Source organism: Amphibalanus amphitrite, unplaced genomic scaffold, assembly GCF_019059575.1.
Source record: "Amphibalanus amphitrite isolate SeventyFive unplaced genomic scaffold, NRLGWU_Aamphi_draft 000645F_arrow, whole genome shotgun sequence".
Classification (NCBI taxonomy): Eukaryota; Metazoa; Arthropoda; class Thecostraca; order Balanomorpha; family Balanidae; genus Amphibalanus; species Amphibalanus amphitrite.
Window position 1 is genome coordinate 14992 of NW_024882139.1, and position 64047 is coordinate 79038.

Genomic DNA, 64047 nt, shown 5'->3' on the forward strand with positions numbered 1-64047 from the left:
ACTGTTTCCAAGATCCATGGAAGCGACCCCTACATAACGCCGCAAAAACGCCCGCCATAAAACGAGAGGATGAGCCTTGCACGTGCAGACCGGAGTGGGTGTGCTACGAACTGACGTGCACTGCACTCTACTAACCGGTCTCTAGCGGTGTGCCAAATTTGAGTGCAATCGACCCGGCCGTTTTCGAGATCTGGAAGCGACACCCTGCACGTGCGCACGTGCAACCTGGGTCCCAATTGTGTTGTGCACGGCATTCTATTCGCCGGTCTCTAGCGGTGTACCGAATTTAATCTGAATCGGCCCAACTGTTTCCAAGATCCATGGAAGCGACCCCTACACGTGCGCACGTGCAGCTACACCCCAACCGTGGCACATGAAAATACATACTAACTGACTTGTGCACGGCACCCTACTAACCAGTCTCTAGCGGTATGCCAAATTTGAGCACAGTCGGCCCAGCCGTTCTTGAGATCTGGAAGCGTCAGCCTGCGCGTGCGCACGTGCCAAATGGGTCCCATCTGAGTTGCGCACGGCACCCTACTCGCCGATCCCTAACGGTGTGCCAACTTTGATCACAATCGTCCCAGCCGTTCTCGAGATCTGGAATCGTCACCCTGCCCGCGCGCACGTGCAGCTGCACCCCAACCGTGACACATGGAAATGCATTGCCCGGCGGTTGCCTACATCCATGCCGAGTATCAGCGCAATCGGCAAACTAGCTACAGAGTAATTAGTCTTGTTACCAAACTGACACCTCTTCGTTTTGCACGTGGCACGTGCATTAGGGGTCACCCATACGCATCGAGAATAGCACACTACGTGTAAGAAAGGAAGAAGCTATCCCACACAAAAGAACGCGAGTGAATCGGTCAAGCAGTTGTGTAGATATAAGCTTTGCAAAGGCGCCCCCACGACGGCCGACTGCTAATATTCATCAGTGTCGCGTCCGCACACGGGAGGTATCCCCGTCACCTGTTCGTATACTCTAATGTGGTTGGGTTCAAGTCACAGTCGAGCCCTGCTTTTTTACAACTTTTCTTAAAAACGGCACATCGTGCAGTGACGGTCTATACATCGTTAGAAAGAGCATCGAAAGTTGTATATTCTATTAACTTTTCACTTTTATACCGGGTGGCCCAGAAAAAAACGTTCCCAATTTTAAATTATTATTTCTCAGAAAGTGATAAAGATACAGCATTGAAACTTCTAATAGTTAATGCGGCATATATTTCCTGCAAATGGTATGATTTTTATGTTATTCGGTAAATTACTTTTTAAACGCTTCGTGTTTCTAGCATGCCATGTAAAAATCACTTTTTTGCTCAGATGTTTACTAAAAATGTGAGTGAACGGGCCACTTCCATCTCGGCACCACGGCCTGCAGCCATGACTGCTACTGGCAACTAGTCTCATTGATGGCTCAGGCCTCAGGGTGACACATTCCCTCTAGCTTTTTTTCCTTATTGGGTCGATTTACTATTTGATCTTCTTGAAGGGAGGGCGATCAGCAGTAACCCATGCACCGTGCCACTCCCTCTCTTCGAAACAGGATTTGTGTTGAACCGAATGACATCCATTAACACAATTTTGGCTTAGCATTTGAATATTTGGCACATAAGTGGGACAACAATATTTAAAATAACAACACACGAGCTGGTATCATTCACGTGTTCTATTTTTTTTTTCTAACTATACGTCTAAGCTAATCATTACTACCGTTCAACAACGGCAAAAAAAGCAAAAACGTCTTACTTAATTCAACATAAGATTGCTGGCTTCAAAATGGTGGTACAGTGTTATAATTTGGCATACCAATGCGCAAAGAAGTGACGCAAACTTGATGAAAATTTTGGCTCGTTATTTGCACTCGAATTTGAGATATAGGCCTCCAAAGTTCGGAACGTTTTTTTTGGGCCACCCGGTATATCTGCAACGTAAAAAGTTATTAAGCAACAAAGACGCTCCCATTGACTTTCCATGTTACAAACTGTCATTTTTAAAAAAGCTTTTAAAGAAAAAACGATGTTGCACAGCTTAACGAAGCATAACAGCGTATACTATGTTCTCTTGTCAACAACGTTTGAAGGTTTGGACGAAATCGTGACACACAATTTTGTACAATGCGCGAATGAAAATATCTCTGCAAAATTGTCCATTCACTTAACATGGGACACAGCAAAATTCCAACTTTGACCTTGTGCAAAGAGGTGATCCGAGATTCTGGCGGGTATACGGCGCACACTTTCGTGTACCGGAACGTGTTTTCCATAAAATGCTGGGAAGAAAACCACCCCTTCCTTGGCTCGTTTTTCCGTCATTCGCTATCGCGCAAAAAGTGTCCCAAACCCCCATTGACTTAACATGGGCGAAAATTCAAACGCACGCGCCACGCGCAAAAGAATTCTGAGCGAGTAGCGACCGGTGCCATCAGCTAGATCGCCTTCGAAAGTCTATACCCTGAAATTTTTACGAAAATCGTTGCAGTAGTTTGGGCTGGTATCAACTTGCCCCAATCCGCGGCCAAGTATGGAAAGCATAGCCCGGTGAACGACTGCTCCGGTTGTTTTTCAATAGAAAAACACAATTCTAACGAATAGTGTTTGTCTTTTCAAACAACCTGCGGTTACCAGCATCTGCGATGCTGGGCTCCGCATCGCGGGACCGCTGGTTGTTTGAGCAAGCACCTTTGTAAACGCAGCAAAAACGCCCGCCGCCAAACGAGAGGATGAGTCTTGCACGTGCAGACCGGAGTCGGTGTGCTACGGACTGACGTGCACGGCACCCTATTCGCCGGTCTTTAGCGGTGTGCCAAATTTGAGTGCAATCGGCCCGGCCGTTTTCGAGATCTCGAAGCGGCACCCTGCACGTGCGCACGTGCATGCTGGGTCCCAATTGACTTTTGCACGGCACCCTTTTCGCCGGTCTCTAGCGGTGTACCGAATTTAATCTGAATCGGCCCAGCCGTTTCCAAGATCTGGAAGCGACCCCTACACGTGCGCACGTGCAGCTGCACCCCAACCGCGGCACATGAAAATACATACTTACTGACTTGTGCACGGCACCCTACTAACCAGTCTCTAGTGGTATGCCAAATTTGAGCACAGTCGGTCCAGCCGTTCTTGAGATATGGAAGCGTCAGCCTGCACGTGCGCACGTGCAAACTGGGTCCCATCTGACTTGTGCACGGCACCCTACTCGCCGAGCCCTAACGGTGTGCCAACTTTGATCACAATCGGCCCAGCCGTTCTCGAGATCTGGAAGCGTCACCCTGCCCGTGCGCACGTGCAGCGGCACCCCAACCGTGACACATGGAAAGGCATTGCGGGGCGGGTGCCTACATCCATGCCAAGGATCAGCGCAATCGGCAAAATAACTACAGAGTTATTACACTTGCTACCGAACTGACACCTCTTCGTTTTGCACCAGGCACGTGCATTAGGGGTCACCCATACGCATCGAGAGTAGCACACTACGTGTGAGAAAGGAAGAAGCTATCTCACTCAAAAGACCGCGAGTGAAGCGGTCAAGCGGTTGTGGAGATATAACCTTTGCAAAGGCGCCCCACAACGGCCGACTGCTAATATTCAGCAATAATCAGTGTCGCGTCCGCACATGGGAGGTGTCCCCTTCACCTGTTCGTATATTCTAATGTGGTTGGGTTCAAGTCACAGTCGAGCCCTGCTTTTTTACAACTTTTCTTGAAAACGGCACACCGTGCAGTGACGTTCTATACATCAGTGGAAAGAGCATCGAAAGTTGTATATTTTATTAACTTTTCACCTACATATCTTACTAAAGATAAAAGTTATAGAGAAATAAAGACGCTCCCATTGACTTTCCATGTTAAAGATTTTCATTTTCAAACGAACTTTTTTAGAAAAAACGATTTCTGCCAGCTTAACGAAGCATAACAGCATGTACTATGCTCCTTTCTCTACAAGATATAAGAGTTTGGGCGAATTCTATCTCTAAAATTTTGTACAAAGATCGAATGAAAATGTCTCTGCAAAGTCTCGGCATCGCCGTCCATTGACTTAACCCGCGCCCTGCTGGGGGGGGGTGTTTGAACACCCCCCCTTGTGGTTTTTCGCGAATATCTCAAAAACGGCGGCGCGGAGCGCCGCCGTTTTTGGTACACCTTATCATACATCAATTCTACACATGTTGTGAAAATTTCAGACCAAGGTCATTCAAGGTCAGGTCACCAGGTCACTTGAAGTGACCTCACCTCATAAAAAGTTTCAATGTCTGTCATAGCTACACCGAGTGACCGATCGCTTTGAAACTTTCAGCGATTGCTAAGAGCAATAGCATGTACAAAATGTATATCTCAGAATTTTGATATCGATGACCTAAGGTCGGGTCAATTTTGCGACCTCCCCATTATAAGTCAATGGGAGAAAATTGAAATGCGCCTCTTTTTGACGAAAGACATTATAAACACTCCCAAACACTGAATTACAAGTGGTTTAGACACACTGAACATGAAAATGGTGTCCGTGACCCCTGTTTATGCCCTGAGGTCATCTTAGGTCACGAATGGTATTTAACAGTTTTTCGCAAATAACTTTTGATAGAGGCATGCTAGAGCGATGAAAACGCCTTAGATGTGTTCAGCTCGACGATACGGATCGACTGATATGCAACATGACCCTTTCCGGTCAGGTCATGACCTTGACCTGAGGTCAAATTTTCAAGTTGACCTTTCAAGGTCAAGTTATAGTTCATTCGATGCGTCTTGACGAGGGGAACACGATGCCGGTAAAAGTAAGCTCGTACAAGGCTTGGGTCAAAAGTTATTGCAGTAAAACTGTTTCCGAAAAAATCGGCTATTTTTGCAGTTTTTGCCCCCTGCAGGCAAAACCGTTGACGTTAGGTCAAATCTGAGAAAATTACTCAGAAAGGGCGTTAATAGGGCTATCGAATGCGCTTTTCCGCGGCGCTGTAGCTCTATTGGTTCCCGAGTTATGCGTTGGCTTCTTGGAAATTGTTGACATTCGACCTGGAAATCGGCGAAATTTTGCCTTCAATGACCTCTGGTGACCTGACCTTTGACCTGACCAAAAAATTGACTGAAGTGATTTCCTCATTATTTTTGGCGCTCTTTGGAACGCCGCCTTCCGCGTATCGCTACGTGGCCTAGGAGCCGAGTTAGAAGGGGGGGTGTTCAAACACCCCCCCCCCAGCAGGGCGTGGAAATCCAGGACCCCCAGCCGGGCGCGGGTTAACATGGGACACAGCAAAATTCCAACTTTGACCTCGTGCAAAGACACGTTCCGAGATTCTGAGGGGTATACAGCGCACACTGGCGTGTACCGGAACGTGTTTGCCATGAAATGCTCGGAAGAAAACCACCTCTTCCTTGGCTCGTTTTCCCGCCATTCGCCATCGCGCAAAAAGTGTCCAAAACCCCGTTGACTTAACATGGGGAAAATGGAATCGCACGTGCCACGCGCAAAAGACTTCTTAGCGAGTAGCGACCGGTGCCATAAGGTAGATCGCCTGCGGGAGCCCATACCCTGAACTTTTTACGAAAATTGTACATTTCGTCTAGGCCCCAATCAAGTTGCCCCAATTCGCTGCCAGACTTGCAAAACATAGCCCGGAGAACGACCGCTCCGGTTGTTTTTCAATAGAAAAACACAATTCTAACGAATAGTGTTTGTCTTTTCAAACAACCTGCGGTTAAAACGAGAGGATGAGCCTTGCACGTGCAGACCGGAGTGGGTGTGCTACGAACTGACGTGCACTGCACTCTACTAACCGGTCTCTAGCGGTGTGCCAAATTTGAGTGCAATCGACCCGGCCGTTATCGAGATCTGGAAGCGACACCCTGCACGTGCGCACGTGCAACCTGGGTCCCAATTGTGTTGTGCACGGCATTCTATTCGCCGGTCTCTAGCGGTGTACCGAATTTAATCTGAATCGGCCCAACTGTTTCTAAGATCCATGGAAGCGACCCCTACATAACGCCGCAAAAACGCTCGCCATAAAACGAGAGGATGAGCCTTGCACGTGCAGACCGGAGTGGGTGTGCTACGAACTGACGTGCACTGCACTCTACTAACCGGTCTCTAGCGGTGTGCCAAATTTGAGTGCAATCGACCCGGCCGTTTTCGAGATCTGGAAGCGACACCCTGCACGTGCGCACGTGCAACCTGGGTCCCAATTGTGTTGTGCACGGCATTCTATTCGCCGGTCTCTAGCGGTGTACCGAATTTAATCTGAATCGGCCCAACTGTTTCCAAGATCCATGGAAGCGACCCCTACACGTGCGCACGTGCAGCTACACCCCAACCGTGGCACATGAAAATACATACTAACTGACTTGTGCACGGCACCCTACTAACCAGTCTCTAGCGGTATGCCAAATTTGAGCACAGTCGGCCCAGCCGTTCTTGAGATCTGGAAGCGTCAGCCTGCACGTGCGCACGTGCCAAATGGGTCCCATCTGAGTTGCGCACGGCACCCTACTCGCCGATCCCTAACGGTGTGCCAACTTTGATCACAATCGTCCCAGCCGTTCTCGAGATCTGGAATCGTCACCCTGCCCGCGCGCACGTGCAGCTGCACCCCAACCGTGACACATGGAAATGCATTGCCCGGCGGTTGCCTACATCCATGCCGAGTATCAGCGCAATCGGCAAACTAGCTACAGAGTAATTAGTCTTGTTACCAAACTGACACCTCTTCGTTTTGCACGTGGCACGTGCATTAGGGGTCACCCATACGCATCGAGAATAGCACACTACGTGTAAGAAAGGAAGAAGCTATCCCACACAAAAGAACGCGAGTGAATCGGTCAAGCAGTTGTGTAGATATAAGCTTTGCAAAGGCGCCCCCACGACGGCCGACTGCTAATATTCATCAGTGTCGCGTCCGCACACGGGAGGTATCCCCGTCACCTGTTCGTATACTCTAATGTGGTTGGGTTCAAGTCACAGTCGAGCCCTGCTTTTTTACAACTTTTCTTAAAAACGGCACATCGTGCAGTGACGGTCTATACATCGTTAGAAAGAGCATCGAAAGTTGTATATTCTATTAACTTTTCACTTTTATACCGGGTGGCCCAGAAAAAACGTTCCCAATTTTAAATTATTATTTCTCAGAAAGTGATAAAGATACAGCATTGAAACTTCTAATAGTTAATGCGGCATATATTTCCTGCAAATGGTATGATTTTTATGTTATTCGGTAAATTACTTTTTAAACGCTTCGTGTTTCTAGCATGCCATGTAAAAATCACTTTTTTGCTCAGATGTTTACTAAAAATGTGAGTGAACGGGCCACTTCCATCTCGGCACCACGGCCTGCAGCCATGACTGCTACTGGCAACTAGTCTCATTGATGGCTCAGGCCTCAGGGTGACACATTGCCTCTAGCTTTTTTTTTCCTTATTGGGTCGATTTACTATTTGATCTTCTTGAAGGGAGGGCGATCAGCAGTAACCCATGCACCGTGCCACTCCCTCTCTTCGAAACAGGATTTGTGTTGAACCGAATGACATCCATTAACACAATTTTGGCTTAGCATTTGAATATTTGGCACATAAGTGGGACAACAATATTTAAAATAACAACATACGAGCTGGTATCATTCACGTGTTCTATTTTTTTTTTTTCTTACTATACGTCTAAGCCAATCATTACTACCGTTCAACAACGGCAAAAAAAGCAAAAACGTCTTACTTAATTCAACATAAGATTGCTGGCTTCAAAATGATGGTACAGTGTTATAATTTGGCATACCAATGCGCAAAGAAGTGACGCAAACTTGATGAAAATTTTGGCTCGTTATTTGCACTCGAATTTGAGATATAGGCCTCCAAAGTTCGGAACGTTTTTTTTGGGCCACCCGGTATATCTGCAACGTAAAAAGTTATTAAGCAACAAAGACGCTCCCATTGACTTTCCATGTTACAAACTGTCATTTTTAAAAAAGCTTTTAAAGAAAAAACGATGTTGCACAGCTTAACGAAGCATAACAGCGTATACTATGTTCTCTTGTCAACAACGTTTGAAGGTTTGGACGAAATCGTGACACACAATTTTGTACAATGCGCGAATGAAAATATCTCTGCAAAATTGTCCATTCACTTAACATGGGACACAGCAAAATTCCAACTTTGACCTTGTGCAAAGAGGTGATCCGAGATTCTGGCGGGTATACGGCGCACACTTTCGTGTACCGGAACGTGTTTTCCATAAAATGCTGGGAAGAAAACCACCCCTTCCTTGGCTCGTTTTTCCGTCATTCGCTATCGCGCAAAAAGTGTCCCAAACCCCCATTGACTTAACATGGGCGAAAATTCAAACGCACGCGCCACGCGCAAAAGAATTCTGAGCGAGTAGCGACCGGTGCCATCAGCTAGATCGCCTTCGAAAGTCTATACCCTGAAATTTTTACGAAAATCGTTGCAGTAGTTTGGGCTGGTATCAACTTGCCCCAATCCGCGGCCAAGTATGGAAAGCATAGCCCGGTGAACGACTGCTCCGGTTGTTTTTCAATAGAAAAACACAATTCTAACGAATAGTGTTTGTCTTTTCAAACAACCTGCGGTTACTTTTGTGGGATCTGACGTCCCATATGTATCACAATCGTGTGTCAATGGCCACGCTTCACCGCGTGCCACGCCCTGTTCAAGGATCTATTAATTGGAGACGGCAAATTGGGGAAAAGAAAACATCGCTGCCCAATGACCTCTGGGCGGCGGTGACACTCCCACCAATCGGTCACGATTCTACAACAAGACAGTCCACATTTGCGCAACACGACCGCGGATTGCAACCATCCTGCGCCACACGACCGACGACGGTAAAGATGGTGGCAAACTGAAATCATCTTACGTCACGGGAGTTGCCCGTCGTCCATCACTAAGCGTCACTCGGCAGCCGCTCACGATACGTAGCGCCAACACATACTAGTCAGCTCACTCGTCGGCTGACGTGCCACTCTCCTCAGTTCACAAGGCACTAACAACCACCACACTGTCGGTGGCTGTTAACTGTTTATGCCGCACGCTCTGAGGCACTGCATGACTGTATGTCTCAGTTAAACCTTCAATGTCTGAGCCACTGTCGTCACTGGCAGAGCCACAGACAGCCCCACGCGCAACGCTCAGGGTCGCAGCAGTAGTCTAGGCTACGCAGCAGTCCAGGCTACGCAGCAGCTACACAGTTCAGCCTGACAGCTGCGCACAGTTCAGCCCCCACTGAGCGCCGTCGATGGCTGCAGCCGCCAACTCTGCTCAAGCACCGCCGAAGCCACCACCAGCGCGCGGCCCGGCCCCGCAGAGCGCAGCCGGAGCCACCAGCAGCGCGCGGCCCAGCTCCGCCGAGCGCCACCGAAGTCGGCGCCTACGGGAGGAGCCGCACCAGCTTCTGTATCGGTCGATCATATGTTCCGTCTTTCGTGCGTACGGCGACCCGCCGGACGAATCCGTCGTCGGACGGATGAAGCCGCGTGACGCGCCCCAGCATCCATTTGCAGCGGGGAGAGTTGTCGTCGACAACGAGCACGACGCTGTCTAGTTCGATGTTCTCGTGCGCTGTCGCCCATTTCCTCCTTTCCTGGAGACTCGGGAGGAACTCGGAGCGCCATCGTTGCCAGAACCGGTTTGCCAGGTACTGGACGCGTCGCCAGCGACGACGGCAGTAGACGTCAGTCCTCTGAAAGGCACCAGGCGGCGAAAGCACTACATTACATTTCTGTGTTAGTAGAGTCATGGGTGAGATTGGGTGGGGTTCATCGGGAGTCATGTTGAAGGATGTGAGGGGCCTGCTATTAACGATAGTGTAACTGCGTAGCAGTTGTATCTGACTTTGGTTTCTCCTCATTTGCAGGTTCGCCAGCCATTGAATGAGTGCTAATTGAGCTGGGCGGCTATTTGTTTGTTTCTTTGTTGCGCATTGAGCGACTGGAAGGAGTGACTGTGGAGACAGCACACTGTTGTCACTCGAGGTACCTGGAAAGAGTACGTTTCTATTTTTCTCTAGTCATTTCCGTTGTATCGTTCGTCGCGATTTGGCTTCACCATGTGTTAATAATTTTTTCGCGCTATCATTCTGTTACAAAGTACAAGCGTACTGGTTTCGATTATTTATCATGCGTTTACCAAAGTTTCGACTGAACGTTCGCCACATTTTCATGTGTCACATTTAACGCGAAGTGTGTATGTGAGTGTGAATGTGTGCGCTTTATTGCTGAGAGAGCATTATTTTAACCCATTTTCTCATGTGTGTGATTGACAGGTTTTTACGGTGACTGTGGTGTTACCAACCCAAGGTTCTCTGTCATTACCCCACATTACTGGATCCCAATACATGTGCCCTATCCCAATGCATCCAGTAGTTTGAGTTTGATTGACGGTGGTGGCTGAGGCCGCATCAGTAAAAACTCTTCCTTCCGTCAGTGACCATACTACTAACAAACTAACCACGACCCGCAGAGTCAGAATTATGCTTCTCATTATTATTTTTCCTCAATTACCTCAGTAGTTAGAGCTGTAGCTGTCCCCCATTAACGAGTCAACCAACAAGGAACTGAACATGGAGGAAGACAGCATCAGTGAAGCGCGTGGACGTCCAGGTCTCACCTCACAACGTGGAAGACAAGTAACGCTGACTGAAGAAGGGAGACAGTTCCAGATCGACATCAAGCAAAAGAAGTACCAGAAGGATCTGAAGGAGTTGAAGAAGGGTGTCGATATCATCAAGAGGCTGGAAGTGGCAGGTGAAGAGGAGAATGAGACGCTCAAAGAAGCATACATCCAGTGGAAGAGAACATATATCGATCTGGTCCAGACTTCCAGTGAGCTGCAAGGTCTTCTCTCTGAAGTTGATTTGCAGCAACACCTGTCAAGACACCAAGATGTGATGCCTGAACTCAACGCAATGAAGGCCGAGATGGAAAAGAAACTGGAGCCTACTCACAAAACACAAGAAGTTCAGCCATCAGTCGCATCATCAAGGTGTTCTGTCCGATCGAAGATCAGCCTTCTGCGACTTGAAGACGCCCAGAGAAGAGCGGAGCTAGAAGCCAGAGCAGCTGCCGCAAAGAAGCGACTGCAAATGGAGCGTCAGAAACAAGAGCTGCAGTGGAAGATGCAGGAACTGGAGCTGGATACTGAGCGTGAGATCCTGAAGGCGAAGCAAGGGGCTCTCCTGAAGTTTGAAGAGGAGGAAGGAATGTGCGCACCCGGGATTCCCATCCAGAGGAGCAAAGAAGAAGAAGACGCGATGCGTGCATCAGAGCTTCCCGTACCGAAGAGCAAGCTTGAAAAACAAGAAGCCTCAAGCAAGATAGCTGTGCCCGAGCAAGCAAAGGCGTGCAAGGAGTCTGAGACATCCAACGATCCGAGCCCTTCGACTGCGGCCGACGTTCTCTCCAGCTTGGTGAGCGTCCTGAAGGACCAGAACAAGCAGAGCCACCTCCCGCTCATCGAACCAGGCGTGTTCTCGGGGAGCATCGACAAGTTCCCGCTCTGGTTGAAGGCCTTCGAGACGTACGTCGAGCACCGAACGTCATGTCCAGTGGAGCGCCTGCACTTCCTCAGCAGATATACGGAAGGAGATGCTCACAGCGCCATCGCCGGATTCCTGCACCTGAGGACAAGTGACGCCTACGTGAAGGCCAAGGAGAAGCTCGTCGCTCGATATGGGAACGACTTCCTCATCGCCAGCAGCTACCTGAAGCGCCTGAGGGAGTGGTCGGCAGTGAAGTCCGGGGACAGTAAAGGACTCCAACGATTGGCAGACTTCTTGGAGCACTGTCACATGGCGTCTTCGGCCATCCCAGGTATGAGAGCGCTGGATGATCCGCACACGATCCAGATGGTACTGAAGAAGCTCCCTGTCTATATCGCGGACAGGTGGAAGCGCCTCGTCGACTCCAGCGTCTACGGACCGACGCCGCACTACCCAAGCTTCGCTGACTTCGTTCAGCTCGTCTCTACGGAGGGGCGTATCGCCTGTGGTCCGGTGAGCAGCGGCGCGCAGTCTGAAGAGAGCCCACCTGCAAGGAACATCCGTGGCAAGGCGCATGCGTTCACATCAAGTCACGAGAAGTGTGAAGCGTGTGGGCACCAAAGCGAGGAGCAACGGGCCACCCAGCAAGTCACGACCGCACGAGCAGTACGCCGCCCGTGCGTCATCTGTACCGAACCCCACGACGTGCACACATGCAAGAAGTTCATGGCCTTGCGCCTTGACGAGCGCAAAGAAGAGGTCATGAAGAAGAGGCTATGCAGAGGGTGCCTGAAGCCAGGACACATTTGGCGTGACTGTCGAAGAAGAGATAAGTGCGACAAGTGCCAGATGTCGCACCCAACGCTGCTGCACGATGACAAGCTCATGAAGACGACAGCGAACGCAGGCAGTCACGACAAGACAAGTAGCGGCAAGCAGCATGGCGGCGACACACAGGTGAAGGCATCTTCGCTGCGATCTACCGCTCAGAGCACCGAGGATGTCGGAGTGTCCAATTGCCACACTATGATAGTTCCCGTGAAGCTGTATCACGAAAATCAACCGGAGCAGCCCATCATCACCTACGCTCTGCTGGACCCGCAATCGGACGCAAGTTTCGTGACGGAGGCCCTCTGCGACGTCCTCCAGCCAGAGAGTACAGAAGTGGAGCTTCAGCTAAGCACATTGAACGGGCGCAAAATCGTCAGGTGCTCGTCGGCGTCCGGACTGGTTGTGGAGAGCTCGGAAGGGGGACCGGCAGTGGACCTCCCTACGCTCTACTCACGTCACGAGATCCCAGCAGACCGAGAGCTGATACCCCGACGGGAAACGTGCCTCAAGTGGCCGCACCTTCGCCAGGTGGCAGAGAAGATGCCGGAATACCACGCAGACGCAGAGATAGGACTCCTTCTGGGAGTCAACTGTCCGCGCATCATCAAGCCCAGAGAAGTTATTCCCGGCGAAGAGGACGATCCGTGGGCCGTGCGTACGCTTCTCGGATGGGGCATCGTGGGATGTGTCAGCGAGGGTGAGCCGACGGGATGCTTCTACGTCGGCACAGGTCAGGGAAAGAAGATGTGCCACTTCGCATACCGGACTCGAGTGAAGGATGTCAGCCTACGGCAGGTCCAACAGGTCTTCGACAGCGGCTTCTTCGACCAGAGACAAGAGAAGACAGTGTCGCAAGAAGATCAGCAGTTCATCAAGATGATGACCAGCGGCATGCACCAAGTGGAAGGAGGCCACTACGAAGCGCCTCTTCCGATGAAGGACGAGAAGACAATGCCAGACAACAGGGATCTCGCGGACGCCAGACTGTCTCAGCTCAAGAGGAGGCTCCTTCGAGACGAGAAGCTGCGCGACGAGTACACAGCTTTCATGAGCGATCTTCTCTTGAAGGGATACGCTGAGCCGGTTCCGGACGACGGACAGATGGAAACGGGCATGATCAACTATGTGCCACATCACGGAGTCTACCACGAGAAGTAGGGCAAGTTGAGAGTCGTGTTTGACTGCAGCGCGATGTGCAAGAACGACTGCCTGAATAGCCACCTCCTCCAGGGCCCAGACGTCAACAACGACCTCACTGGCATCTTGGTGCGGTTCAGAGAGGCCCCCGTGGCATTCAGTGGCGACATCGAGGGCATGTTCCACCAAGTGCGCGTCAACCCAGAGCATCGTGACCTTCTCCGGTTTCTCTGGTGGGACAACGGAGACCTCAACGAACAGCCTCGAGAGTACCGCATGTGCACTCACCTCTTCGGAGCCACCAGTTCTCCAGCGGTCGCTTTGTTTGCTCTGAAGAAGACGGCCGCCACGTACGGAGAGGAGTTCTCGCCCGAGGCCGCGTCCTTTGTGGAGCGGAACTTCTACATCGACGATGGAGTGGCTTCAACGAAGACTACGGAAGAGGCGGTGCAACTGATACAAGACGCGGCTGGTCTCTGCCTGAAGGGGGGTTTCAAACTCCACAAGTTTACCTCGAACGACAGGGACGTCTTGAAGGCACTACCTGTGTACAGCTTGTCCAAGAGCTGTCAAGCTGCGCTGGACGAGGAGCTGCCTCTCCCGCGTGAACGCGTCCTGGGACTGAACTGGGACATGGATGACGACACGCTCTGCATCGACGTGACCCTGCCCTGCAAGCCGGCAACCAGAAGGGGCATATTGTCATCCGTGAGTACGATCTACGATCCTCTCGGGCTCATCTCTCCGTGCATTCTTGCGGCCAAGAACATCCTGAAACGGTTGTGCGTGGACAAGTACAGCTGGGACGACTTGATTCCGGAGGACATGGAGCGAGAGTGGCGTCTCTGGAAAGAAGACATAGAGCGCCTGTCCACACTGAAGATCCCACGCTGCTACGTCACGACGGAACTCGGTGAAGTTGAGAGATATGAGGTCCACCACTTCTCGGACGCGAGCTACGATGGATGTGGGCAGTGCTCGTACCTCAGGACCATCTACAAGAACGACAAGATCACCAGCATGTTGATAATGTCAAAGGCCAGAGTCACGCCTGTCAGAGCCGTGACGATCCCACGACTGGAGCTGGTGGGCGCCCTGATGTCGGCGAAGGTGAGCTCTTTCCTCAGGAACGAGCTGGCGATTGGCGACTACCGGGAGTACTACTGGACTGACAGCCGTGCCGTGCTCGGCTACATACGGAACGAGACGAAGAGGTTCCACGTCTTCGTCGCCAACAGGGTCGAAGACATCAGGCAGCTCTCGGAACCGTCACAGTGGCGCTACATCGATTCGAAGAGTAACCCAGCGGATCTTGCGTCCCGGGGAGCAAGCGCCAGTGAGCTGCTGACCAGCAGTCTGTGGTGGCATGGCCCATCCCTACTAACAGTGAGCATTGAACTCCCAGCCATGGAAGAAGAGTTCAACGTACAGAGCGACGACCCTGAAGTGAAGCGAGCTTCCTTCCAAGCCGCCATCTCGAAGCCACCAGAAGACGAGAAGAAGCTTCCAACCGACGGGCGACAGAGAGACCAGGGCGGCGACACAGAAGAAGATCGACAAGACGTTGCCGAATCAGACGATCAGCGCGATGAGCGACCACCGGCAGGACCCGTGCGAGGACGCGACCGACTACAGGGAAATGAAGACAACACACTCGTGAAGCGCCTGAGCTACTTCTCGAGCTGGCACAGGGCGAAGAAAGCTGTGGCTTCGTGCCGACGCTACACGGCCATCCTGGCAAGTAAAGCAAGCTCGAACAGAAGTGTGGCCGGCGCAAGAGTCTACACCCCAGTCGAGAGAATGACAGTGGATGAGCTGCTTCAAGCTGAGCAAGTGATTTTGAAGTCAGTCCAGAAGAGCGCCTTCGAAGAAGAACTCACAGTGCTGAGGACGCAGCAAGAGAACAGAGACGACGAAGAACATGCAGACCTGGGAGAGGGAACCAAGAAACGCAGAAGAAAGAGTGACAGAAGGTGTCGGACTGTGAAGCGCAGTAGCCCGCTGTACAAGCTGGATCCCTTCCTCCGAGCTGACGGGCTAATCTGCGTCGGAGGACGAATGAAGAACAGCACTCTGCCGAAGGAAGAGGTCCATCCAGTGATACTTCCGAGGAAGAGCCACGTGACGGAACTCATCGTGCGAGAGTGTCACGAAAGGACGTGTCATGGCGGTCGCGGCTCGACGCTGAACGAGCTCCGCGCCTCTGGGTATTGGGTGATTGGTGGCCGTTCCGCAGTGAGCAGTTACATCTTCGACTGCGTCAAGTGCAAGAGACTCCGCGGAAGTCCGCTGACACAGAAGATGGCCGACCTGCCACCGGAGAGAACGGAGCCAGCCGAACCCTTCAGCCACTGTGCAGTCGACTGTTTCGGGCCTTTCTACGTGAAAGAGAAAAGAAGTGAGGTCAAGCGCTGGGGAATACTCTTCAGCTGTCTGGCGTCCCGCTCCATCCATCTAGAATCGGTCAACTCACTCTCTGCCGACTCTTTCCTGAACGCTGTCAGGCGGTTTGCTTGTCGGAGAGGACCCATTCGCAAGCTGTTCTGTGACAATGGGACGAATTTCGTGGGAGGTAAGAACATGCTGGAGGGGGCGCTGAAGGAGGAGGATCATGTCAAGATCAGAGGAGAGCTGCTCAAGAAGGACTGCGACTGGTTCGAGTTCCGGTTCAACGTTCCGATGGCAAGTTCCATGGGAGGGGCTTGGGAGCGTATGATCAGGAGCGTGAGGTCGGCGCTGATTCCGCTGATCATGGCTCATGGCCACACACTGGACGACGAGCTGTTCCGGACGTTGCTGACAGAGTGTGAAGCGATCGTCAACAGCCGTCCGATCTCGTACTTCAGCGGAGCGCCGGACGATACTCTCCTCCCCCTGAGCCCGAACCAGATACTAACACTAAAGAGTAGAGTAGCCGTGCCTTATCCCGGTAGCTTCTCCCAGACCGACCTGTACGTGCGTCAGCGCTGGAGGCGTGTCCAGTTTCTGGCGGACCAGTTCTGGCGACGATGGAGGCGTGAGTTCCTGCCGACCCTGCAGGAACGCCACAAGTGGGTGCAACGTCGCCGTAACCTGCAGCCCGGAGACGTCGTGGCCGTCGTCGACGACGACGAGCCGCGCTCACGGTGGCCGCTCGGCCGCATCGTGTGTGTGTACCCGAGCGCCGATGGACTGATCCGCAAAGTGTGCGTGCGAATCGGTTCCAGTGACTACGACCGGCCGGTGAATCGCCTGATTCTCCTGCTGCACGACCGGGAAGATTCCCAGACGGGGAGCCACGAGGCCCAGTGATCGATGCGCGTGAGAGACGCGCAGGTGTGAAAGTGAACGCTACCGACGCTCAGTGACGCGCGCGCGCGCGATTCGATATCCCGGACGTCACGTTTGGACGAGTGCGCGCCGTTCGCGATCGAGGCGTTATAAGTCTGCGGTTTCGACTCGGTGCTGAATGGTGTATCCGAGGTAGCAGGGTACATCCGTTCGTACGTTTCCGTGTGAATCGTCCGCGTTGCTGAGTGCCGTTGCCCCGCGGTGGCAACCGCCGACCACGTCAGATGGTGTATCTTTCTTGTGTTACCACCAGGTGATGCTGCTACAGAAGATTGTTTTTTGATTTCGTGGATGAGAGGATTGCAGGAAATTTGTGATCCACAAATTTGGGGAGCCATGTAACTGCGTAGCAGTTGTATCTGACTTTGGTTTCTCCTCATTTGCAGGTTCGCCAGCCATTGAATGAGTGCTAATTGAGCTGGGCGGCTATTTGTTTGTTTCTTTGTTGCGCATTGAGCGACTGGAAGGAGTGACTGTGGAGACAGCACACTGTTGTCACTCGAGGTACCTGGAAAGAGTACGTTTCTATTTTTCTCTAGTCATTTCCGTTGTATCGTTCGTCGCGATTTGGCTTCACCATGTGTTAATAATTTTTTCGCGCTATCATTCTGTTACAAAGTACAAGCGTACTGGTTTCGATTATTTATCATGCGTTTACCAAAGTTTCGACTGAACGTTCGCCACATTTTCATGTGTCACATTTAACGCGAAGTGTGTATGTGAGTGTGAATGTGTGCGCTTTATTGCTGAGAGAGCATTATTTTAACCCATTTTCTCATGTGTGTGATTGACAGGTTTTTACGGTGACTGTGGTGTTACCAACCCAAGGTTCTCTGTCATTACCCCACATTACTGGATCCCAATACATGTGCCCTATCCCAATGCATCCAGTAGTTTGAGTTTGATTGACGGTGGTGGCTGAGGCCGCATCAGATAGCTTCCACCTCGCACAGCAGCGTTCGCAGGAGCTCGTCATCCAGCCGAGCCCCGTGACATTCCTGAACGAGACCGCCCAAGACAGCCCGAGCGGAGCGAATCATGCGCTCCCAGACGCCTCCTGCGTGGCTGGCTGTTGGGACATTCATCCGAAAGATGACCCAGTCGCAGTTCTCCTTCACCAGCTCTCTGCGTATCCTGTCGTCGTCCATCTCGTCCAAAGCCTGCTCTAAGGCTCTCTTCCCGCCCACGAAGTTTGTGCCTCTGTCACTTCGCAGCACCCTCACCGGGCCTCTTCGGCTCACAAACCGTCTGTAGGCGTTAAGAAAAGAGTCCGTCGACAGTGAGTTTGCCGTCTCGATATGCACTGCCCGAGACGACATGCACGTGAAGAGAACGCCCCACCTTTTCACTTCACTCCGTCGCTCCTGTACCAGGAATGGACCAAACAAGTCCACGCCTGAATAGGTGAAAGGCGCCGCAGGTTCCAGTCTGTCATGCGGCAGGTCGGCCATCTTCTGATTCAGAACGTGGCCTTGGAGCTTCTTGCAGTTGACACACTTCAGAATCAGGCGTGCCACCGATCGTCTCCCTCCGACAACCCAGTAGCCAGATGACCTCAGTCGAGCGAGAGTGAGACCTCGCCCAGCATGTCCGACTTTCTCATGGCACTCCTTGACGATCAGATACGTCACATGGCTTCGGTCGGGGATGATAACAGGGTGCACCTCACTCTCTGGAAAACCGCTCCTGCGAAGCCTCCCACCAACACAGATCAACCCGTCTCGCACAACTGGATCGAGACGAGACAACTCTTTGGGAACCGTGGCGGTCCGCCGGCCGGCTCCCACCGTCCTTGCCTGTCCCGATCGTCCAGCGCGGTCGACTTCACCTGGCAGCTCCTGTCGCTGCAATGCTGTCAGAATGATCCTCTCTGCTTCTTCCAGTTCTTCTACTCCGACTTGCGTTTTCGGAACATCTCGTGACTGCACGGCACTCCTCTTCATCATCACGAGGTGGTGAAGTTTCCTCACGTACAGGACGCACGTCGCTACTGCTCGCTTGGCTCGCCACCAGCTAGAGAAGTACTCGAGCCTCTTCGGAATTCCAGCGAACTCCTCCCGCACTGCTGTGGCGAAGCTGAAAGCAGAGCGTGACTTCACCTCAGGATCTTCGTCTCCAACCTCCCGTGGTCCCTCGCCCTCCGGCAGGACCGCACGGGACAGGAAGGCAGGTCCGTGCCACCACAAGGCACTGTCCACCAGTTCCTCGGCTCTGATGCCTCGGGAGGCAAGATCGGCTGGATTCTCCTCACTTGTCACGTGCCTCCACTGACTTGGCTCAGTATGGTTGCGAATTTCCTGAACTCGATTCGCGACATAAACGTGAAAACGTCTCGCTTCGTTCGAAATGTAGCCTAACACCACCTTACTGTCTGTCCAGTAGAACTCTTGTAGGTGCTGCAGCTTCAGTTCGTCCTGGAGGAACTTGCTCATCCTCACAGAGAGTACGGCAGCGGTCAACTCGAGCCTTGGCACCGTAACCGGCTTGGTTGGTGCCACACGAGCCTTGCTGATGATCAGTGAACAGTTGACCAGTCCATTTCGGTCAACCGTCCTCACGTAACTGCACTGCCCGTAGCCCACAGCGCTGGCGTCGGAGAAATGATGCAGCTCTACAGTCATCTTGTCCTGCAGCCCACCTTCCACATAGCATCGTGGAACACTCACGATCTTCAGAGCCAACATACTCTCCATCCACTCCTTCCATGCGTCAGCCACATCGATGGGCACGGGATCGTCCCATCCGCAGCCCTCACGACACAGCTCCCTCAGTAGCAATTTCCCTCTCAAGATGAAAGGAGACACCAGGCCCAGTGGGTCAAAAAACGAACTTACTACTGATAGTATTCCTCTTCTGGTCACTTCTCTGACTCTCGGCGTGACGTGGATGGATAACGTGTCGGTGTCCGTGTCCCAGTCGATTCCCAGAGTCCGCTCAACGGGAAGATCACCGGAACCGACATCTAGACTCCGAAGTCCATCGCAGCGACTCTCCATCGGCACCGACTTCACGACATCAATGCTGTTCGAGAGGATCTTGTGAACAGTGAAGCCTCCACGTGCGCAGAGCTTTCTGGTCGTGTCAATCAGTTTGACGGCTGTCTCGGCGTCTGGTACAGAGATGAGACCGTCGTCAATATAGAAATCACCTTTCATAAAGTCGGCGGCCTCTCTTTCAGTGTCACCTCGCTGACAATCAGCAGCAGCTCTGAGTGCAAACATTGCACACGCGGGTGACGAGGTGGCACCGAATAGGTGAGTCTTCATCCGATACTCAGTTGGGTCTCTTTTCAAGTCGCCATCCTCCCACCACAGGAACCTGAGCAAGTTGCGATCCCTGACGTCGACTCCCACTTGGTTGAACATCGCCTCCAAGTCGCAGAAAACCGCCACAGGCTCCTTACGGAAACGGCACAGGATTCCGGTGAGGCTGTTTGTGAGGTCCGGTCCCTGTAAGAGGTGGCTGTTTAGCACGTGACCCCGAAACTCTGCACTGCAGTCAAATACGATTCGAAGCTTGTTCTTTTGTGGGTGGTACACCCCGTGATGCGGAATGTACCAAACCCTGCCATCATCCAGCTCCAGTTCTTCACTGGGGACTTTCTCTGCGTAGCCCTTCTCTAACGTCGCCGCCATGAAGCCGGTGTAGTCGTGTCTGTAGGCCTCGTTTCTCACCAGCTTCGCCTTCAGTCCTTTGAGTCTTTGCATGGCGACTGTCTTGTTGTTTGGCATGGACACTTTGTTATTCTTCAGTGGCAGCGGCATCTGAAAATGGCCATCCTCGCGGTGCTCGAGTCCCTCACTCATCTTCTTCACAAACTGTCGATCCTGGATCGATAAAGCTGTCTTATCCTCTCGGCCAGTCTCCTGGAAGTCGGATTCGAGCACCTTCAGCACCTCCAGTGGGCTCACCTCGCGCACCTGCGATCTGAAGGCGAAATGACAACGTTTGGGGTGACCATCGCTAGTGTCCACCAGATGACACGTCGTGTCCGGGTCGTTGCTCCCACCGAGACAGCCAACGATGCCCCACCCCAGGTGGGTTCGGATCGCCCAGGGCTCGTCGTCCTTACCAGAAACCACGTCCAGTGGCTTGATGGCGCGTGAACAGTTGGTCCCCAAAAGCAGAGCCACTGGTGCGCCAGGGAAGAACTCCGGCATTTTACTGGCTACTCTCTCCAGATGCTTCCACTTCATGGCTGTCTCCCTTTTAGGAACGACCTTCTTGGAGCATGGGATTTCAGGACGAGTGTAGGTTGATGGCAGTCTGATGGCTTCATCTGCTGTCAGGGGCTGGATCACCAGACCCTGTACCGCTCGGCTGTTGATGACCGACTTCCCCGTCATAGTGCTCAGCTCCAGTTTCGTGGCTCTTCCGTCGACTTTCAGGGCTTCACAAACAGGCTCTGAAGCAAAACAGGCATCAGACTGAGCGTCCAGTACAGCATACACCAGCACGCTGTGTTCCGGGTTGTCAACATGACTCAGTAGCACTGGCACCACCAGTGAGTGACAGCAGCCTCCTCCTTCAGCATCTGACACAGAGCCCGAGCAGAATGAAGTCGCCTGCGGTGCCGCGTGGGACGTCCTCCGTTGGCCTTCAGGCTGAACCTCACCTTTCTTGAGAAGTGACTCATCATGCAGAATCGTAGGGTGCCACCTGCCACATTCATCACACTTGCATCTTGAGCGGCATTCCCTCCACCTGTGTCCTCTTCTTAACCCTCGCCCTGGCAGGGGGGGTCGATGCGACCCCCCCCTAAGGTTTTTCGAAGATAGCGTAAAAACGGCGGCGCGCAGCGCCGCCAAATTTGGCACAGCCTATGGGGCAATCTTTTTACATATGACCTGACAATTTCAGGTCCGAGTGACCTTGGGTCAGGTCACCAGGTCAGAAAAACCGGTACAAGGTCATGGTCAAATTTCAATTTTCTTTTTGCACCTGTCCAACTCACAGTTTTCGACTGATTTCTTTCAAACTTTCAGGATGTGCTAAGTTCACCGAGTTGTATAACATATATTCCGGCTGTTTTGAGGTCACTGACCTGAGGTCAGTTAGAGGTCATTACGTCGTAATGTTAAGCCTATGGGAAAATACTAAATTCGGAAAATACTGGAGATATCCGCTTCGTTCTATCACTTTTGTGCTTTGAAACCACGGTACTTAACAGCAGGTCACTTGGTGCTTCTTTGTTTGGTGTACTTATCCATGGGTCAGGTCAAATGAGGTCAACTGAGGTCAAATGACGTTGTTGCCAATAACTTGGCACATAATGACGCTAGAGCTTAAAAAATGGTATCATTGTGTTCCTGGTGATCAGCCGAATCGAATGATATGCGATATGATGCAATTTGGTTAACTTGAACTTAATTTATTAATTTAAGTTTACTTAACCCTATTAGTGGCAGGCTCCTGGCTACCCCATATTAGTGGCAGGGGGGGCTGTTTACGACCCCCCCTTGATATCTCGAGATCTAACGGGCCGATTTTCAAAATTCAAACGGCATTCGATTTGGCTCAACGAGATCTACATTTCTAAAAAAAAATAAAATTAAAAAACGTCAATAGGGGGGTAGAGGGAGGTAAAAAAGGGCAAATTGCAGATACATTTTAGACTGTTTATCACGGCCAGGTTTCTGAACCAATCTTAACGCAACTTTTGCCGATCGATAGAGAATGAACCAGGAATTCACATGGATCCTAAAAATATGCATTTTCAAAAATCATAGGCGGATACAGATCATTGAGATTGGGGGTACACAAAAAGTAAAGTAAATAAGGTTTTTGTTGGTACTGTTTCTAAAAAGGGTGGCAATGGTCTTGTTATGTTACAATTTTCTTATGAGAGAACGACTAAAATTGTATTGGTCATGCATAGGCGGTGTCAGGGCACCTATGTTGGGAGGAAAAAAATAACCCCCCTTTTTGGACGCCTGGATCCGCCTATTATAGCAAAAACGTGTCAAAAGAGGATGCACAATAACTTTGTATATGTTATCACATGATACCTTTCATTCACTGTTCGTAAAACTGGTGCAGCATCGTGATCTTCGCCCAAATGACTCGCTTCACGAATAGGACCCCCCAATTCCCAGTGCTCTGGAGCCGCCCCTGGTAAAGTTATGAACTTGAAATTTTCAGGGAATGTGCCCAATTTAGTTTTAGGAAAAGTCAGAAAATTTCAGCATCGTAGCTTCAGCGGTTTCGGAGATATTCCCGAAAAACCTGAGGGGTGGATAAAAACAACCCCCCCCCCTGCCACTAATAGGGTTAAAATTTAAGAAAAACTTTAAGTACACTTAAGCAAGCTAAAAAGTATATCATTCGACGCGCCTTGATGTGCTGAGTTCACTGGTGCTTTTTTTTCTCTATCTTAATTAGATCAAAAGTTATAAGCGAAAAACTTTTGACCTGTTTTTAGCGAAATTTTTACATTTATACCCCCCAAAACCCCCCTAAATATTGACCTAGAGCAACCAAATTTGCACAGGGGCGAGAACTCCAGGGGGCCCACCTACCTACCAAATTTGGTGTTTCTAGGTGCCATAGGAGCCAATCGCGAGGGGGGGGGGTCGCATCGACCCCCCCCCCCTGCCAGGCCGTGTTATGAAAAATGCCCTGCCAGGGCGAGGGTTAACCCGCGACCGCCTGGGGGGGGTCGGATCCGACCCCCCCCTCCGTTTTTCTTGAATAACTCATGAACCGCTTGCGCTATCAACTTGAATCTTGGCATACCTTCTCCCCCATCAATTTGACGTCTCCTGTGCAAATTTTAAGAAAAAATTTTCGAAAATTTTTTAGATGTATCGATTTTAGTGATGTAACTACATGGCGTTTTCAGTCAAAAAATGGTAAATGTTTAAAAAATCGCCAAAAATCGAGGTTTCAAGCAAATTGCAAATTAAGGATATGAAAAGACGCAGCTCAACGAGTTCTTTAAAATGGCTATCTCGGATTTTCCATAAAATGCGTTTTTGACCCCTAAATATTCAAAAAACTATATTTTTTGGAAAACAGCTAATAAAATCCAAAATTTTGAGAATTTCCAAAAAACCGGAATATATGTTATAGAGCTCTATTAGAACATTAGATGTCCCAAGTTTCAACTTTCTATCTTGATTTTTGACCCCCAAATTGTAAAAAATAGCTCCAACATGCATAGGGCATGGTGACGTCATAAGCATTTTCGCGAATTAGAGGCACTTCTGAACATCGCATGTGAAAACAAATGGCACCACTAGATTCCTGGGGCAAAGCTCGTCTAGAAAAGTGCATTTTTATGTCAAAAATAAAAAGTTGAAAAATTGACTTTTTTTCTTAGCCCTCGTTTAGTTATGTATGGTATAAACGATTTTTTATGCTTTCAATGCACACTTATCACCAGCACAGTGACTTGGGGTCACATATAACCATTACCATCGGATTTGGCGTGAAAAATAAGCCATAAAACATGTGTCGCACGCCCATGTAGCAGAAAGTGAAAACCGTGACCTTTCGTGACCTGACCAAACCTTGACCCGTTTTTAGTATGACCCCTATACGCACATGGTACCTTCACTAGGTCTTTGAGGTCATTTGTGGTGAGTTTCGAGCAGCAGCTATCGATTCCGCTGTCCGTAAGCCTAATCATGCAAAACCCCTGAATTTGACCTTTGACCTGACCTTGACCCGAAAGTTGACCTCAATCTTAAAATCTTAAGAGTGCTTTGGGAAGGTCTCGTAGAGACCTTTCGAACGCCGCCTCGCGGGGCTCGATACGACCATTGGTTCTCGAGATAACAGGGGGGGGGTCGGATCCGACCCCCCCCCCCCAGGCTGTCGTGGGTACGGAAATAGCCCAGGCGGTGCCGGGTTAAGCAGCCTCGACACAGTCCCAGCTCGTTGACCTTGCTGTTCCGTTCAGTTCCAGTCATCCTTTTGAAGGTGTCGCAGTCGCTGATCTTGTGCTGGTGTTGACACAGTTCGCATGTTGAAGGCTTCCTTGTGTCCACTTGAGTTCCTCCATTGGCCCTCTTCACACCCGTTGTGGACAAGAAAGTCCTGGCCTTACTCTGTGTCTTCTGTGGGGCTTGCCGCGTTTCTTCACACTTGGGTACATCCACTGGTCCGCAAGCAATCCTGGCTTCGATGCCGACAAAACGGACAAACTCTGAGAATGGTGGATGTCTCCTTTGAGCAACGCCCTTTTCATCGTAGAGCCACTTGTCCACCTCCCTCTTCCATCTGTCCACCAGGTACTTGGGCAGCTTCTTCACCATCATCTGAATTTCCAGGTAGTCATCCAGGATTCCTAGGTGGCGAAGAGGACCCGCAGCTGCCGCTTGGCAGTGCTCGAGGAAATCAGCATAGTCTCTGTGAGCACGACCATCTTCATTTTTGATTGCGGGCCAGCTCCTCAACTTCATGCGATACGTGTTGGATATGATGAAGTCGTTTCCGAACCTGTCATTCAGTCTCGCCTTCGCCTGCGAGTAAGCCTCATCTGTCCTCAGGTGGAGCAGGCCCAGGATGGCTGTCTTGGCTTCACCCGCTGTGTACTTTCCTAGAAAGTGAAGGCGTTCGATGGGAGAGGATGTCTGATGTTCAATATAGGTTTCAAAAGACTTACATTGGAAACTCCTCAATGTTGCCACTGAAGGTGCCTGGTTCCAGCACGGGAAGCCTACTACCATTGTGTCGCTCAGTAAGCAGATCTGCCAGTCTGTGTAGTGCTGCTTGAGTGCTGGGTTCATCATCCTCCACTCGACCATTGGCTGTCTTGTCGTTTCTTCCTGTGCCTTGGACATTATCCTTCACTTGGACTGCAGCATCAATGGAGACATCATTTCTTGGTATTGCTCCAGTTCCAGTGACCACTTCAGTATTCTCCTCCTTTGCACCAGGTCCAACTTCATCACTTGGGTCTTGACTTGCTCCCTCCTCCCTGTCAACATCAAACTGGTCAACCACCCTCAGCTTGGCTTCATTTATGTTCCTTTCTGTTTCTATATCCAGTTGTTCTTGCTCCAGCAGCAGCTGTTCTTGTTTTTGCTTCAGATGCAGCCTTCTTCTACTCATTGCAGCTCTTGCTTCCAGCTCTGCTCTGTCCTGCTGCATCTTGAGCTTCATGAGCACAACCTGTGCCTTTACTTCACTGCCGGCACATGATTTGCTTGAACGCGATCCACCAGCGTCAGATCTTGCAGGAGTAGCATCATCTGCTGAGACTGAAGACAGGTGAGCCTCCACCTTGCCTTTCAGCTCATTCACTTCAGTGAGGTTCTTGTCATAATCCAGGTTTTCTCTCTCTTCACCCTCCATCAGGGAGCATATCACTTCATATGTTTGCACAAAATCAACATAATCACGCTTCCAGACATCAAAGTCCTTCCTGATCACTTGTGGCTTTTCTTCCTGCTCAACAGACTCCAACAGTAAGCTGCCACGTGATCTCAGCTTCTTCAATAACTGCTTGTACAGCTTTGACTTCTGAGCAGCCTGGCAGCATCTACTTTCTCAGTGGTCCGCAGCTCCCTGCCCTTCGCAGACAACATCCTCTGTTCCTCACTCATTGTGGACCAGGCAAGGAATTGCTCAAGAAAAGATGGCACAGGATTTAGTTTCACTACTTAACCCTCGCCGGACCTATTGGTTTTCTACATACGCGCCGGCCGAGGGGGGGGGGGGCGGGTACGACCCCCCTCGCCGTTTCGCCCCTGATGGAGCTAGCGCGTCGCGGAAAAAACGAGCGTGTGCGCCGTTACGAGACGCAGAGATTGGTACCCGATTTTAAGGTCCTAGGTCAACCGGTGACCTCTGAGGTCAGGTCAAGTGCCACAAGGTACGGTTCAGTTTTTGGTGAATAACTTCGCAAAAAACGGCCGCAGAGCCGCAATTTTGGCAGCATCGTGTTCGCCTCGCTCAGGCGCGTCGAATGATATACTTTTTGTCCGGGTCAGGTCAACTTGGGGTGTTGACCTCAGGTCAAGGTCAGGTCAGCACCCCCAGGTCACGAAGTTGGTCAAAAGAGGTCATGTCGCATATCATTCGATTCGGCAGGTCTTCCGGAGTCCATTGGTGGCTTTCCCGACTCGCTAGCTCAATTTGATCAAGAGTTATTGACGAAAAACTAATATGACCTTGATGACGTCATAAATGACGTCACGCAAGGTCAACATTGCAAAAGTAACGCATCTAACCTTGCAAGGAGTGCATCAAATCACGATTCTGTGTGCTTGAGATAGTTGGAGATCGTTCCCGGCGCCAGAATAGCAGTTTTCATTTTTCCCCATTGACTTATAATGGTGAGGTCACGAAAATGACCTGACCTCATATGACCTTTAGGAAAAATCCGAGATATACAAAATGTGAGACTCATAATGGATACTAGATCCTGCAAGTTTCATTTCCCTGTGACATCTCCTCTGGCAGTGAGGGCGTTGCGAAGTTGCGACATCTGAAGACCGTGCAGAGGTTCACTTATGACGTCATAGGTCAGTGACCTGACCTGACCCAAAAATGCGGTTGGTGTCAAAAGATCCGGCTTGAATCAAAGGTCAGGTATGCCAAGTTTCAGCTCTCTGTCGCCAGCATGTTCGGAGCTATCGCGAAAAAACCCTATGGGGGGGCGGCACCCGCCCCCCCCCCCTCGTCCGGCGAGGGTTAAATAAATGTAAGAAGTGCAAACAATAGTTTAAATACTGCAATAACAAAACAAAAATGAAGCATAAAAGATTGTGACCCAAAACCAGTGTTAACACGTCAAGGTCAGACGTCCAGGTGCTGAGGCCAAAAATTAAGGTCAAAGTGACAAATACAGGTGTGTCTAGCTACAAACACCTCTACTAGTCAACCATCATGCATGATACGACAGGGGGAATCCTACTAACAACCCTGCGTAACCACTGACTGCCCTAGAATCTACAACCAGTTGATATTCATTCAGTGCAACTGAAACTGTTAAAAGAAGAAAACAAAGACAATCTTTCAACTACAAAGTCTCCCAAAATCAGGGCTAGATCCAAAAAGTTTTACTGTAACGGCCATTCAAATCAATTTCTACAAATAAACCGCCATTCTACTAGGTGCCGCTATATTGTACTATTGGTCTCAAGATAAGGGTCCAGACGACCTGTAGGTTTGATGCGGTGAATACCCCCACCTCCGCCACACTCGCCCGGTGCTACGGAGCTCCGATCTCGCGACCGGTCACCTGTACTTGTAGACTGTGCCGCATGACATAGCAGTTGAGCGGGCCAGCGGAGCTTAGGCGGAAACTAGCGCCGCGTTTGACAGAGAAGGACGCTCACCATTCCGGCGGGAGGGCCGCTCGCCATTTTAACTCCATGTAGCGTCTCGCTCGCTGACAATGAAAGACACTACTATGAGGACGACACTACAGGGTTCGGCAAAAGTTATGTCCACTACCTATGACAACACTTTCCGGTTCCTAATCGTGTCTACACCTGAGGGATGACGATTCAGGCTGCACTCCTGCATTGCACGGTCCTTGGCCGCAGAACATGAGGTGACGAACGGACCTCGGGTCACGGATCACCGAGCTACGGCCAGTTTCACAGATATTGTCCACCTGAACGGCTGCGTCGCTACATGAAGGTCTGAAATTTTTATCAAGGGAGCTGAACCAGACAGTCGGCATGCTCCAGGCCGAAATAACACAAGGTGTCATAGCTGCTTGGTTGGGACATCTGCCTGTTGTTTTTGCTTACAAGTCTTATGGGCGAACTGTCTGCACAGCCCGGTGTTGGTGGGATACGCATACGGCTGCTGGCAGTGTTGCTGATCGTTCCAGTTTGCCGGCGTGCGCCTACCATTTCAAACGTTACATAAATTGCATTGAAAAAGGCGCCCGGGAAGAGCGGCCAGTAGTTAGCAACAAAATTGGCCAAGCGGCTCGCGCTGAAGCGCTATCACATCTCCAAACAGGACCGTGAGACGCTATTGGAAGAGCTCTCCGAGGCTCATTACCTACCTTCGGCCCATTACTAAGCCAAAGCATGGTCAATGACATGTTGACATGCATTTTCAATCAGGACGGCGCGCCAGCTCATCGCTCTGCCAAGGCCTAGCGGTGGTGCGAATTGAACGTGTCAGACTTCTGAAGGAAAGAGATGCTAGCCGCCTGCCATTCGGACCTCATCCTGATCGACGAACTTCAGGCTATCGTCCAGCAGGACCTGAACAAACAGAAGCCGGCGGCCAGCCTCGGCGCCTTGTCGTTACAGCTCAAACGGGCATGATAAAAAATCCAGCCGTATTTACTGCGCAACCTAGTTACCAGCATGCAAATTTGCGCACGTATGTAAATCCCTGTTCGTGGGAAATAAACTGAACGCTAAAGAGAATCGCTGTCCCCTATGTAGCAGCTTAGAGAGAACATTTTTTTAGAGGATAAAACGTATGCCGGACCATGTAGCTCACACATCATTCATTGCAGTTTCACCCTAGACTGCAAGACGTGGCAGTTTGTTTAGGACGTAGCAATTAATGTTGTCATGATCGGCATATCGCCGACAACGTCACTAATCACTATTTATATCATTATCTTAACGGTTGCATATTTCAACCTTCATAACTTTTAACCCTATTAGTGGCAGGCTCCTGGCTACCCCATATTAGTGGCAGGGGGGGGGGCTGTTTACGACCCCCCCTTGATATCTCGAGATCTAACGGGCCGATTTTAAAAATTCAAACGGCATTCGATTTGGCTCAACGAGATCTACATTTCTAAAAAAAAAATAAAATTAAAAAATGTCAATAGGGGGGTAGAGGGGGGTAAAAAAGGGCAAATTGCAGATACATTTTAGACTGTTTATCACGGCCAGGTTTCTGAACCAATCTTAACGCAACTTTTGCCGATCGATAGAGAATGAACCAGGAATTCACATGGATCCTAAAAATATGCATTTTCAAAAATCATAGGCGGATACAGATCATTGAGATTGGGGGTACACAAAAAGTATAGTAAATAAGGTTTTTGTTGGTACTGTTTCTAAAAAGGGTGGCAATGGTCTTGTTATGTTACAATTTTCTTATGAGAGAACGACTAAAATTGTATTGGTCATGCATAGGCGGTGTCAGGGCACCTATGTTGGGAGGTAAAAAATAACCCCCCTTTTTGGACGCCTGGATCCGCCTATTATAGCAAAAACGTGTCAAAAGAGGATGCACAATAACTTTGTATATGTTATCACATACCTTTCATTCACTGTTCGTAAAACTGGTGCAGCACCGTGATCTTCGCCCAAATGACTCGCTTCATGAATAGGACCCCCCAATTCCCAGTGCTCTGGAGCCGCCCCTGGTAAAGTTATGAACTTGAAATTTTCAGGGAATGTGCCCAATTTAGTTTTAGGAAAAGTCAGAAAATTTCAGCATCGTAGCTTCAGCGATTTCGGAGATATTCCCGAAAAACCTGAGGGGTGGATAAAAACAACCCCCCCTGCCACTAATAGGGTTAATTTCCTAAGTTGTTTCATATAATTTAATTTATTGCGCTGAACAACTGTTGAACAGTTCATTTCAATAACTGCATTGTTAAAGCTTCGGTAGGGTTAACCAGTAAACAATATGTTAACCCTCGCCCGTAAACGGCGATCTGCCACCTTCGCCCATGCAGGGGGGAGGTTGGTGCGACCCCCCCCTTGGCGTTTGAAAACGGAGCGTCGTAGAGCTTAGCGGAAAAGACCAACGGATTGCTCTCGCCGAGATCTCGCGATTGGTGGTATATTTTTGGTCCTAGGTCAACATTTGACCTACTTTTGACCGGTCAAAGGTCAAATTTTCGGAAAAATAGACTTTTTTCAACTTTCCGCGGCGATTGCGGCAAAACGGTGGGAGATATCGACTTGAAATCTTCACTATCGTGTTCCTTGATCAATTCTCTATCGTTTGGTATGTATTTCGTTTCCCTAGCTCTAAAAATGGCGCGTTGGGAGCGCCGGAAGTCGGCAAGGTCACAGTCGGCGGCAGAAATTCGAAAAAATCAAAATTTAAATTTTTGAAATCTGATTGTATTTTTGGATTTCGGAGGTCCATTTGCTCCCTATAGAAGCTAATATTGCTGCATATTCCCATTGAGGTGACAAGAATTAGCAAAATAGTGGTTCGGGCGCTTTTCAAAAATAGTACCGGACGCTGTTCCTCTTGTAACGTCATAGCTCCGTGACCTGACCTGACCCGGTCAAGTTTCTTATACCATATGATAGCCAATACTTGCCCCAACATGCATGGGAAGTTTCATCACGATCCATCAACCGATGACCGTACCACCGGCAGGAAACCTCGGGCGTTGGCACTCAGTTTGTGAAAATCCGGCCGGAGGCTGTTCCCTTTGTGACGTCATAACTCCGTGACCTGACATGACCCGGTCAATTTTTTTTATCAAAAGATGCGCAAGGTTTGCCCCATAAGGTACCCAAAATTTGGCGGCGCTGCGCGCCGCCGTTTTTACACTATTTCCGAAAAACCTCAGGGGGGGTTGCACCAACCCCCCCCCTACATGGGCGAGGGTTAAGTGTTACTCTCGCCCCGTTCGCTATGTGTTCGCTTTATACTTCTATCGAACGTGATATCATTCCGAGAAAGCACTTATTGTAGAGTATAGAAGCCATTCCCACCGATGGGACTCGAAGCGATGCAGCTAGGTAATGCATAAGGCTGATTGGCGATTTCAGCTTATAGACAAGACAAGGAAACGTTCTCAAAAATCAAATCCACACGGAACAAACATATTTCAAGAGTGCACGTGTCTCATTGTCGTTGTATCCGTTATTCCTCGTCGGACCTATCGGCTTTCTGAATACCGAGAGGGGTCTAGAGTGTGTGTGTGTGGGGGAGGGGGTGCTGGACCCCCGCCGCCGTTTCACCCATCATTTAGCCTTGCAAACAAAAACAACACCCAGCGATTCACAATCAAGTTAAAAGTGTCAGAGCAACATGTGACCTCTGAGGTCAGGTCACGTGCACAGGTGCAGGGTGTTCATTAGCGAATAGTAAGCCCACGCTGGAGCCCCAAATGATCGCCGGCCATCGTGCAGACGAGGCCTTCGACGACATACGGCAGCGTTCAGTTTATCAAGGGTCTTGGACTCTTGAGTTCGCTCCGCAACTTGAGTTGCTTGAGGTTAAACGGTGAAGTCCAAGCAGGAAAAATCCAGACTGCAGAGTGACCAGGGGTGCTGGGATCTTGTTCAGTTGCTCGAAGGTGATGAGAGTCTAGCAATTCTTTAATAATTTGTCCAGTATTGACGTTCGCAATGGATGAAGAAACCCTGGGAAGGCATTTTTAAATATATGGACTAGTGATGTCAATTACAGAAAGTCGTGATACCGATACCAAACCAAATACCAACAGGAACCGTGGGAAAATACCGAAACCGAACCGACTTGGGAATATCAGGGAAATACCAACTTTTTACCAAAGTCGCGATCTCTTTTACATTAGCGAGGACTACAATACCTACCAACAAAATATCAAATGTGTTAGCCTCGAAACGCCAAATACCAAGTTGGTATCGGTTTGGTATCGGTATGCCAAAAAGTTGGTATTCGATTGACATCTCTAAGATGGACAATCCTCCTTAAGAAACTGAACTGGAAACATTATCGCCCGATCCTAATGACCGTCATCTACCCTGACAGCATGGTGTCGAGGCTGGAAGCGTGCACCCTTTGGCTCACGGCTCAGTGAAGCGGAAGAATGGTTCGAAAGGGTGATATTGAGTGACGAAAAGTGGCTCGCGCTACAGCAGGCACCCGCAAAAAGAATACAGGCTCCTTCACCGAAGAATCCACAAAAGTTGATTCCATACAAGGATGTGCATTGTGCACGGAGCGAAGGTCTTGGCCGAGGTCTGCCGCACGGAGAAGCAAGTTTTCTTCGAGCGACACAACTGATTTCTGTTTGTGCGATGTAAAATGTCTAAGATTTATCATTCCAACGGTGAGCTGCTTATGCATTATGTCTTATGCCTCCGGCAGGACTGACTTTATGCCATCTTTTATTGATCACCCTGTAATTTAGAGGATAGCGCGTGGATGTTTAACCCGCGCCCCACTGGGGGGGGGCTATTTATAGCCCCCCCTCCCGTTTTTCTGCAATAACTTCCAAACCGCTTGACGGATCGACGCCAAACTTTCAGTACCTTCGGCTGCATCAATTTGACACCTTGTGTCAAAATTTGAACTTCGTAGCTACCATAGGTCGGCCGGAAATGACGTCAGAGTGACGTCATGTTCGTCCGATTTCGACGCAAAACATTGAACCACGGCAATCGCTCCCAAGAGCTCAGTTTTTAAGCTAGATCCAATTTCTTTGCATGAAAGGACTCAGAATTGACCGCGCTATCAAACTGCCATCTCGGATTTTCAAAATTTTGAAAATTTCGAAAATTTTATAAAATAATATTCAAAATTTATATTTTTATATTTTTTCCAAAAAGTTTTTGACTTTTCGAAAAAACCGGAATATATGTGACAGAACGCATGATTATGACTAACTCTAGCAAGTTTTAGCTATATATCTTCAAAAATGGCCAAGTTATACGCATTATGGCAAAAAATTCACAATTATCAATTTTTCAAATCAATTTTGCAGTACGTATTTGACATCGTACACCAATATAAATGGCACCATCGTGTTCCTGAGCTCAAACTGCATCCAATAGACACCTTTTTTGTTGAAAAACTTTAACTTCAAAATTTGACCTTTTTTGACCTGAAAGTGACCTGACCTAAGCTAAATTCGACTCAAAATGACCTCGAATAACAAAGACGACATCAAATTCGAAATCAATGGCCTAAATGGACCATAAAACATGTGTCACGTGACCGACGCATGATATAATATTTTCGTGACCTGTGATGACCTGACCCTGACCTGAAAATCAAGGTACAAGTTTGGTACCCTCAAGGTATCTAGAGCATCTGTTCACGAGTGTGGAAACCAAAAATGAGCCTGATCTGACTAGTAAGACGGCGGCCAGAGCCCAAAATGTGAACAAGCCAAAGTGCTAATAATTTTTACTTTGACCTGACCTGTGACGTCATCGGTGACCTCGAGGTCAATGAAATTAGGTTTCACTCGACAGTTTTTCCGGGGCTATCAGACGCCGTTTGAATTTTGACGATCGGCCCAGTAGTTTCGGAGTTAGGAGGGGGGGCTATGAATAGCCCCCCCCCAGTAGGGCGTGTTATACACAGACCCCAGTGGGGCGCGGGTTAAATGCGGTTATCCCGCACCGTAGACACAAGATTACTTTACTTTACTAATAAGGTTAGTTCACTAAATAATTTTTGCCGCCCAGGTGACGTCACATAATATGGTAGCGATTTGGTAGCCATTTGCGAATACATAAATGACTTGCGTGAGACATTTATAATGCTAGGCATTTACCTGCCGCACTCTCGTATTTTGCCTTTTAATAGGTAGTGATAATGGGCAAATTTGCGATTTTAGATCGGGCTATTGAGGATTCAGACGGCTCTAGCTTTATTTATCAGATCGCTTATAATATCACCAGGTTTTCTGTCATTATTTTCCTTTATAGTGTCTGTTCATCAGAGGTTGGTTTGTATCGCACAATTGCAATGAAATTGGAATGCTGATGAGTGATGAAATTTTTGTTCAGCTACGAATGTTTTTAAATTTTGGGTTGAGCATGGCGGTATATACTGCCTTGAGCATGGCCCAGGCCATCAGATATGCAATTAGCCCCATAACAATGCTGCATTGGCTATATTGACAAAGTGATGGTCTGAGTAATGTACAACATTTGCCTCTTTACAGTTTTTGACATGTTTTAAATTGTAAAATCTAATAAAATCATGCATTAGAAAATATGTGGTAGTCAGTAAGCCAGCGTCACACTTGTTTTTGCAACGAAGGAGAGGCGTTTTACCCAGAGATGCTTGCTAATCAAACCAAACCAAACCTAACCAAACCTGGCCTAACCTTACTTACAATCTACAATATTAAACCTACAACTTAAAACCTACCACCTTAACCTACCCACCACAGTAAATCCGCACTGCACCAAGCCATTAGCCAAATCCGCTCCGCACCAAACCAAATTCGCACCAGCCGAATAAGCCTGCACCAACAAGATCTCGTCGATGTTACCATATTTGCAGATTTGCTGCTCCAGTACACATTCATTATTTATGGTTTCCATTTGACGTTCAATATATCTTTTGCTGGATTATATGAAATTGAAATAGCTGTGCAAAATGTGCCAGACAATGTTTCTAAGTGACTTCAATGATTTCAAAGTTAGAACTTCATCACTCACTGGTCTTCTTATGCAAGGAACTGTGGGCAGTGGGCACAGTCTAACGTAGCTAATGAACCTGCAGTTCAGCTTCAACCTTACATTAAGGTTTCCTGAGTGTGCAATATGCATTCAAAAATAGATGTGTTTGGAGTGGACGAAGAAGGTGATGGTTCTTTGTGCTGAAAATGTTTAGTGTTGTATTCATATTTCAGCATAGTTCTTCAACTCAATTACTTGACCTGTCCCGGTCACCCATTATCTCAAGAGCACTGCTCAACAAAATGAAAATGATTTTTATGGGTGCTATTGAAGTACGAACATTAAATATCATCAGCTCACCAATATTCCTCTGAATCATGTGATGTTTTGTATCTCTAATGATTTCCATTTCATAAAAGAACATACTCCACCCTTGTAACATTTATTGTACATGCCACCTTGGAAATACATTTACCATGATTCATGTCACTGTAGCACTTGTGCTTGCTCATTTGCGCCTTGCGGCAGCACTGACAGTTGCTCACAATGTTCTATGTTAAGGTATTAACCACAAATTATAATAGTAGACAATACTCTACTCAATTAACTAGGTACTTATTGGATGAGAGAAATGTAAAAAATGGACTCAACAAGACCAGTCAACCAGGTCCCTTGCTTTGGTGATCTGTTGATTGTTCTCGTATCAAGTGAACTTCAACATTTTATGATTTTACACATTATTAATATGCACTAGAAATAAATATTTGTGCTAAAAAGACCAATACTGGCATGTTTTCTTCTCTTGAAAGGCATAGCACAGCCTTTTTCACACTTCAGCCCATTATCTTGTATTCAAAGTGGCTCAGATACGAGTCTTCAGTTCCTTTGGTAGTGCAGTATGAGGCATACCAAGTTCCAGTGGTATTTTTGAAGCATACTATAGATCACTCGCCAAAACAATGCACCTCATAGAAGTCTTGCTATTGTTAAGTGAATGTTTGCCATTCGGTTTGGCCAAAATCATAATAAATTTGCATATTATTGATAGAAAATGGCGTTAGTATCTAACTTTTGCAAAAGCGGCGCAAGACGCATTTGGTAGCACTATTTTTTTTCCTTCACGAGAAAAAACTTCATCGAAATTTGCAGGCCTCATCTAAAAGGCAAAATTAATGCTTGGTTCATTCGAATTCGACCTATTGAGGCCCGGTTTTGGAAAAATCAAGCCTTGCTGAGTCAAATGGTATGCTTTTTATAATATTTTAGCCCTCAACTTAGGTGTCAGCCCAGCTCAAAACTCGGCCTCATTTGTATGGATCGTTATGGGGTGAAGGGATTTTTGCCGCCCACGTGACGTCACGGTAAAGGATTTCTGAGGCTCGTGAACGGGGGCTGCCGTAGACAGCGTTTACAATTACTTTACGTGTAAAGAGAGAAAATTATCAGATATCGTGTAACTGATTTGTTAAACGTCTAGACGATTAACAAACTGTTAAACGTCTAGTAGACATTTCGTCTAGTCTGAAATATGTCGTATTTTTATATAAAATGAATTCTTTACCATTAAGCACCCGAAAGATATCGGCAGTACGGGATAAAATTATTAAACCGCTCGTAGGTGGGGAAAAAATATTTTAAACGTCTCGCCTAACGGCTCGACGCTTAAAAGATTTGTTCTACCTACTCACGGTTTAATATGTAATCACCCTGTATTTCAGTTGGAACGGTACCCGCGCCCCACTGGGGGGGGGGGGCTATTTATAGCCCCCCTCCCGTTTTTCTGCAATAACTTCCAAACCGCATGACGTATCGACGCCAAACTTTCAGTACCTTCGGCCGCATCAATTTGACACCTTGTGTCAAAATTTGAACTTCGTAGCTATTATAGGTCGGCCGGAAATGACGTCAGAGTGACGTCATGTTCGGCCGATTTCGACGCAAAACATTGAACCACGGCAATCGCTCCCAAGGGCTCAGTTTTTAAGCTAGATCCAATTTCTTTGCATGAGAGGACTCAGAATAGACTGCGCTATCAAACTCCTATCTCGGATTTTCGAAATTTTGAAAATTTCGAAAATTTTATATAATAAAATTCAAAATATACATTTTTACATTTTTTTCAAAAAGTTTTTGACTTTTCGAAAAAACCGGAATATATGTGATAGAACGCGTTATTATGACTAACTCTAGCAAGTTTTAGCTAAATATCTTCAAAAATGGCCAAGTTATACGCATTATTGCAAAAAATCCACAATTATTAATTTTTCAAATCAATTTTTCAGCACGTATTTGACATCGTACGCCAATATAAATAGCACCATCGTGTTCCTGAGCTCAAACTGCATCCAAAAGACACCTTTTCTGTTGAAAAATTCTAACTTCAAAATTTGACCTTTTTTGACCTGAAAGTGACCTGACCTAAGCTAAATTCGACTCAAAATGACCTCGAATGACACAGACGACATCAAATTCGAAATCTTTGGCCTAAATGGACCATAAAACAATTGTGTCACGTGACCGACGCATGATATAATATTTTCGTGACCTGTGATGACCTGACCTTGACCTGAAAATCAAAATACAAGTTTGGTACCCTCAGGGTATCTAGAGCATCTGTTCACGAGTGTGTGAACCAAAAATGAGCCTGATCTGACTTGTAAGACGGCGGCCATAGCCCAAAACGTGAACAAGCCAAAATGCTAATAATTTTTACTTTGACCTGACCTGTGACGTCATCGGTGACCTCGAGGTCAATGAAATTAGGTTTCGCTCGACAGTTTTTCCGGGGCTATCAGACGCCGTTTGAATTTTGACGATCGGCCCAGTAGTTTTGGAGTTAGGAGGGGGGGCTATGAATAGCCCCCTCCCCCCCCAGTAGGGCGTGTTATACGCAGACCCCAGTGGGGCGCGGGTTAATGACAAAAAAGCTCCAATATCTATGTAATGTCGTTTATGACGTTGCACATGGTTCAAAACGCAATAGTTGAGCATCTATCTTGCACGGAGTGAAGCGATACGAGCAAGACTCCATGTGCAAACGATAGTCTTAACCCTCGCCGGCCGAGGGGGGGGGCGGGTGCCGCCCCCCCCATAGGGTTTTTTCGCGATAGCTCCAAACACGCTGGCGATAGAGAGCTGAAACTTGGCGTACCTGACCTTTGATCCAAGCCGGATCTTTTGACACCAACCGCATTTTTGGGTCAGGTCAGGTCACTGACCTATGACGTCATAAGTGAACCTCTGCACGGTCTTCAGATGTCGCAACTTCGCAACGCCCTCACTACCAGAGGAGATGTCACAGGGAAATGAAACTTGCAGGATCTAGTATCCATTATGAGTCCCACAACTTGTATATCTCGGATTTTTCCTAAAGGTCATATGAGGTCAGGTCATCATCGTGACCTCACCATTATAAGTCAATGGGGAAAAATGAAAACTGCTATTCTGGCGCCGGGAACGATCTCCAACTATCTCAAGTACACAGAATCGTGATTTGATGCACTCCTTGCAAGGTTAGATGCGTCACTTTTGCAATGTTGACCTTTCGTGACGTCATTTATGACGTCATCAAGGTCATATTAGTTTTTCGTCAATAACTCTTGATCAAATTGAGCTAGCGAGTCGGGAAAGCCACCGATGGACTCAGGAAGGCCTGCCGAATCGAATGATATGCGACATGACCTCTTTCGACCAACTTCGTGACCTGGGGGTGCTGACCTGACCTTGACCTGAGGTCAACACCCCAAGTTGACCTGACCCGGACAAAAAGTATATCATTCGACGCGCCCGAGCGAGGCGAACACGATGCTGCCAAAATCGGCGCTCTGCGGCCGTTTTTTGCGACGTTATTCACCAAAAACTGAACCGTACCTTGGGGCACTTGACCTGACCTCAGAGGTCACCGGTTGACCTAGGACCTTAAAATCGGGTACCAATCTCTGCGTCTCGTAACGGCGCACAAGCTCGTTTTTTCCGCGACGCGCTAGCTCCACCAGGGGCGAAACGGCGAGGGGGGGTCGTACCCGCCCCCCCCCCCCTCGGCCGGCGCGTATTTAGAAAACCAATAGGTCCGGCGAGGGTTAAATCATTTTTTGTCATCAAAATAAATTTTCATGTCCCTTGTTCCTTGTTGAATTACGACGGTGAGGTCTCGTCATTGGCCTAGATTTACGTGAACTTTACAGAAAATTACGAGACAGAAAAGTTGCAAGGTCTCGGAAGAATATGAAGTCCTGTGAATTTTATTTATCTGCTGAAGTTGACCTAGCAATGACGGAGTTGCCAAGCCGCAATATTTTAGGACCGAGTAAAGTCTTTTATGACGTCAAAGGTCAGTGACTCGACGAGAATTGAAAATGTAATTGGTCGTTGGTGTCACCAGAGAATCGGCTTGAATCAAGTCAGGTGTGCTATTTTCAGCTTCCTATGGTTGCCTTGTTGAGAGCAATCGCAAGAAGTCTGGGGTAGGTAACACCCGTCAACCTCAACCATGGAAAGTTATGCTTTTGCGGAGTGAGCTTTAACCCTATTAGTGGCAGGCTCCTGGCTACCCCATATTAGTGGCAGGGGGGGCTGTTTACGACCCCCCTTGATATCTCGAGATCTAACCGGCCGATTTTCAAAATTCAAACGGCATTCGATTTGGCTCAACGAGATCTACATTTCTAAAAAAAAAAAAATGTCAATAGGGGGGTAGAGGGGGGTAAAAACGGGCAAATTGCAGATACATTTTAGACTGTTTATCACGGCCAGGTTTCTGAACCAGTCTTAACGCAACTTTTGCCGATCGATAGAGAATGAACCAGGAATTCACATGGATCCTAAAAATATGCATTTTCAAAAATCATAGGCGGATACAGATTATTGAGATTGGGGGTACACAAAAAGTATAGTAAATAAGGTTTTTGTTGGTACTGTTTCTAAAAAGGGTGGCAATGGTCTTGTTATGTTACAATTTTCTTATGAGAGAACGACTAAAATTGTATTGGTCATGCATAGGCGGTGTCAGGGCACCTATGTTGGGAGGTAAAAAATAACCCCCCTTTTTGGACGCCTGGATCCGCCTATTATAGCAAAAACGTGTCAAAAGAGGATGAACAATAACTTTGTATATGTTATCACATGATACCTTTCATTCACTGTTCGTAAAACTGGTGCAGCATCGTGATCTTCGCCCAAATGACTCGCTTCACGAATAGGACCCCCAATTCCCAGTGCTCTGGAGCCGCCCCTGGTAAAGTTATGAACTTGAAATTTTCAGGGAATGTGCCCAATTTAGTTTTAGGAAAAGTCAGAAAATTTCAGCATCGTAGCTTCAGCGGTTTCGGAGATATTCTCGAAAAACCTGAGGGGTGGATAAAAACAACCCCCCCCCCTGCCACTAATAGGGTTAAAGCTAGTATGCCCCATGCACTGTCGTTTTTTCCGCTTGCTGTCGGTTTTCCAATATATGGAAGCCAGTTACAGGCGTCTCTTAGTCTCTCATTGGTCAACCGCACACACCACGTGTGGTTCATCAATGACCAATGAGAAGATGAGAAACGCCAGCACACTGACAGCATGCTGATTTGGTGATCCAACAGCGCCCTGACCACACCCCCTCCCATCTATCGCTGACACCCTGCTCGGTAACTCGTTTCGAGACGCGACTGAGCCAGGCCCTTCGACCGGTTACCGCCGCCGGCATAATGCCGCCTGATTCCGACTGCACTGCTGGACACCACTGTGGCGAGCGACCCCGCTGTCAGACTCGGGGCGAACGCACCCCCTCCCCTACCCCCACTCAAGCTCTGGCGAGGGTGAGGGTATTCACCGCATCAAACCTACAGGCCGCCTGGACCCTTATCTTGAGACCAATAGTACGTAAAACCTGAAACAAACAATAGTATCAACAAAAAATAATACACATGGACACACGAACAACACAAAAACCAATCATTTCAAAGCAATGCATAGATTAATCAATTATCAATGGACAATAATCTTACTTTTGTGGGATCTGAATGTATCACAATCGTGTGTCATCAATGGCCACGCTTCACCGCGTGCCACGCCCTGTTCAAGGTTCTATTAATTAATTGGAGGCGGCAAATTGGGGAAAAGGAAACATCGCTGCCCAATGACCTCTGGGCGGCGGTTACAATGTTTTTAATCCAATACCAGTAAGCACGCTATCTAGGCGCATCGACCCCAGTCTCAGACCGGACCCGAATGCCGAACCCCAACCGGACTGGACCTGACTTGAACTGGCCCTGTGGAGACCGGACCCGTCCCCTCCAGACGGATTGTCGGCCGGCTGGTGTCGCTGATTGGCCTGTGTCATGTTGTGTCGCAGACTGGTGGTTACCTGTCGGAAACTGGAGTGGCTGATTTTTCATGCAACGGAGGAGCTCAGTCAGTCGGTCCTGGACGCCCTGGTCCGGGCAGACCTGGGGAAAAGAGATGACGGCAAGCCGAGAGCACTGAGGTTCAGGGTCCAAGGTAAGCGACGGCGCCGCCCAGCGCTTCTGATCAGTTCCACAGCAGACGGATCGGCGCCACCGGTTAGTTATCCCGCGACCTGGTGGGGGGGCTATTTTTTGCCCCCCCCCCCCCCCCCCTCCAGACTTTTCGATATATCTCCAGAACCGCTGTGCCGATCGTCACTGAACTTTCAGTACCCTCCCGGACATCAATTTTACACATTGTGACCAAAATAAATTCCAAAAGCTATGATAGGTTGGCCGGAAATGACGTCAGAGTGACGTCATGTTCTGCCGTTTTCGACCCAAAAAAAGGGTTTTGCGGGAAGAGCTGTCAGGCCTATAGCTTTGCAAATACAGAAAAATAATAAGGATATAAAAGCTGTAGGATTGAAAGGGCTACAAAACTGCTATCTCGAATTTTTGAAATTTTAGGATTTTGACCCCCAAAAATCAAAAAATAGATTTTTTGGATATTATAGTCGAAAAATCCAAAAAGTTTTTTGAATTTCGCAAAAACCGAAATATATGTGATAGTCCTTACCGCCTACCATCCACATACCAAATTTTGGATTGATACCTCTTTTTTTGGCGAAGTTATAGCGAAAAAACTGTTCACAATTAATGACGTCAAATTTTCAAACTCAATTTTTTAGCAATTCTAGACCCCGTAGCGCAAAACAAAAACCATTGTTAGACTCCCCGTGACGAGCTGCATCGAATCAATACCCATTTTATGCAAAACTATCAACTTTAAAATTTGACCTTTTTGGCCTGACTTTGACCTGACGTTGACCTGACCTTCACCAGAAAGTGACCTAAGCCGTACCTGATAGTCTTATAACCAACACCATTGAGTTGGAAATGAAAAATTGGCCATAAAACATGCATCACACAACCTTAGTAAAGTTAGGTTCATGTGACCTGACCTGTGACCCTTGGTGACCTGACCTGGTATTGTCAGTGACCTCTAATAGCAACATATCTACTAGGCGATTGACGCCCTATCGCTGATTCTCGACAAAGTGCGTTTTCCTCGGTGATATAGCGCATTCCCTAGTAGACCCGTGAACGGTGAAACATTTCATCTTTGACCTGACCTGTGACGTCATCGGTGACCCCGAGGTCAATGAAATTTGGTTCCCTTCGACAAATTTGACAGGCCTTTCGAACACCGTTTGAATTTTGAGGATCCGTCCAGTAGTTTCAAAGATACGAGGGGGGGCAAAAAATAGCCCCCCCCCCCACCAGGTCGCGTTATAAACAGACCCCACCAGGGCGCGGGTTATCGCACAAAGATAACTGAGGTTCTGGCCAGCGGGAAACGGACGGGAGACCGGCGCAGCGACCATCGTGGGTTGGATGAGGGCTGGGGCGGGGAGGGGACGGGAGAGGAGAACGGGGCGGTAAAGTACACACGGCCGGGCCGCCGGCAGTGATAACACCCTAGAGCGACAAACAGGGGAGGCGGGCCGACCGCGGTGCCTCACAGACAGTCAGTCGCCGCGCGGGGGCGAGAGGAGACGACGCTGTGCGGTGAGGCGACCCGCCCCCATCCCCATCATGCCACCTAACCTCGTCTCACATTCCTTTCCTCGCCCTTTACCGTCTGCCCTCGGATGTGTTTGAGGACGTAAGGACAGGAGCCGCCGCCCGGCACCGGGCAGGCGGCGCCGAGGGCAGGCCTCAAATGGCCAAATGGATGACATGCATCGCTGGGAGGTAAGCACGGGAGTGAGCGCTAAGGCCAGAACGGCCTCTCGGAGTCGCTGTCGTATAATCTCTCAACGGGTGGAGATGAGCACATGACGCTGATGTGACGTCAAAACTGATATAAATAGCATAGTGGCATCATTTTTAAGCATGAATCTGACCTGTGTGACACCACTGGCTGTAGGGGAGTTGCATTGTGCATTGTGCATGTCGGATATATCGTTGTATTTTGTGTTTTCGCCCCACTGTGTGCATGTTTGCAATTACGAGACCCACAATATGAAAAGTGACTATTTGGCTGATAGTGTAAATTGAACCCAACTGGAGGTTATTGGCTGTGTTGCTAAGCTTTGTATAACCTTTGATTGAGCAAAGATGTACACGAGAAATCAGTCTAGTGTGCTGTAGGTACTCGTGAAAATAAACGGACAGGCCGGACAGCCAACATAACCACTGGTGCCTGACTGTCGGTTGTAATGCTTTGCTTTCTGCATGACTCATGAGGCATCATAAACCCGCTCATGTGCTGTTTGTGTCCCGGTGAGACGGTTGGATCATACTTGCGCATTGTGACACATCACATGTTTGATTTTAACACGCGCACCGACGGGGGTCTGCGCCAACTTCGTACCGACGGGAGGGGGCGGATGACCGCCCCCTTCCCTGAGATCTCGAGAACGAAGCAAGATAGCGACAGGCGGTAAACGGCATCGGATATGCACGGACAAGGTCTACAATTTTTACACAGGTCATTTTCATGTCAGGTCAAAGATGACGTCACAGGGGTCGAAAAAGTCCAAATGGCCGCGCTAGATATGGAGAGAGTTTTTCTCGAATAACTTTCGAATTAGTCAAGATGGGAACAATCTAAGGGCATCATCGTGATTCTCTCGTCAATCCGCATCGAATGATATATATGTTGACCTCGAAGGATCAAGGTCAAAGGTTGACCTCAGGTCACGTGACCTCGAGGTCATCATGTATATCATTCGATGCGTCTTGACGAGCTGAACACAATGAGACCATCCGCGCGGCTGCATCTTGTTCCTGTACGGAGTTATTGGCAAAAAACCTTTGGTGACCTTTGATGACGTCACATAACCTTACAGCTGCCCAACAGCAAAACAGACCTCAAGGTAGTGAAGGGTGATCGTATATGAAGTCATGTATGTTAACCCGCGCCCCAGTGGCGGTCTCAGCCAACTTCGCCCTAGTGGGGGGGGGGGGGGGCATATGTTACCACCCACCTCTAACTCAAAAACTAAGAGGGCTAGAAAGACACGGTAAAAAGCAGTCGATAGCTCTCAATGCGTACGTTTGAAAGTACTTCGGTCATTTTTCACCTTAGAGCAATATTGGGGTCACCAGAGGTCATCAAAGGTCAAAATTTGCCAATTGTCATTTTATTTTTCAGAAAACATGCCGCTATCTCAGAAAGTATGGTAGCTAGAAAAACGCATGGAATAGCAATCGATAGTTTTTGAACTCTTCTTTTGAAAAGGTCATTATCAATATTGACCTCAGGTCAACGGTTTAGCCTCCAGAGGGCAAAAACTCCAAAAATAGTTGTTCTTACGAAAAGTGTTTTTCGACAATAACTTTCGACTTCAAAAAGCCACCACATTTCTATTGCCAGAATCGTGTTCCCCTCGCCGAGACGCGTCGAATGAACTATAAATTGACCTTGAAAGGTCAACTTCAAAATTTGACCTCAGGTCAAGGTCATGACCTTACCGGAAAAGGTCATGTTGCATATCAGTCGATGCGCCTCAACAAGACAAACACAATGAGACCATCCCCAGCGTTCTATCTCTTTCCAATCGCGAGTTATTGGCAAAAAACTGTTTGTAGCCTCAAGTGACCTCGGATGACCTGTCTAGAGGCTATCAGCAAAAATGAGACCTTGGTCATCACGAGTGGACTAAATCATTGTGATTCTGAAATATTTGGACTGTTCCGATGCGTACACACGGATCTAGAGGCATTTTCATTTTTCTCCATTGACTTGTAATGGAAAGGTCACGCCACTGACCTTACCTTAGGTCACGGATATAAAAAATCCGAGATATACAAATTGTAGGCGCCCATAACAGCATGCAATCCACCAAGTTTAAAACCTTTCTGACAAACACTGCAGGCTTGACATGACTGCAAACATTTTTTAGGCTTGGTCAGTTAACTTGACCTGGTGACCTGACCTGACATGACCTGGGGTCAAAAATTTCACACATTGTCCAAAATTGATGTACCAAAAGCTACCCCAAGCGGCGCGGCGCTACGCGCCGCGGCTTTTTTATTCACACGCAAAAAACGAGACAGGGTGGTAACATATGCCCCCCCCCCACTGGGGCGAAGGTTAAATGGGGCCATTGCGACCCGTTTTAGTGGTAAAAACAGGGAGTTGATTTTTTCCCCATTGACTTATACCTAATGGGGAGGTCGCGAAATTGACCTGACCTTAGGTCACCGATATCAAAATTCCGAGACATACAAATTGTAGCTATTAATGACCTTATAACATCCTGCGACTTTCAAAGGCCTCCTACATCTACTGTAGCTCTGACACGCTGACAAATTTGCAAAAAAGTTACTTGAGCTTGGGTCATTCAAAGTGACCTGGTGACGTGACCTTAAAAGTTAGGAGGTTCAAACTTACATACCATGTGTAAAATTGATGAGAGAATAGTCGTACCAAATTTCGGTTTTCCCGCTATTCGCGAAAAACCTCAGGGGGCGGATATCCACCCCTCCGTCGGTGCGCGTGTTAAAATGTGAGAAATCGTTTTCCAAATAGAATATGTATATGAGAGATCTAGCTTTCCAAATAATATATATATATATATATATATATATATTAGAGATCTAGCTATCTTCGACTACCTTGTCTGCTTATATAGGTATGTACCTAACTTCTTTCATTCCAATTTCCAAACCTCTCCCTATTTCTTGTCTTATCCACAGCCACCGTCTATGAGAAGCTGAGAAGGCAGCCAACCACCAGCAGCCTCAAAGTGGTGAAGGGTACCTAGAAGTATCATACGAAAATACCACGCCGACTCAGAATGCGCCTACAGCAGTCATCCTCAGTGAGTTCTGTTCTGTTCTGGTGGTGCTTCATGTAGTCCCTTCCATAGACAGGAGGGAACACACAGATGGCAGCACCATACACAGTGGTTTCACCATTAGATGGCAGCAGTGTATAACCCCACAACATGCAAACCAAGAGCCGGTAAACAACGGCGAGTTAACTTCAGGAGGCACAGTAAATTGTTGTTGAATATACTATACAATATTTGCACCCTATACGTATTGTTGTAAAGGCCGGTGCATTTCAGTTCCGATCAGTGTGTACAAATTCAGGGCGCCCGGAGTTCAGAGGTCATTGCCGCGAGTGGTCACTGTATTATGATGAATTATGTGGGTTGTAATGTTCCTAAATATGCTGGAGAAGCTATATCGATCGAGCAGGTACGTCGATCACACGGCAATTGAAAGTGTGCTGACAGCCCTTGTTTTATTGTGAGTGGTGATGTTTCTCTGTCAATGTTGCGGTTATTTTATCGTAATTCGGACCAGTCCAGTGACGTCATATCGTTCAATATATCGAAGACGTTATTATGTTCATTCAGTCAGTTATCGTCGCAGTAACGTCACTCTGTCACTATTCTCCCATGACGTCATATAGCACCTGTTGTCTCCTCTATGACGTCATATGTCACATTTTGTCCCGAGTGACGTCATATTCAACCCGGTGCCGGCAGGCTTGTTCACCCTCGCATGACAAGGCTCCGAGGTGACGGACAAATGGGACGACAGTCTGCCGGGCTTCATCTCCAGCTGGGAGCTGGTGAAGCTGTGTTCCTTCAGCACCAGCGTGCACCGGGTGAACACGGTGGGGTCGAACACCATTATTCCATTCAAAACTACGCTGGCTTATCACATAATACGTGTTCGAAAAAGTCCATGGACATTTCGTGTATGATTTATATACAGGTAGAAGGACAAAATGTGAATATAATGGCGTGATACATTACAAGTGAGGCGTGAAATATGGACCAGGAACTTGTGTGTGTGGCTCCACAGTGCGCCATACCATTGAACCTAAGACATTGGTTTATCTGTGGATTCTGAAGCGAGCGGATGACGCACTGTGCGGTGTTTACTTTCTTTCTAATGAATTGTGTGAAATATCATTGGTGGAGATTGCACATTGCATATGTTGTGAGGTCCTACGTGCGCGCTGCTTTGTAGAAGCTCATCAGCGAACTTATACTACTGCGTTGGAAACAAGTTTTATGTAGGTTTAGATGTCCACCTATGTACATATTAAACGATAAATTCACAGCTATGTAGCTTTTATAATATTTTGTACACATGCGGAGATCAAAAAGGTTGTGCACCGGATTGTGTCTGAATTATCTGTGACAAATCATTGATGAGCTTTGCTTGTGCCGCGCGGCTGTGCTGGTTTGCGTATATTCTTTCCCGTTATTCCGTTTGCCTAATGCAACTCCAATCGATGTTATGGGTAGCTTAGCAGCCAGTTGCAACTAGCTAATGTCCTTGGAGTTTTTGTTTACGTGTTTATATGCCATGTTATGTTCTTGTGTATGATCACCAAACGTGCCTGCTTTATATCTGTAATACAGTAACGGCAGTGACAATACACCGGGAGTATAATGATCCCCTTTGTACATGTGGGAGTATAATGATCCCCTTTGTACATGTAGGGACGGGTTATTGTCCCGTGTATCAGCTGATTACGACAGACCAGGAGGGTAAACACACGCGGAGATTGTTGGTGTTTACATTTACACCCAGCTGCATATCATTATTAGCGGAGCTGTGGCGGCGGTTACGTAGGGGTGGTTACGTAGGAGCAGCTATACCGGTACGATAGAGGTTACGGAGAGATTGTTACGTGGAGGTGGTCACCACATAGGGTCACGTGACACTGGCACAACACTTGCTAGTGAGGTCTCTGATGTCGCATTTTTTCCAGCTTAGCTGAACTTAAGAGACGTTGACATTGACAAATTCCTCACATATTTATGTAGCACCAAATTTTGAACAGGGCTGGCACACACAGAACGGAGCAAGTGCTGACATCACAAAACTCGCAGGTGGTTAAGTACATTTTCTCAAACATTTTCGCATATATTCTGCAGACATCTCGAATACCAGAACACCTTATATTTGTCGTGCTTGTGTCCTGATTCCGGCCCTCTATCAGCTGATTTTGTTTTTGAGTCACGTGACGAACCGGTGCCTCACTAAACCCGATCTGGATATACAATAGTGTGATTGGCTACGTTTCCATGGCACAAGTTAAGCCGATTTTGAAAAATGGATTTGCTTCATCATAGCATTTAGGCATAATGTAAACATGTAAATATAGGATAAGGTGCTAGCTAAAACCATAAATACGCTCATTTTTGGCATAAGGTAAGTTTCCGCGAAAAATGCACGTGAAATTTCGCTAAATCGATTTAGACGTGTCATGGAAACGTAGTGATCAAGGTAGAGATTATCAACATCGGCAAGAAGAAAAACAGCACCGAAGATGCTTCAAACACGTGAGGAAACACCTCACGCACCACCGTACAGCGGCCTTGACAGGGGATGATCCTTCCATCTTCATCTCGTTGAAACATGATTTCGAACTGAAGAGCCGGGAATAGGGCATATAGAAGCGACACCGCCCACACGAGCGGTGTCGCTTCAGTTCGGAATCCCCAGAGATTCGAACTCAAGACCTATGGAACATGATGCGGGGACCCTAACCAGTGACCAGTACACTACTCTACCACCCTAGTCCTGAGAAGGTATGTTGAAGAAGGGGATGACAGATGGCGAGGTATCTCTCCACGGTGAAGGAGACGATGGTCAGAAATAGAAGGAGGCGTTGGTGGAGGTCTCAGCACACAGACGCAGAAGGCCTCTCCGAAGACATGTTGACCGTGAGGCCTCCAGAAGGAGTACAGCTCGAACGGCAGTCCCGTGACGAGCAGCAGGAGGTCGGAGATGGCCAGGTTGAAGAGGTAGTAGTTGATGGTCGTCTGCATGGACCCGTTGTGTAAGATCGTGATTCAGGTGATGGTGTTGCCCAAGACGCTGACGAAGAAGATGACGCCGTCGAGCACCGTCATAGAGATGACGGTGTGAAGAGCGGCACGTTCAGGAGCGAGTAGTGTGATATTGGAGGGGGTGAGGTTGGAAAAGGTGGAGAAGGTGGCGATGTCGTAGTCGTCGTACGCGGGGAGGGAGGTGGCGTCTGGGGACCGGAGGACATTGGTGGCTCGTGAGGTCGGATGGCCGGCTGTTGGTGCGTTTGTCTAGTGAATTTGGGTTCAGTCACTCAGGTCACACGGAGGTCGTAATCCGTCGGGGCGATGCGTTATTCAGCAGCCAGCGTCTTTAGGCCAACATCTTCAGCAAATCACTCCCACCATCGCATGACAACGTCAGGTGGTAAACTTCTCCAAACACCACCTCTGAGAATATTCCTAAAACTGTCACACGTTGTTCAGTCACTAGGATCATTGATCACACTCCGTCCTAATGGAGAATCTTCAGCACAGCAAAAGAGCAGCCACGCCACTTTTAATCAGCTGGGCGCTGCACTTCCAAAATTGTCGATCCAGCAAAACTCCGGCACGAGACTGACTTGGTTTGAGCTTGGTTTCAGCGAGTTTCAATGCCAAGCGCGTGATAAGATCTGTTCCCGTCATTTGGATGCATGAGCGCGGGAGCCGGGGGGGGGGGCAGTGGGGGCAGCTTCCCCCCCCCCCCAACTCTGGGGCCGTGGGGGCGGTTCCCCCACAACTTCGAGACGGAATACCGCACTTTTTTGCAAGTGACTTCTTTTTTTTTTAAAAAGCAAAGGGATCAGAAATAAGTGGCCTGGAACCGGTGAGAAAACCAGATTTGGGGGTACCCTAGGTTGATCTCTATTATGGTGTGCCCTCCTAGTCTGAAAATAGTTCCCGCGCCCCTGTTTGGATGCAGTAGGAGCAAGATGAGATGGTTTCTGAGTAACTATATTGATAGTTCGATGGTGAAAGTGCGTTGTTGAGATTGATTCTAGTCTGATTTGTGTCTTGATGTACAACCTTGAATGCTTTGGATACAATCTCGTTCGATGAAAGACTGAGAGGTATACTTTGAAGGCTCTGTTGTGGCACGCTGTTTATCTGTAACAGGACAAGGACAGTAATTAACCCGCGCCGGGCGGGGGGGGGGGGTGTTTGAGCAACCCCCTGCGGTTTTTCGCAGATATCTTAAAAAAAAACGTCGGCGCGGAGCGCCGCCGTTTTTGTCGCACCTGTTTGTGCATTTTTTCCACACATGTTGTAAAAATTTCAGACCCAGGTCGCCTTAGGTCAGGTCACGAGGTCACGCCAAGTGACCTCACCTCAGAAAAATAAGAATGCTCGTCATAGCTACACCGATTGATCGATTACCTTGAAACTTTCAGCGATTGATAAGAGCAACATTATCTATGAAATGTTTATCTCGGAATTTTGATATCGCTGACCTAACGTCAGGTCAATTTTGCGGCCTCTCCATTTTAGGTAGGTATGTTGCGGGAGCTGAACACACTCAGACTCGATGCTTTACTGTATTATCGGCAGAGGCCCAAACAAGAACCACAGAGCCAACCGCTCGTAACCACGGTCTCCCTGCCTCTCCCGGGCCGCCGACCGCCCAGCCAGCGCCAGCCCTCGACCCCGCCCGAGGGCCACGCGGCAGGGGCGGCGCCGGGCGCGGCCAGCCGGGGAGGCGCCACGGGCGGCGCCAGGCATGCCACAACGGGCGGTCACAGCCGCCCGTAACACCCCTCCCCCCTCACGGAAACAATCATACATTGAACAATGCGACACTTACGACACGCTATTTACATTACAACTATATACACAATCACAGCCTTCACCACCTCCACCACACTCATAGTCCCGCCTGGAACCTTTCAGGTGGTCGCGACACTCGGCCTGATCTGGTCACGTATGACATTGGCGGCAACATTCCCCTCTGAGCGACGCCCACATCACCAGATGGGCCAGCTCTCCCGAGTAAGTGCATTAGCGGCACCTCGAGCAGAACGCCATGCTCGTTACCACAGTCACTCACGGGATCCACCCCCACGGCCTCACCACGTCCATTTGGACCACTCGGATCCTGAACTGGCCGCAAGTCGGTCCGACGAGGGATGAACTCCTTGAGGTCGTTGTGGTGCACGACGCGTGTCTTGCCGCGGACGTCCTGTATCCGGTAGGTAACTTCCTCCCCCGGTGTGCCTCTTCTCTCGACGATGGTCACCGGTCCTTTAAACGGCAGACCCAGCTTCGGTTTTCCTCCCACAGCGGCAGTGTGGTCTCGTACCCACACCTTCAAGCCCGTTGGGTACGCGGTAAAATTGAGTTTGCTGTCATGGCGAACCGCCATTCGAGCAGCTGATTGGGAGGAGGCTCTCCTCACCTGTGCGAAGACCCGCTTCATGTTCTTCAGCCGTTTGTTCAGGAAGGTTTCAGCTGGTATTGCGACTTCATCGGTTCCGTACATTACATCCAAAGGCAACCGAGGCTCAAAGCCATGGATCATGTAGAAAGGTGTGTGACCGGTGGTTTCGTGGAGGGAAGAATTGTAGGCCATGGCGTATGATCTGGTACTTTCGTCCCAGTCAAGGCCCTGGCTGTCGATGTATTTCGACACCATGTCTTTCAGGGTCCTCATGAAGCGCTCCACCATCCCGTCGCTCTCAGGATGATAAGGCGTTGTTCTAGTCTTGTGGATGCCGAGCCTCTGATACAGCTCACGCATCATCAGAGATTCGAATTGAGCGCCCTGATCTGTGTGAAGCCTCTCGGGAACACCAAGCTCCTGAACCCAGTGAAGGAGTGCCTCCATCACCGTTTCTGTCTTCTGATTCGGCATCGGGAAGATTCGTACGAACTTTGAGAAGTAATCCATGATCACGAGCACATATCGGTTGCCTCTTCTCGACACAGGCATCTCCGTGATGTCCATGGCTATTCTCTGGAAGGGTCGTGAGGTAACCTCGGTAACCATCGGTGCTCGTCTTTTGGGTGCCGGTCTGTACCGCCGCTGACACGGCGTGCACGAGGCACAGAAGCTCCGGATGTCCTCATTCATCCCCGGCCAGACGAATCGAGCCTTCACCCGGGCGATGGTCCGTCTGCGACCCATGTGCCCGCTCGATGGATCATCATGCGCCAGTCGGATGATCTCGGCCCGTTCAGTTTGAGGCACCGCCGCCTGGAACTGTCGACCCGAGGCAATGCCGATTACTCCATTCATGACGCGCACCTTGCTCCAGTGTTTTCGCAGCACTCCCCACCCAGCGAACGCTGCAGGCCTTGGCTTCTCCTTCCTCTCGTGTGCTCTTCGGAGAGCCGACAGCGTCGCGTCACTGGCTTGCGCCTGGGCGATTGGAGGGAGGGTCCGTTCTTGGACTGATTGTGACACAGCGACTGATACAGCAGCCGGTTCCTGCGTAAGCCTTGAGAATACAGCAGTTGGAGCTACAAGAGTCACAACCGACTCAGGCGAACCGCCTTCCGTCGGCGCGGGCGAGCCGCCCGCTACTGACCCCACCGTCTCCGTTCTATCTCCTCTCTCTGAGACAGAGCGACCGGGACACCACCCCTGGCCTTGGGCTTGACCAGATCGGACCGCAGACGCCATATCTGGTGGTCTGCGAGACAGCGCATCAGCGTTCCCGTGGGCCAGACCGCTGCGGATCCGAACATTGAAGTCGAAAGAACTCAGCTCGATCGCCCATCGACCACGACGTCCTGTGCCGTCTCGCTCTGCTGCGATCGATGTCGGTATGTTTGCCAGCGGCTTGTGGTCGGTCACCACTTCAAATCTGGCACCAACAGTGTACTGACGGAAATGTCTGATGCCATGAACGATCGCCCAGAGTTCCTTATCGTAAGTCGGCCATCTCGTCTGCTGCTTTGTGAGTGCCTTACTCTCATAGGCGATCACCTTTTCCTCATCTCCAATGCGTTCAGCCAGCACCACACCCACGGCAGAGTTGCATGCGTCTGTATACAGGACGAACGTCCCTTCACCTGTTGGCAAAGCCAGTACGGGAGGCGAGGACAGAGTGGACTTCAACAGCTCGAATGCAATGCGCATCGGTTCGGACCACCTGATTCGTCCCTCCTCTACTGCGGCGTCCCTAAGTGGCTTTGTAATCGCGGCATACCCCTGAATAAACCGCGCGTAGTACCCGCACAGGCCTAAGAAGCTTTTCATCTCCTCCTCAGATGACGGCTGCGGCCAGGCCAGGACCTTGTCCACGTTATGCGGATCTGGACGTATCCCTTCCTCGGAGACGAGATGTCCAAGGAAAGTCACCTCCTTGCGTGCGAATCGACATTTCTGTGCCTTTAGCTTCAGCCCGGCTTGCTGAATCCTCAGGAGTACCTCCTGCAGGGTAGCCAGATGTTCTTCCTCGGTCCTGTTGAACAAGATGACGTCATCCAAGTACACCAAACAGCTTTTGGTGTCAAGGCCTGCGAGAATCAGTTCCATCATCTTCTGGAAAGTGCCGCTGGCGTTCTTGAGACCCATTGCCATGACTCTGAACTGATGGAGGCCTTTTCCAGTCGAAAATGCCGTCTTCTCTCGATCTTCAGCCGCCAGTTCAACCTGCCAATACCCTGTGGCCATGTCCAGCGTGGTAAACCACCTCGCCCTTGACAGGGTATCGAGCGAGTCGTCGATTCGTGGGAGCGGCATGGCGAAGCCCTTCGTCACTGCGTTCACAGCCCTCAGGTCGACGCAGAAGCGGAAGGATCCATCTTTCTTGCGCACCAACACGACCGGCGAACACCACGGACTTTCGCTTTCCTCAATGACACCATCCTGTAACATCTTTTCTTTTTGTTTCTCTACCTGGTCTCGGACTTTCATGGGTATCCGTCGTGGACGTTGTTTGACTGGGACTGCATCCCCCGTGTCAATCCTGTGTTTTGTCACACCTGTACGACCAATGTCTCCCGGTCTTTTACTGAAGACGTCACTGTAGGTCTCAAATAAACCCCGTAGTTCGTTACGACCTCTCTCACTCAAGTCTGTCAGTTCTGGTGACAGGGCTTGCTGCACCTCCGGTTCCACCTCTCCAGGATCATGAGATGGATTACCTCCATCTCCACAGCTCGCCACATTGCAATCGGCACAGTCTGCCCCGGGACACAAAACACACAGGGCGTCTTCACCGCCCCCAAACGCAAGGAACGTCCCGACATCAGAGCCCTTCAAGAGACGGACGCCCTCCGCTCCGACATTCGTCAACCGGATAGGTATGGTGCCATTGGAGGCGATCACCACCACAGCCCGTGGAATCAATAGATCCTCACGCTCCGCCGTGCGGCTTGGCTCCATCATCCCACTTACCGAGCCTGCTGACGTCACAAAAGGTCCCTGGCCATCAAGTCGCTGCACCACTGCTGCTACCGTTGTTACCGAACGACCTGGTAGTGTTACTGCATCGCCAAGAATGACTCTAGCCCGCGGGGGACGGATCTCAGGGTATGTTGGAAGTGGAATCGTCATCCCTTTCATACGGATCACCCCCTTCTCATCGTCAATGATAGTTCTGTTTTGGCAACAGAAGTCACGTCCAAGGATCACGTCATAGACCAGCCCCGACACCACAGCCAGTCGTGGACACACAATCGACTCCTCCTCCACCTGGATAGGGACATCACGGAGCACCTCAACGATGTTCAGGGGGCTACCACCAGCTCCCTTCGCGGACCGCGTCGGGGTGGTGGCCTGACAAGCCAGTTCCGTTTTCAACCGCTGCTGGAGCCCATCCCTGACCATGGAAAAGTCGGCACCCGAATCGACCAGCGCCCATACTTCGAGGCTGCCCAAGTGGACTCGAATGGCTGTTGCAGTTAATCGGGACTGGATACACGCAGCCGGCTCTTGTCCCACAGGGCCAGCTGCCCCTAGTTTTCCGCCGGCTTATCAGATGGAAGGGCTTCCCTCGACATCAGCCCCCGACGTCCACCCATTGCTGGAGGCCCCTGCTGCAGGCGAGAATGGCATGCCGCCATCCAGTGCCCAGCCTCGCCACAGAATAAACAAAACGGTTGGAGCGGGGTGGCAGCTTGTACAGCCGACTGACAGTTGCTCCGAATGTGACCCTCCTGCCCGCACGAAAAACATTTCACCCTGGTGGCTCTCGGTCCAGTTCTCGGCTGACCACGGCGTACCACCGGGCAGTCACGCCGAAAATGGCCGGGGGCACCACACCCGTAACATTTGACAGCCTCAGGCAGGTGGTCCGTCTTGGCAACGGCGAACGCCTCCAACGAAGACCGCAGCTGGCCGATCTCCTGCTGCAGCTGAGCTATCCTTGCATCCTGCTGCGACCCACCTCCTACCTCTGCATGAACAGCTGACGCTACAGCACCCAGGGGAAGGGGCCCAGTACCTGTATGCGTCGATGGGTTAGCAGCGCGTACCGCCTGGACGACCTCCTGGCGTTTATGCAGCTCTCGGATCACCGCTACAGCCGCAGACAGTGACTCAGGATTACGGTGGCACAGTTTCGTCTGGAGCCACTCATCCCGAAGTCCACATATGAACCGACTCGTCAGGGTTTTCATCACGAACGCCCTCTCTGCATACGTTTCCTCAGGACCTTTTCCCTCCCCTGACGGACCGGTAGAATGAGGGAACGCAGCCCGCCCCAGTCTCTTAATACGGTCAGCGAAGCTCTCAGCTGATTCCCCCGGCGACTGGGAGGCGCGCCCCAGCTCGGCCTGCGCCTGTAAGGGCTCGATTAACCGACCAAACCGGACCCCAAGTCCTGACTTTATCTCAGAGTACGAACTGTCACCCTGATACAGCGAATGCGCATAATCGAGTGCGACGCCATCCAGCAGAGGCAACAGCCGCTTAACTCGCTCAACGTCTCCGAGTCCCACCGTTAACGACTCGAAACGAGATATCCACCGCTCCCAATCATCTGTCTCTATACCCGCAAAACGAGGGGTTCGCGATACCAAAATAGTGTCGTTGAAATCCATGGCCAGCGGAAACAATTCACCAAATTATTCAAAACTGCACCCAGGCGGACCGCCTTATTCCTAACGTTCCCCTCAGAACAGAAAATATCGGCGTTCTATTTTCGAGCAAACCGCCCGCTTTTTGTCGAGCACAGACTAGTTACGACAATCAACATTCATGAACTAAATTTCAATAAATATCATCAAATGAAATTAATGAACTCACCCTTTGTCGTCTTCTGCAGTCCTACCGACCGCGCCAAATGTTGCGGGAGCTGAACACACTCAGACTCGATGCTTTACTGTATTATCGGCAGAGGCCCAAACAAGAACCACAGAGCCAACCGCTCGTAACCACGGTCTCCCTGCCTCTCCCGGGCCGCCGACCGCCCAGCCAGCGCCAGCCCTCGACCCCGCCCGAGGGCCACGCGGCAGGGGCGGCGCCGGGCGCGGCCAGCCGGGGAGGCGCCACGGGCGGCGCCAGGCATGCCACAACGGGCGGTCACAGCCGCCCGTAACAGGTAGGGGAGAGCGGGGCCAGTTGAACCACTTTTTATATATTGACATGCACAGCGAGATCTAGTTGTCATATCGAAAAATGCACAATGCCATGAAAAGATATGCTCTTTTGGCTTCATTTTTAGATCTGTAAAATTATCCCTCGCCCCGTTGGGGGGCCATTTTGGCCCCCCCCTGTGGTTTTTCTTGAATAGCAAGAAAACGGCGGCGCACAGCGCCGCCAAATTTTCAGTACCTTCCCGGGTATCAATTTGACACCTTCACACCAAATTTCAAGTCTTAGGTCACCTTAGGTCAGGAGTTATTGAGGTCAAACTGAGGTCATGTTCGGGCGAAAATGAGCAAAAAACATGCAATCTTGAAACGCTCACCAAATCTACAGTTATCAAGCAATTTCAAAGTTCTTTATATGGTCTAGTAGACAAAAAGCAGCGCTACATAACTGCCATCTCGGATTTTCAAAATTTTTAGTTTTTGACCCAAAAAATCTCAAAAAATTGATTTTTTAGAAAAACTAAAAAAAAATCCAAAATTTTTTTTTCCGAATTTCGAAAAAAAACGGAATATATGTGATAGTCCCTGCGCTCTTCTATATACATACCAAATTTTAGATCGATATCTCGTTTTTTGGCCAAGTTATAGCGAAAAAAAAACTGTTCAAAAATGATGACGTCAAATTTTTGAACTCAAATTTTAGCGATTTTAGACCTCGTACGGCAAAACAAAGACCACCATTGAACTCCCCGTGACGAGCTGCATCGATTCGATACCCATTTTATGCAAAAATATCAACTTTGAAATTTTACCTAATTTGACCTGACCTTGACCTGACCTTGACCTGACCCTGACCTGACCTTGACCAAAACGTGACCTAAGCTGGCCCCAAAGGCTGCCTGACCCACATAATCGCATTTGTCATGTAAAATGGACCATAAAACATGTATCACACGACACTTTCATATTGTGACCCCCCAGTGACCTGACCTCTGTTACCTGACCTGGTATCAGTGACCTCAGATAGCAAAATATGTGTTTGAAGAACATTTCCCCATCGATAATTTTCAATGAAATGCATTTTACTCGATTTTACAACGCATTTCTTGAAATGCCTATAAACGGTGAAAATTGGGCCTTTGACCTGACCTGTGACGTCATCGGTTTGACCTTGGTCAATAAATTTGGGTCGCAAGGTAGTTCCCTGATAGGGCTATCCAACACCGTTTGCCGCTTGTCGCTAGGTTGCGTGGTTCTCGAGATCTTAGGGGGGGGGCAAAATGCCCCCCCCAACGGGGTGCGTTGCTCGGCAGAGCCCAACGGGGCGCGGGTTATGTTTCAAACATATTTTGCTGCCAAACGCATGCTTATAAAACAGCTCTACGCCCGTTTCAAATGACCCCGATGCGAGGGTCAATTGAACCAGCCCATGGGGTCTGCACCTTGGGATGTTTTCCTCTTTAAGGCCACTTTCTTAAGGAGATATTTTGTCCGGTTTACTTTTCCAAATGCTACATTCAATAGGTCGTTGGAAAGCTAAAAGTGCAAAGTTCCTCATAATAGGTGAGATAAAGTACATAGACTATGGTAAAATGGGCGGATGAGAAAAATGAGAAATATCTCAGGCTATAGTGTGCTTTCAAGCAAAAGGCTGGAGAAAAAAAAGGGTCAAAAATTGAGCTCTATTAAACTACTATTTCAGTTTAAAAGCTCATTTCAAAGGTGGACTATTCCCTTTAATGTTTACAGCCCCTGAACAATAACCATTGCAAAGGTCGCCGGGGTCCATTGAAACGGCCTGTGGCCCTGTTTCAACTGACCCTCAGAGAAGCGTTTCAATTGACCCCATCCGCTCCCGCCATCTCGCACGCGCCGTAAAACACATGTCAAACGAGCTGGAGGGACGGCATCATGCTGAATGAAGGGCCAAATAAGGTGTTATTCCGGAGCCAGGAGTTCTTCTTTCAGCAAACAAAGGTATATGATATATCACAAAATATTCATAAGAACGATTTCTCCCAAACGTCCCTCAAAAACACAAAAACAAGTGTCAAATCAAAATTACCGTCCGTTTGCCGCCCAAACGCCGTTGACAAAGGAAGTGGTCGAGCGCGGATGCGCAGTGGTGTCGGCAACGCCATATGTTGCATACTGTTGAAAATAAAGCCATGTTTCATCTGACCCCGTGTTTCAACTGGCCCCGCTCTCCCCTACTACGTACATATGTCAATGGGAGAAAATTGAAAAGCGTCTGTTTTGCACGAACGCTATTCTAGACACTCTCAAACATCGAGATGTAAGTAAAATTGACACACTGAACCGGAAAATGACAACTGAGATCCCTCGTTATGTCCCCGAGGTCATCTCAGGTCACGAACAGAATCTAACAGTTTTTCGCTAATAACTTCTGGTAGAGGCGTGCTAGAGCACTGAAAACGCCTTAGATGTGTTTGGCTCGACGTTGCGGATCGACTGATATGCAACATCACCTTTTCCGGTCAGGTCATGACCTTGACCTGAGGTCAAATTTTCAAGTTGACCTTTCAAGGTCAAAGTATAATTCATTTGACGCGTCTCGACGAGAGGAACACGATTCTGGCAAGAGTAATGTCATGGCTCCTTTGAGTCAAAAGTTATTGCAGAAAAAACGCTTTTCGTAAAAACGGCTATTTTTGGAATTTTTGCCCTCTGGATTTTAAACCGTTGACCTGAGGTCAAATCTGAGAGCAATACTCAGAAAGGTCTGTAAAAGGCCTATCAAATGCGTTTTTCCGCGGCGCTGTAGCTCTATCGGTTCCCGAGATAGCCGTCGGCAGTCGCTAAAATGTTGAAATAGTCAACATTTTACCTTTGGTGACCTCTGGTGACCTAACCTCTGACCTGACCCAAAAAAATGACCGAAGTGTTTTCGTCCTTGCTTTGGACGTTCTTTCAATTGCCGCTTACCGCGTGTCGCTATGTGGCCCAGGAGCCGAGTTAGAGGGGGGGTGTTCAGACACCCCCCGGCCCGGCGCGGAATCTGAGAGCACCGGCCCGGCGCGGGTTAAAACAAAAAAAATGCCGTTTTTGACGATGGCGAAACGCTATAAGAACCTTATATGCTAGAAACGATCTTTTGTTTACAGTTGTTTTTAGACTAAGTGCCGGCATGTAGGAGATCATTAGTAAAAAGTACCAGAGCTGGTCGTTTTATTTTCCTTGGAAATGAATTATGTGTGTTCAACTAACGACTTGGAATCCAGAAAGGGACGTTAGATCAATGAAGGGAACAGTAGATCAATGTTCGCTGTACCAGTTTTCGTTACAAAATCGTCAGACGGCTGAAATCGCTGAAACAAAATGCCTGATGTTCCAACTTGCAAGAACACTAAACTATATGCAAAGTTGCGTCATATAATCCGTGCATAGCCCGTACTAAATGAAGCCAAGAACGTTCCTATAGGTGTAGAAACGTTTTCGAAAGTGTGTGTGGGGGGGGGGGGCAGGTTCCCAGAGGCACAAAACCTCACCTACCCCCAAGATCCATTTTCTCCTCGGATTTCGGCCACTTTATTCTCGCAAGCATGCTCAAATTGGTTAAAAAAACGTGACAAAAAAATCGACCAAAATCTCGGGGAGACTCCCGTCCAGAAATTAAATCTCATGGACGGGTCCCCCTGACCTCCGCAGCCGCGTTGGCACCAGGAGCGGAACCAGGAAAACTCCAAGGGGAGGGTCATGAATCGAAGTACATAGTGCCCCTACCTAAACCCAAAATTAAAACCACAACTGATTTCGGCCACTTAATTTTGGTGGTGCCCTATTTTCATTTTCTACTTTTTTTTGCCCTGGCAGGCCTGTGGTGCCCCTGGCGAGCCTGTGGTGCCCCTGTTAGGCCGCAGGTGCCCCTGGCAGGTTTGTGGTGCCCCTGGAAGGACTGTGGTGCTCCTTACGAGCCTGAAGTGCCAGCGACAGGCCCATGGTGCCTCTGCGAGGCCGGTGGTACCCCTGCGAGGCCGGTGGTGCCCCTGCGAGGCCGTGGTGCCCCTGCTAGGCCGCTGGTGCCCCTGGGCCCTGACAGGACTGTGGTGCTCCTGACAAGCCTGAAGTGTCCCCGACAGGCACGTGATGCCCCTGACAGTCCCAAGGTGCCCCTGCGAGGCCAGTGGGTGCCCCTGGCAAGCCTGTGGTGCCCCTGGCAGGTCTGTGGCGTCCCTGACAGACCTGTGGTGCCCCTGACAGGCCTGTGGTGCTCCTGAAAGGACTAAGGTGCCCCTGGGCCCTGACAAGCCTGAGGTGCCCCTGACAGGTCCGTGGTGCCCTTGACAGGCCAAATTGCCCCTGCGAGGCCGGTGGTGCGCCTGCGAGGCCGGTGGTGCCCCTGGAAGGGCCTTTGGTGCCCCTGGAAGACCTGTGGTGCCCCTGACAGGTCTGTGGTGCCCCTGGCAGACCAGTGGTGCTCTTGCTAGGCCAATGGTGCTCCTGACAGGCCGATGGTGCCCCTGTCAGGTCTGTGGTGCCGTGCCCCTGATAGGTCGGTGGTGCCCCTGGTAGGTCTGTGGTGCCCCCGGGCCCCAAGGGGGCATGACCCATGTGACCCCACCTTGGATCCGCCACTGGTTGGCACCCATGCGAATTCCAGAAGTCTGAAGCATCCAAAAACATTTTTTATTACGAGCGAGCGTGAAACGTTAGAAGTGAAAAGCCAGCAAAAGGTGTGTGGGGTGGGGGGCAGTTAACATTGCTGGCCCCCTTTCAAAAGTGGGGGACCATTGCCCCCTGCCCCTGTTCCTACGCCTATGCCAGTAACCGATCAACTAAACTAATGCAAGGCCGCCTAACAAAAATTGTTAGTTTACGCCGTTTACGCATTCTGCTGCGCCAGTATTGTCTCTCTTTGCAGCGCGCGCTGCTCCTAAGCTGCCACTTATTGCTTCTGACAAAGTTACTTTTCATTGGGTGGAGGAAAATTGCACTTAATAACGATGAAGCACAAATGGAAATCTTCATGGAAGGGCGGGCCAGAGAACCGTCAAGTTTGTTCTTCGGGGTGATGCCTACAAATACATTAAAAAGTTCGGCAAAAAGTGGGGGGGGGCAGTTAACATTACTGCCCCCCCCACTATGAAAAGTTGGGGGCCACCAGTCTATCCCCCCCTGTTCCTACACCTATGGAATGAAACACCACACCTGCGGCCTGCTTCTGGTTTTGCTAGAAATACTTCCGGTTTAGTGCAGCATGCTTCCAGATTTAAAGAATGTTTCCGGCTTTGTGCGTTCAAGTTCCAAGTTTGAGTCTAGTAGTTTTAACCCGCGCGGGGCTGGGGGGGGGGGGTAAATTTTACCCCCCTCGCAAATTTTTGCAATATCTCAAAAACGGCGGCGCGCAGCGCCGCCAAACTTTCAGTACCTTTTCTTACATCAATTTGACACGTTCCCTGAAAATTTGAGCGAAATCCGTCGGAAAATTTTTGAGAAATTGACGTTTTAGTGACGTCATGTTCGCCATTTTCGCCTCAAAACAGCAAAATTTCAAACGCCACTAACATCTTCATTTTTAAGGAATCAAGACGTAACAAAAAAGGTTATACGTAATTCTAGTTTGTCTATCAAATGGGTATCTCGGTTTTTTGAAAATATTGGATTTTGGCCCAAATTTTTTTTCTTCAAAAAACTGACTTTTTTTGGGAAAATGATTATAAAATCCAAAATTTTGAGTCTATCGAAAAAAAACGTAATATATGTCAGAGAAGTGGTCTATGTGCACCTACATACCAATTTTTAGAAGAATCGGTTAAAAAATGTGGGATTTATTCAAAATTTTATGACGTCACGACACACAAAAATTTTGAAAAATGATTTTTTGGAAGTTCTAGACCTCGTACGGAAACAAAAATAGCACCATTCGATTCGCCGTGAAAAAACTGCATCAGATAGACACCTTTTTAGGCCTTAACAACCAACTTCAAAATTTGACCTCACTTGACCTGACCTTGACCTGACCTCGACCTGAAATTCATCGAGAGTGGTCCATATCACTTATTGAGTGTGTCTATTGAATTCTATGAGTAAAATGACCCATAAAACATGTGTCACACATGCCCTTTTCTATATTTTGTTTTTTGGTGACCTGACCTGACCTGACCTGACCTTGACCTTGACCTCTGAATGATATTGTATGCAACGAATATTGTCTTGGTAGCCTAAGAACACGTTTTGGGCGATCAGTCTCAGTCCATGACTCCATTCTTCGGCAACTACGGTGCAAGGCCGATACTGTAGAAACTTGCAATTTGCACCCTTGACCTGACCTTGACCTTGACCTCAAACTTTAAAGTAAGTACATAAATTAAGTACATGTTTTTAGTTGTTCGTGATGAGAGCTTTCGATTGGCGTTTGAATTTTCCAAATCGGACCATTAGTTCGGGAGATAACAGGGGGGTAAAATTTACCCCCCCCCCCCCAGCCCCGCCCGTTCGGCTGGAGACCCCAGCCCCGCGCGGGTTAATGTTAAGTGAACACCATCCGCTGTTATCAGTCTTAGTGGATGGTATTAGAAAAGCTGAGGAATCGATGGAATTTTGCTTACTCGGACTCCGACTCCTACTCCGTCTTAAAAAAATTCAACTCCATGTAGAACCCAGACCGGCCTAGCACTAACCCATACTGACCTAACCCATGCTGGTCCCAATGGTCGCCTAACCTACACCATTGAATTCAAGATGTAAAATTAATCATAAAACATGCACCACAGGTACCTATCCCTAGATAGAAGAGTTAGATTCTTATTGTGAAACTTAGTGACTTGACCTCCGTGACCTGATCTAGTATCAGTGATCTAGTTCAGCAACAAACGCATTAGGCAGCCAACGCCCTATCGATGATTTTCGATGAAATGTCTTTTACTTGATGGAATAACTCATACGATAGAAGGCCTGTAAACGGTGAAGAATGATAAATTTGACCTGACCTGTGATGTCATCAGTTGCACCTAATTGAAGCTCAAATAAATTGGGTCACATGGTAGATTTTGGTGTCACAGTACTCTGCCCGTTACACTTTTCCCTGTAACTTAAAACCACAGTCAACAATCTTCTTTTCATCGACTGAACTGTCATGCCAGTCAGTTTCACTTTACTTCTAGCACAATACTGTTCGATCTTTCTCATAAAATAATATATGGTGTGTCAAAAGTGGAAATAGCCGGTGCGCCGTCTTGCAACCCGGCAGCCCGCTACCATAGGGAAATTCATGCTTTTTGTCGCTTTTTCGCTACCTATGAGTCACTTGATTTAATTAGAGCTTAACTAGGAA

At 49.0% G+C, this 64047-nt stretch overlaps 2 protein-coding genes, 2 long non-coding RNA genes and 1 pseudogene across 9 annotated transcripts; 3 read left to right on the forward strand and 2 right to left on the reverse strand.

Annotated features, from left to right (window-relative positions):
- Window positions 1-9796: 9796 nt before the first annotated feature.
- Window positions 9797-10342, forward strand: LOC122363878. The gene is made up of 2 exons (XR_006253443.1): window positions 9797-9973; window positions 10251-10342. It is a non-coding gene; the product is annotated as an uncharacterized LOC122363878 (long non-coding RNA).
- Window positions 10343-13487: 3145 nt separating this feature from the next.
- On the forward strand, window positions 13488-16724 carry LOC122363872. The gene has a single exon (XM_043333673.1). The coding sequence runs from the start codon at window positions 13488-13490 to the stop codon at window positions 16722-16724; it is 3237 nt and encodes a 1078-aa protein (XP_043189608.1).
- A 968-nt stretch (window positions 16725-17692) lies between these two features.
- On the reverse strand, window positions 17693-25859 carry LOC122363873. The gene is made up of 3 exons (XM_043333674.1): window positions 25661-25859; window positions 24814-25305; window positions 17693-21168 (listed from the first exon to the last, which is right to left on the reverse strand). Exons 1-3 carry the CDS (start codon window positions 25857-25859, stop codon window positions 17693-17695), a joined length of 4167 nt encoding a protein of 1388 aa, XP_043189609.1.
- A 97-nt stretch (window positions 25860-25956) lies between these two features.
- Window positions 25957-47854, forward strand: LOC122363866. 6 transcript variants are annotated; one of them, XR_006253438.1, is made up of 4 exons: window positions 25957-25979; window positions 41349-41494; window positions 46150-46274; window positions 46950-47854. It is a non-coding gene; the product is annotated as an uncharacterized LOC122363866 (long non-coding RNA). The 6 variants fall into 6 exon arrangements; XR_006253436.1 differs by lacking the exon at window positions 25957-25979 and adding an exon at window positions 34138-34332; XR_006253437.1 differs by lacking the exon at window positions 25957-25979 and adding an exon at window positions 34138-34328.
- A 1137-nt stretch (window positions 47855-48991) lies between these two features.
- On the reverse strand, window positions 48992-49919 carry LOC122363875 (annotated as a pseudogene).
- Window positions 49920-64047: the final 14128 nt, after the last annotated feature.

What these genes read in the sequence shown, in the direction of transcription:
- LOC122363873 (XM_043333674.1), bottom strand. Translation starts at nt 25,859, where the DNA reads ATGCAGCAGGACAGAGCAGAGCTGGAAGCAAGAGCTGCAATGAGTAGA. An exon ending in GGGAGCAAGTCAAGACCCAA is followed by an intron (nt 25,306 to 25,660) that starts GTGATGAAGTTG and finishes TTCACTTTCTAG; the next exon opens with GAAAGTACACAGCGGGTGAA. An exon ending in AGCCCCACAGAAGACACAGA is followed by an intron (nt 21,169 to 24,813) that starts GTAAGGCCAGGA and finishes GTTTTGCTTCAG; the next exon opens with AGCCTGTTTGTGAAGCCCTG.
- LOC122363872 (XM_043333673.1), top strand. Translation starts at nt 13,488, where the DNA reads ATGTGCAAGAACGACTGCCTGAATAGCCACCTCCTCCAGGGCCCAGAC.